Source organism: Stegostoma tigrinum, chromosome 25, assembly GCF_030684315.1.
Source record: "Stegostoma tigrinum isolate sSteTig4 chromosome 25, sSteTig4.hap1, whole genome shotgun sequence".
Classification (NCBI taxonomy): domain Eukaryota; kingdom Metazoa; phylum Chordata; class Chondrichthyes; order Orectolobiformes; family Stegostomatidae; genus Stegostoma; species Stegostoma tigrinum.
This window is the reverse complement of record NC_081378.1, coordinates 46574813-46646901: the sequence shown is the minus strand read 5'-3', so window position 1 is coordinate 46646901 and position 72089 is coordinate 46574813. Positions and strand designations below refer to the sequence as shown.

At 44.0% G+C, this 72089-nt stretch overlaps 1 protein-coding gene across 1 annotated transcript; it reads right to left on the bottom strand.

Annotated features, from left to right (window-relative positions):
* Positions 1-17675: 17675 nt before the first annotated feature.
* cmasa (cytidine monophosphate N-acetylneuraminic acid synthetase a) lies at positions 17676-59633 on the bottom strand. Its single transcript, XM_048554553.2, has 8 exons — positions 59146-59633; positions 50389-50531; positions 45580-45732; positions 40801-40931; positions 33334-33428; positions 26379-26529; positions 22662-22815; positions 17676-17920 (listed from the first exon to the last, which is right to left on the bottom strand). Exons 1-8 carry the CDS (start codon positions 59361-59363, stop codon positions 17733-17735), a joined length of 1233 nt encoding a protein of 410 aa, XP_048410510.1. The 5' UTR covers positions 59364-59633; the 3' UTR covers positions 17676-17732.
* Positions 59634-72089: the final 12456 nt, after the last annotated feature.

The window sequence follows — 72089 nt, the reverse complement described above, 5'->3', positions numbered from 1 at the left end:
CTGGGCCCCTCCCTCTAATCCCTTTACCTGCACTCGACTTGGCCTTTGAGAATTAATGATGTGACACTGGCCATCTTATTTCCTCTGCCCCTTTACCCATTTGAAATTAACTCCCTTTGAACGGACTGCTCTCTGAGCTCTTAGATCCAAGCTGGAGTTTGTCATCAAGCTTGTAGACAAGTGTGCTGCTGTTGATATCTGGTGGACTGACCGCTACTTTGTGGAGAATGAGCGCCAGCTCTCCGATACCTCCCCCCTATCTCCCCTGGGACTATGACGCCATTATCAAGGAATTATCAGGCCATTATATCCACGACAGTAACTAACTTCATAACATCTAGGGATGTCCCCTGCAACAGCCTCCCGGCCAAAGGTCACTCCCTTCTACATTGTCCCCAAAATCCACAATCAGGACTACACGGGCAGACCCATTGTTTCGGTCTGATCCTGCCCCACAGAACGTATTTCTTCCTCGATGTTATGATTGCAGCTGATCCAAGAAATAGTAGCCTTTAGGGTGAGAAAAGCAGAGAATTGGAGTGAGTCTCATTTGGACCTACCCATGCAGCAGTGTGAACAGTTCCAGTGCCCACACTACAAAAGGCAAAGTGCACTGGAGAAGACATGTCAAGATGCACAAAGATGACACTAGAATTGCAAAGATTTCACACAGAATGGGACTTTATTTTCCTTCTTGGAAAGGAAGAGGTATGACCTGATAGGGATTATTAAAATGATTAAAGGATTTGGCAGGCAGCAGTAGAGAAGATACTCTCACTGGTAGGCTAGCGCAAAATTAGAGGACACGAATGTTCACTAGTTATTAATAAAATCAGAAAGAGAATTTTGGGGAAACCTCTTTACCCAGGGTTGAAGGGAAACTGGATCAGGATAGCAGGGAGAAAAGAGTATAACGGTGAGTTGATGGAGTGGAAAGGGATAGGAGAAAGCTTGCATGGAGTCTGAAATCAAGTTGGGCTGAATGGGCTTCGAGAAGCTTTGCAATGATACAACGTCATTCTTCAGTAGGGGTTAATAGACTATGAATTCAGAATTAATACAAAAACAAGATATTTTTCTGATGAAGGGTCTAGGCCCGAAACGTCAGCTTTTGTGCTCCTGAGATGCTGCTTGGCCTGCTGTGTTCATCCAGCTCCACACTTTGTTATCTTGGATTCTCCAGCATCTGTAGTTCCCATTATCTCTGATACTAATGTCCTGCTTTGATTCAGCAGGAAATGTAGGTTTCTGCCAGCGATATATTTATTCTATAAACCTTTCAAACCTCTCTAAACTGGGCTTGGGATGGCTTTTGTTAAATGTAACTTTGGAATTAATCTTTTCAGCTATAGTTGAAAGTCGTTGTAAGCAGTAAGTTCGACATCATTTTCAATCAGGTAGAAATCTACACAAGGGACCTCATGACATGCATGCTTGCAAAAAGTCAATTTGAAGGCACTTATGGATTAAACCTAAATGTTACTTTGGTGGTGAAAACCTAGTTATGGGTGGTGCCAATTGAAAGAAAGATATCCTGTGGCTCTTTGTTCTGACAAAGCAATGCCTGTGGTTGCAGATCAAAGGGTTTTCTTGCAGTTTACAGTCCTCTGTTTGAGATTGCTACTGATGACGCCGCGCCAATGCAGAGTGGGCTATCTGTCTGATAACCAGGCATTACAAATACTCTTCCAAACTAAAATGGTGTGTAATGAAGAGCAACAATCAGCAAAACACATAGGTTTTGGCTTTAGAAGGTACAGGTCTCTGGTTAGACCGCACCTTTAACAATGTACAAGCGAAATGCGACATTCAGACATTAAATTCAGAATGGAGACGAGCAATGTTGATGATTCCCTAGTGCTGGCAGGCTCTGTGTATTGAGGAAAGATTGGAAGATTATCGGATTTTTCCTTTTAACCTGGGGATATCACAGTGACAGTGTTGTAGATGGATGCGGGACTATCAAGAGAAAAATTATCATTAGGAAAATTGACCTGTGGTATCTCTTTGAATTAAGCGGACTGAGAAGAACAGGGGACATAATGGAAGCGTTAGGGTGCATAGATTTTCCTCACCTATTTATCACTTGAGATTTGCATTTCAGTATCGATCGGGATGCGGAACATCCATTCAACTAATAATCCCAGATAGTGGCACTATAGGTCACCTGAGTCCAGGGCCTGTTTGCTCCATTCATGTTTCTTTTCTTCCCTTTTTTCAAAGATTCTCTTTGTTCCTCTTCTTTTTACTTGCCCTTTTGCAAACAACTTGGTTGTGATAATGGTATCAGTGGCAGTGCCAGGTGCCCAGCGCAGGAGTGTCGGAGGTGAGTTGATGTTGCCGGCGTTTCTGCATCGATGGGGTGTGCCCAGCGCCAACTTGTGAGATCACAGAATCCCTACAGTGTGGAAGCAGGCCATTCGGCCCATCAAATCCACCCTGACCCTTGTAACATCTCACCCAGACCCACCCCCCTACATCCCTGGGCACTATGGGACAATTTAGCGTGGCCAATCCACCCTAACCTGCACATCTTTGGGCTGTGGGAGGAAACCCATGCAAACACAGGGAGAACATGCAAACTCCACACACAATCGTTGCCTGAGGGTGGGATCGAACCCGGGTCCCTGACGCTGTGAGGCAGCAGTGCTAACCACTCAGCCACCGTGCCGCCAAATGATTTGGGCTCCCCGCGGCGCCTGCATCCCAGTGCGAAGGTACGTGGACGCTGTACTTGAGCCCAGTACAAGGCCCGACAGCAAGGCCAGTGATTGCATTGGCAGGGCGGGTGTGGAGAAACGTCTTGGCAGCGCTGGCACGGTCGAGTGAGTGACGGCTGCATTGGCGCTGTCCAGCGAGGACTCACGGCGGGAGCAGCGTCGGTGGAGGCGAAATGGTGTCAGAGTGTGACAACTCTCATTCTGGTGGTGCAGTGAGGGATCTTGTGGCTGGCTGCTCCAGGCCCGTGGCTGTGAGCTTAACATGAAGGACTCTAAAGCGGAACTTCATTTGTCTATTTCTCTGACTTTTATATTCTACGTTTTGGTTCATTTTTCTTTTAAGGTGGGGCTGGAGACTGGCAACACTATACAACACATTTCACTGTATTTTGTGACAAAATACTCGTGACAATAAATATATCAAATCAAATCAGCTTGATATTAGCTGAATTAGCTCAGTTAGGACAGCGTTACACTGAGGATCTGGAGGATATTGTGATGCAGGGGTAATTTTCCTCCCTCTCAGCCCAGATTCACACCCTCTCTGCTCCAGTGGCGGGTAATGATATCTCTGAACAAATTGATTAGAAAATATCTTGACTGACGATCCAAAGGCCCCTGGAAGAATGAGAGATAACAAAGTTTAGAGCTGGGTGAACACAGCAGGCCAAGCAGCATCAGAGGAGCAGGAAGGCTGACGTGTCAGGCCCCTGGAAGAATCTTGGGTGTCAACAGTACGAACAGAGTATATCCATTTCTAGAAGGGCTGTCGTGTTAAAGGGTAGTGTGGGCACGAGTTGAGTTAATATACAAATCCACACACATTTCCTGCTGGGGTTAGAATGAGGTAGCAATTTTTAGTTAACTTTGTAAGCAATTTGGAGTGATTTTCTATTTACTCTTGTTCAAGAAAGTAGTCAGGTTAAAAGAAAAAAGTTAGCTCACCGACATAAACACGCTCTGATGCTGATTCAGCAGGCAGTGTCAGTGAAAGTGTAACATGACTGAACTATTACTGAGACCTTATTTGGAAATGGAATGTGTGGGTTTTCCTTTACCACACCAAGAAAGACAAAGCAATAGGCATTTTAGTCAAGGACGGGAATGAAGAACAGGCTTCGCAGAGGAGATAGGGTGGCACTGGGGAAGGCAGGGAGTGGTGAGACCTGGGTAACAGGTGCCTTGCCACTTTTGGAATATGTGGAAAAAAACGAGGTGTTTATCTAAAACAGAGTATTTCAGAATTTGAGTAATGTACTGTCTACATGACTTACAATGTATAAATATCTGATGAACCCTCAGTGAGGCACATTGCAACTGTGGGAGCTTTTCTGGTGTATACTTCCCCATCATTGGCTCATCAATGACCTGGACCTCGAGGCTCCTGAGATTATTTCTTAAACTAATCTACCACAGCACAAGGGCAGTGTCCGTGCCACTGGGTCAAATCTCCTCTGCTTCAGAGGTGTATCATCACCTGCCTGATTAAAAATATCCAAAATCAAATTGATTAACTATTGCATGCATTTTACTCCACCACTGTGAATTGTATACTTTCTTTGTAAAAATTATTGATTGACACACTCACTTCACTTGACCCTTGGCTGCTACAAAAGTTGATTTTAAATAAATAAATCTCTGCTGCTCACGAGAACTGTTTCCTATATTACAGGAAAAGTCACAAGGAATACGTGCAGATGTGCTTCACTGTGCCATATGTATAAAGGAAGCTAACAGTCTATAAGGAGGCATGATGTGGAGGTAACAAGGTGTTGAGCTGGATGAACACAACAGGCCAAGCAGCATCAGAGGAGCAGGAAGGCTGACGTTTTAGGCTTAGACCCTTATTCAGTGCCAGTGTTGGGACTGGGTCGGACAAGGTCAAAAGTCACACGACACCAGGTTATAGCCCAACAGGTTTATTTAAAATTACAAGCTTTCGGAGTGCTGCTCCTTCATCAGATTTGAAATAAACCTGGTGGACTATAAGCTGGCATTGTGTGACTTTTGATCTTAGCCTGCAAGGAGATTGTAAAAGGAAGGCCACCAGCACTTTCTAAGGCAGCATTGCCAGTGTTGCTTGAAAATGTACATTCAATATGAAAAGAAATTCTCATTACACAAATTGCAGCTTGGCTAGACTGAGTATTATCCCTGAAGCACCAACTGTGTGCATGAAGCTCATGACGATTAGGTTGCTTTGCAGTCACCTGTACACTGTCATTGTCCATGCAATGCAAATATTTAGAGAATAATGTCTCTCGTTGAGGTTAAATTAAACCTCAGATTGTGGGTGATTTCTTTTTAAGAGTTCTTTCTTTGTTAAGTTAAAGGTCTAAACAGCCTCCTATCAAACCATTTAGATTATTTTTGTAAATTTTGATTGCAGCGAATAGCTTGACAGCTCCTATTCAAGCTGGGACACTGGCTTGCAAGCTACTTTCGCATTTTTCTGCCCTCTGGTGTCAGAATACCGTCACTGCAGGGATTCTTATTTATTTTTAAGAATAGCTTTTGGCCTCCCAGCCTGATTGGTAATCTGACAAGCTAGAACTTCTCCAAATTTCATCCTAACAACTGTGCAAATTCTATTACAGGTAAGAAACCTGTTTTGCCACAATACCAGCCTGGCAATGAAGGTGAATCTATATTAATGATAGAGATTGCTAATATAAATCTGGCACACAATAACTAACTTCTCGCACCAGTGTCTCAGTTTTATATGTCCCTGTTCCTTGGTGAACAATGTTAAACAAACTCCATGCTCCAGGTTAACTTCTCAGATTGGTCTGAGTGCTGCTATTTAATTATGAATCCATTATATGTTTGAATTGTTGAACTTAACTTCACCCGTCTCGACTATAACTTCATGCCAGTGTCGCTAAAATCCTCATCCATGTCTCTTTAACTTCCAGACCTAATTCTTCCAGTGTTTCTCTGGCTGACTTGTGATAAACTTCAGCTTATCTAAAAATACCCCATTCCCACATCAAACACTGGTCAAGCTCGATTGGTAACGTCCTTTCACTCTCCTAAGGAGAGCGAGCAAGCTGTTGGAGTTCTCACTAAGCTAGATAGATATTAGCTTTTGTGCTCCTGAGATGCTGCTTGGCCTGCTGTGTTCATCCAGCCTCACATTTTATTAGCTTTTGTGCTCCTGAGATGCTGCTTGGCCTGCTGTGTTCATCCAGCCTCACATTTTATTAGCTTTTGTGCTCCTGAGATGCTGCTTGGCCTGCTGTGTTCATCCAGCCTCACATTTTATTAGCTTTTGTGCTCCTGAGATGCTGCTTGGCCTGCTGTGTTCATCCAGCCTCACATTTTAATATCTTGGAATTCTCCAGCATCTGCAGTTCCCGTTATCTCTTAGATTTGTCTTGTCTTGCCTTGTGTAGGTAGGACGAATCTGGGTAACTTCTATGTTTAGCGGTTGATGTCAACGTTTCAGCTAAACGTGGAACGACTCGGTTTGGAAGTACGTTGGAGCTATGGTCGGCAGTTTAACGGCTGTGACTCCTGACCCACCCAACAGGTTCAGATTGCAAACTTGCAAAGTTACATGCGTACACACTTTTGTGAAACACCCTGCCAGTAAAAAACATGGCGGTGCCCAAATAAGCACAATAGTAACGAGCAAACAGAGCAACCTCACTAGCAGTACTGGCAAGGGTAGTGTGCGATGGGCGACCGAGATATTGATGGTGATTGCTTGTCCTGTAAGTGGTCTGATGGTTCCCCTTCCTCTTTGTTTGAGTGTAACTGGGCTATAGAGCTTTACTGTGATACATTGGGCCAGAGTTTTCATGGAGGGCCAACCTCACACAGATTGTCATTCTCCTCCTTCTTTACAAAATGGAAAAGCTCTGCATTTCTGACAGGAGCTATCACTTAGTGATCCTTCAGAAATGCAGAGCCGTGCTTCCATCCTGACTGGTACCTCGAGAGGCTAAACTACGTGCCCTTTTCTTACAGCAGTCAGTTGCACGTTCTGAAATGTAAAGGCGCAGTATCACACTTTTCAGCAGCTCTGTGAAATGTTAAATAGATGAGATAAGTGCGAGGTTAAGGTGCCAGCATGGTAGGGCACCAGATGGGCAGGGATAGCGTGCCAGGTGAGTAGGGTAACAAGTGCATACGGTGCCAGTTGGTTAGTATACCATGATACAAGTTGACAAGGGAGCAAGGTCCGTTATGGAGTGCAGTGAGGTCAGAGGGTGTTACCAGTCCAGCAAGCTCACTGTGCGGAGGGTGGGGGTGAGGGGAATTTCGAGCACCAGGGGGTGCAGGGTGAGGCTAGTCACCTCCAGAGTAAGACTGGTCAGGTTTGGAGCTGGAGCACTGGATCTAACAGCAGGGAAGGGGCAAAAGGTCATTTCTTTCAGAGGTAGACGGTCTGGTGGTTGGGTAGGAGAGTTGGGTCTGTCAGCAGGGCAAGATGGTGTGTCCAAAGCAGGGAAAGAGGGGTCAGATCTAGCAGCAGAGTCTCAAGGGGTTTGTGGGGTCCCAGACACAGTTGGGGGAGGTGGGGGCTTCCTGATCATCTTGCTGGCAGCAGGATGTCATGTCATAGAGGGCTGTTGGATGAGGACCGATGAGGTGCTAGGAAGATGTATGGTTAGTGGCAGCATGGAAATGTTACTAGTTTAGTAATCCAGGACCTCAGGTTAATTTTCTGGTAATGAGTTCAAATCCCATGATCGTAGATGGCAAAATATTGAGTTAAAACGCTAGTCTATTAGTGACAATGCAGCAACTGTCAAAGTGCCATTAAAAACCCTTCTGGCTCACCAATCTCCTTTAGGGATGGAAATCTGCTACCCTAACCTACTGTCCATTCCCCACATGTTTATTATAGAGAGTAAACTGAATAACAGAGCTGTACACACATCAAAAGTCCACAGCTTAATTATCACTTGTTGCAAAGGTTATTAATATATTTATTCTGATTTATTATCATCTATAAAACAGTATTGCAGCCATTACATTTCCAAGTATTGCTAAACACAAAATTAAAGTAGGTTTTAATAAATAACATTGCTAGAACTGGTTATCTGACCCATCACGGCTTTGTTGCTCACATTCAGCACAACATCAATAGACAGCTATTAAGGAGAGATCAGCTAGCAGCAAAACAACACAACAAACTCTTCTTAATAGCTGTACACTCAGACAATGGAGGCCATCAGTCTAACTGGGACAAGGTAACCACAGTAGCCCAAGCCAAACATAGACACGCTCGGGAATTCCTCAAGGCATGGTTCTCTACCCATAATGCAATCAATAAACATATAGAATTATACCCCGTATACACACCCATACAGATGAACACAGGAAATGACAGGACTCACCATACCAGACCAGACAGAATGAATTCCAAGTGGAATAGAATAACATCGCTTCATCAGAGGCTCCACTGATGATGTTACCGAGCATGGTGACAAAACATCTGAACGAGAGCAAGCCAGCTCGGCGAGCAAGTCAACAACCTCATCCACAACCCAAGCTCAATCTTAACTTGGGTCACCTGAAGCATAACATGCTATAAAAAACACGCGTTCTCATTAGTAGCTTAATATCATACTAGGATTTGATGTGTTTGTGAATCATAACCTTTGTACAAGACAGGATGGTGAAGATAACATTTGGCACACTTGCCTTCACTGGTCAGAGCATTGTGTATGGGGCTTGGAGCACTGGTGAGGCTACTTTTGTAGTACCCTCTACAATGCTGGTCACCCTGCTATGGTAAGGATGTCATTAAACTGGAAAGGGTGCAGAAAGGATTTACAAGAATTTTACTGGGATTTGAGCATTTGAGTTACATGGAGAAGCTCGATAGGCGGGGACGTTTTCCCTGAAACTTAGGCGGCTGAGGGGTGACGTTATAGAGGTTTCTAAAATCATGAGAGGTATAGACAGGGTGACTAGTCAAGGTCTTTTCCCCAGAGGAGGCAAGTCAAAGACTAGAGGGGAAAGGTTTAAAAGGGACCTGAGGGGCAACTTTTTCACACAGAGGGTGGTGCGTGTGTGGAATAAGGTGCCAGAGGAACTGGTACAGGTAAGTACAATTACAAAGTTTAAAAGACATTTTGACGGGTACATGAATAGGAAAGGGATATGGGTCAAACACAGGCAAATGGGAATAGCTCAGTTTTGGAGATCTGGTCAGCATGGATGAGTTGGTCCAAAAGGTCTGTTTCTGTGCTGCATAACTCTATAATAAATGATTGTTGGATTCTCCAGTACCATGATGTCCATGTCCAATGTTTTATGCGAGGAGGGATAACCTAAACTTTAGCTGAAGGCAAAACCTACATCAAAGAGCTTGTTGATGTGATACCCTAAGGTTATGAAAGCCATTGTAAGGAGGTGCAAGGGCTCTCATCGTGCATGAGAGTTTCTCTACCTCTCAGCCAGAGGTTGTGTGTACAAACTCCACTTGCCCCACAGGTGTATCATAGCATCCCTGAACAGGTTGATTACAAACTCCTATAAATGTAATTTCCTCCTTTCCCCAGCAATATTTACAGCATTTGGGGCTCTTTTGTAATAAATGTGTTCAGCAGGTCCGGCCAGCTTTCAAGCCAATAGTATTATTGGCTTTAATAAATGCCTGGAAGTTAGAGGATCGAGAATTTAGGTTTCTATCTCTGCAATAGGGAAAGTAATAATCTGGATGAGTTGATCACTCACCCAGGATGATCCTGTCTGAATTTGATGTCTATTGGTTTAGCAATTGGCATGTTTCATAATGAGTGGATTTGTGGATCTACAAGATTAGCATCAAGGAAAGTCATACAAAATTTCCCCCATTACCTGTGACTTTCTCATCCTGTAATGGTGTCTCTGCTTATAAGGCACTCCATTTATTCCTAATTGAAATAAATCCACAGATGCCAGCATCCCATCACCAAGTTCCCCCTACATTGACACACAGAGAATCCTTGACACTGATCCAGCTCCCTCAGTGCCAGCTCTCAGAGTGAACAGAACTTCTGAAGTTTCTGTTCATATCTGTCAGCCAGAGCTCCCTAATTGTATCAGGTTAACAGCCCCAATCAGTGAACTCATTCTGTGGGGTCCACCTGGCTGACCACATTATAATCGTTACAGCAACAAGTTTAAAATGCGCTGTCCGGTTTGTTTTTACTCATGGCTAGAGTTTACTTTGCTGATGACTAAGTGAAAATCGGATGTTGCAGGAATGGTATTGCTGATTTTGAATTGTCAGCAGGCAGATGTTCTGGTCAATCACCTGCTCCAGCAGGAAAGGGCTGCAAGTACGTTTGTGGGGTGGGTCACATTCCTGGAGATGGATGACAAGGTTGCAGCTGTCTATTTACTGCTTGCAAACCTCAGGAATCACTCCTGATTCCACAGTTAAAATACCAGGGATGCCTGTGCTCTAAACCTCTTCTGCTCCAGCACCCGTGGAACTGTTTTGATTTCCAAAACAGAACTTCAGCCAGCCAACTCTGACATTTCTTGCTTTGACAGGTCAGGCAAATAACTTGTCCCTCCTGAGTTCAAATTCCATCAGATGCAATCCTGGTATAAATAACAGAGGTCTATGACCAGAGAGTTGACCTACTTCTTTCCCTACAATTTTCACTGTATTGGCGAGTGTTTCGCTAAGAGGGCGTTTTTAGAATCAGTGTAACTGACTTGCACTCAGAATTCTGAAAATGTTCACATAGGATCAAAAAAGAAGAGGCCCTTTGGCCCATCTGAGGCAGGGTCACCAGACCCAAAACATTAACCGATTTTCCTTCCTTCACAGATGCTGCCAGACCTGATGAGCCTTTCCAGCAACTTTGTTTTTGTTCCTGATTTACAGCATTCACAGTTCTTTCCATTTTTTCTTTGCATTTTGATATCTTTGAGAAATATAGTTTCTTTTATTCATTCTGGGCCTGCATTTATTGCCCACCCCTAGTTGCCCTTAAGAAGGTGGTTTTTGAGCTGACTTCTTAGAATAACTGTAGTCTTTTAGACTCATTGTGTCATACCACATGGAAACAGACCCTTCGATCCATGAGTCCACGCCAACCACACATTCCAATCTGGCCTAGTCTCATTTTCCAACATTTGATCCATAATCCCTTCCTATTCATATACCCGTCCAGATGCCTTTTAAATGTTGTAACTGTACCAGCCTCCACTACCTCCTCTGGCAGCTCATTCCATACACGCACCACCCTCTTCGTGAAAAAGTTGCCCCTTAGTCCCTTTTAAATCTTTCATCCCACACCTTAAACCTATGTCCTCTAGTTTGGACTCACCCCACCTGGGGAAAAAGACCTTGACCCCATCCAAGCCCCTCATGATTTTATAAACCTCTGTAAGGTCACCCCTCAGCCTCTGACACTCCAGGGAAAGTAACCCCAGTCTATTCAACCTCTCGCTTTAACTCAAACCCTCCAGTCCTGCCAACATCCTTGCAAATCCTTTCTGTGCCCTCTCAAGTTTAACATGATCCTTCCTGTAGAAGTGTGACTAAAATTGTAAGCAGTATTCTAAAAGTGGCTTCACTAATGTCCTGTACAGTCACAACGTGAAGTCCCAAGTCCTATACTCAATGTTCTGACCAATGAAGGTAAGCATACCAAATACCTGTGGCTCCACATTCAAGGAACTGTGCATATGCACCACTAGGTATCTGTTCAGCAGCACTCCCTGGGGCTCTACCATTAACTTACCATTTGATGTATGTCGACCCACAATAACAACAGGAGTGGAGTTCCAGGATTTTGACCTATTGACACTGAAGAAATAATGATGTCTTTCCCAGTCAGAAGGGTGAGTGGCTTGGCAGGGCGGGGGGGTAACTTGCAGGTAGTGGTGTTCACCCATGTATCTGCTATCCTTATCCATTTAGATGATAGTGGTCATGGTTTTGAAGGATGAATTTCTACAATACTGGGCGTCAGTGATGGAGGGAGTAAATGTTTGTAGATATGGTGCCAGCCAAGCAGGAAGGTTTGCCCTGGCTGGTGTCAAACATCTTGAGTATAATTGGAACTGCACCCATTCAGGCAAATGGGGATACTGCATCATACTCCTCAGTTATACCTTGTAGATGGTGGACAGGCTTTGGAGAATTGAATTTCTAGAGGTCAGTTACTTGCTCTATTCTGCTTCTATAGTCATAGAATGCCTGGTCCAGTCAGTTTCTGGACAATAGTAAACCCCAGGATGTCAACAGTAGGGAAATCAGCGATAGTAATGTCAAGGGATAATTTACTCATGATTAGAATGACTAATATAACTGCAGCCTACGAATTAGGAGATCCTGGGGGAATAAAGGGGAAGCAGCAACTACAGGAATTTAGTTGGACCAAATTTGCTACTTCCTTAGAGTACACCTTCTTCCACTGCTTCCCCTGAATGTTTTAGGTATTAAAAAATGCTCAACAAATCATTACTCTCTTTTTACCTTTTGGATGATTGCTTGTGCCTTGTATATGGATCATCTTCTAAGCTGGACAGAACACAAGAACTATGAACCACCACAGTTGTATAAACTTCAATTACATCTATATCATTAGATCATATAGATATTTCCCCTCAATTATCTCCGTACCTGATGTATGGGGATAAAATTTCTCGCTGCTGTTTTGTTAACTGCAACAGTTTGGAATGATATACTTACTTAAATATATGTGACTTGTCCCAAGATACATCAGAGGAGTTTAATAGGACAAAATATGCCTCTTTTCCAATGTACATCTTGTTCCCTCGCAACTATCTTTGTATGTCAAGAAACAACTGAAGTCACTGGGTATGGTGAACATCCCAGCTGTGGTGTTGAGGACTATTGCCCCAGCACTAACCATACCCCCAGAAAGGTTGTTCTGATACATCTACAACACTGGAATCTATCTAACAATATGCAAAATTGCCCATGCATGATCTATATACATAAAAAACTAATTCAATTTTCTATTTGCTATTCTATCCATAAGTGTACTCATTGGTAAAATGATGGAAGGTGTGACTGACAGGGCTATCAACAAAAACCTGCTCATTGATGCTCAGTTGAGGTTCCACCAGGACCACTCTGCTCCTTACATCATTCTGACCTTGGTCCAAGTATAGACAAAAGGACTGAAGGCCAGAGGTGAGGTACAAGGGTCTGGCAGCAATTAACAGAGCATGACATTGAGAAACCCTAGGAAAATTGGAGTGAATGGGAATCAGGGAAAAAATGCTGGTGGAGTCATACTGCAAGGAGAAGATGGAAAGGCTGAGATGTATGGAGATGTCATCACATTGGCACAGTATAGGCTGGTCCACAGTACTTGCTCCTCGACTTGTGAAGCAAGTCTAATTGCCAACTCTGAGCTGTCAATGCCCAGTTCTTTGCAACCTCTTTTAGCTTTGCCCACATTTCAGATCTGTCCAAATTTACTACCTTTTAAAATGATTTGCTCTGTTTTACACATGTACAACTTTGTAAAAACGATTTCAATACAAACTGTCCAACATTGACATTTTATGAGTTTTCAAATGTTGTTACGTTGTTTCAACGTAGTTGGCTCTTTTGAAAAAAAAATTGCTCAGTTCCCATTAAGCCCCAGGTTGATTTGGTGGAACTGTCTTATCCTTCTATCAGTCTTGACATACTCAGTGGCCAGGAGTTCTCTTTGCTCCCTCAGTACTGATTTCTACGGCCATGCCAGTGTACTAAACAGAGTTCTGTTGGGATCTTAAACTTTCCAATGTCAGCTAAATGAGCAGTTTGGGTCGAGGTCAATGGTAAGTGCCATTAATTCACCACTGATATCAGAAACGTAGGACCCATGTTGACGAATTTATGTTTTTCAACAGGAAATGCTGGAGTGGGAAGTGAGTAGCCCACTCCTTCATGTCAGAAGGTCCATGAGCAGCCATCCAGTGGGATGGCAATGGAATAGTGGTGTGAAAGGAGCCCTGTGCACAAACGGGGAGTCTAAGGTGGGACATCAGGTGGCTGAGGGTTATGTCTCAAAGAGGGAAATGGTGCGAGAGTAAATTCAAAGGTCCCCCTGTTGTCTCAATCCACCTTTAATTTTTATTGCGGGTTCACAAAATGAACTTAAATCACACACTTGCTCCCACCTTCATCATCAGGTTCTGCTGTCACATTCAGCATTTCCTTTCCTACTTGTGCCACCTGCTCTAGAAATATTGCCCAGCATTTTCCTAAAAGGTTCCCGAGAAATGCAGCAGACAGCAAAAAATGTTACATTTTTAACAACGTCAATAACCTCATTTTTAATAACCTCAACAAGAGCATTAATTGAATAGTGCATGGTCCTCTGACTTCACTTTTTGTAATTTCAGAGAATGGCTTGATGAAATTGTATTACCAACCTGACATCAACATACCATGCTTTACGTTCACAAGAGTTGGTGATTCCTACGAACAAGCCCAACCTTGTGCCAGCTGCTGATTTGGAAATAGGGTGTTACTTGTGATTTTGAACTGCTCAACCAGACAGTCTCTGAAGAACTCCAGAGCACTGCAGAAATTCTTCCAGCAAGTCAGTGAGGGAAGGATTGTAACAGAATACAAATTATCCACCGAATATCAATCCCAGTTACTGACAGCTATAATCGAGATATGATTAACAGGGGAGTCATCCAGACTTCTAATTCCAGCAAGATTACTCTATATGTAGAATTATAATTAGCTTGTTGAAGAAAAGCTCGGTGTCACTTCAAGGAAACAGCTTGACTGTGAATGAGATTCTTTGAGCTGACTTAATTGACCGTCTGTGATTCAATGAAAAGCCCAAGGGCCCATTGTGTCATTGTCCCCATGTTCACAGGAAGCCTTTGAGCTTGCTGGCCTGTATATGAAACACTTCAATGTTGTCCCAAGCCAATCATAATATAAACAAGTAAATTTGCTACTTCTTTGATTAGGTAGCTTGGGTTTGCATTAAAACTTGCCCACAGACTGAAACCTGTCAAGTGCTTATCGAACTCATGCAACCAAATCCTGGTCTCTTGCTAGAGGTTACAGTTCTCTTCTCCGCTTCAGGATAAAAACAGAGCACTTTCCTGTGACTTTATCACTAACTTTCAACCACCAAAAACAAGAGAACGATGAAATCCTTAGATGTGTACTCAGATCCTGTGCGGACCAGCTGGTGGGAGTATTCATTGAAATCTTTAACCTCTCCTTACTATGATCTGAAGTCCCCACCTGCCTCAAGAAGACCACCGTCATCTCAGTGCTAAAGAAAAATCATGCAGCGTGCCTCAATGACTACTGCCCAGTGGCTCCGAATCCCATAATTATGAAGAGCTTCGAGGGGTTAGCCATGGCTCACATCAACTTCAGTCTCCGAGCCTGCCTTGATCCTCTGCAATTCCCCTACAGGTACAACAGGGTCATAGCAGATGCCATCTCCCTGAACCTGTACGGATCCCAGGAACATGTGGATAACAAGAATACCTATGTCAGGCTCCTACTTATCGACTGAAGTTCCACCTTCAACACCATAATTCCAAACTTATCTCCAAGCTCCAAGTCCTCTGTCTCAACTGGCCCCTCTGTAACTGAATCTTCGACTTCCTGATCCACAGACCACAGTCAGTAAGAATAGGCGACAACACCTACTCCACCATAATCCTCAACACCAATATGCTACAAGACTGCGTACTCAGCCCCCTACTGTACTCCTTATACATTTATGACCGTGTGGCCAAATTCTTCCCCAAATCCATTTAGAAGTTTGCTGACGATCCTGCTGTTGTAGGTCGCATCTCAAACATCGATGAGACAGAAGATTGTTGTCTTTACACCGTGCCATCAAACACTCAATTTCACCATCAACGTTAGCAAAATGAGAGCTGGTCATTGATTTCAATCCCATGTAACGGTGGGCATGCCCCTGTTCGCATCAATAGTGCTGAGGAGGAGATGGTTGACAGCATCAAGTTTCTGGGAGTGATGATCGTCAACAATCTGTCCTGATACACCCACATGGATGCAACGGTCAAGAAAGCACAACAACTTCCCTGCTTCCTCAGGAGGCTAAGGAAATTCAGGATGCCATCAATTTTCATAAATGCACCACAGGAAGTATCCTGTCTAGATGCATCACAGCTTGGCATGCCAACTGCTCTTCCCAAGGCTGCAAGAAACTACAGAGCCGGGAGCACAGACCAATCTATCACGCAAACCAGCCTCCCACCCACTGACTCCATCTATACTTCCCACTGCCTCAGGAAAACACCCATATTATCAAAGACCCTCATACTCTTCCACATTCTTCTGACAGGCAGAAGATACAAAAGCCTGAAAACACGTATAAATAGATTCAAGAACTACTTCTTTCCTGCTGTTATCAGACTTTTGAATGGACATCTCAAAAGTTAATTCTAATCTCTCTCTCTGCACTTTCTCTGCAGCTGTAATATCGTATTCTGCACTCTGTTCTGCTACCGTGCTGCACTTTGCATGGTATGATTTGCCTGTGCAGTACACAAAACAACACTTTTCACTATTTCGCGGAACATGTGACAACAATCAATCAATACATCAATGAGTGAATGATGTAGGTTTGCACTTGTGTGTTTATTTATACATTTCACTTTTAAGCAGTGGTTTAGGAGACACCATACCAATCCAGAGCCAACTCAGCAGGCCATGCAGCATCAGAGGAGTAGGAAAGTTGATATTTTAGGTCAGGACCCTTCTTCTGAAAAAGGCACTGGTCTGCTGTGTTCCTCCAGCTCCACACTATGTTGTCTCTGATGCAGCATCTGCAGTTCTTGCTATCACCATAACAATCCAGTATCTTTTCTCTACATTTTCTTACTCATGCATTTTAATTAACACCATACACCAGCTCAAGTCTTGAAATGTGAATCCATCTGCACAGTTATTATATCTTCTTTGCATTGGTTTATGGACATTAAGCTTACAGAATTCCTTTGAGAGGAAAAGAAAAAAAGTCATTCGTTTCAGAACCTGGCGTTAGACGGATCCTAAGGGTAAACCGGGTGGATAAAAGAACTCTCACATTTTGTTGAAACTTCTGTGTTCGCAACAAGTACTAACTACACCCAACCAAACCATATTTGCAAAGCTCCAGGGTTCAACATGAAACACAATTCTGCAACTGCCCGACATTTGTTGGATAATTCAGAATGTACGAAGAATTCCACTGCCGACAAATTTAAGATCGTCAATCACGCTCACACTAGCATGCATTGAAAGCAACGTATATTAATTAATGAGAGACAGGAAAAGTACATACATGCAGAGCGCCTTTTTCAATTCAACAAAACAGGTGGCAACTATTTGATATTTTGTTTTCCAACAAAGCCCTGACCAGAGTCAGCGTGCCTGGTTCAAAATTTAAACAAGGTTTGGCAGTTAACTATCAATCAGCATTTAAGGATACATTCATTATAGCAATGCCTCTGCCAATCAGAGTCCACTTGCCAACCAACAACTCTGTTATGCGCATGTAAATGCTTCTCTTCCCCATGATTTGGCATTCTTGAAAAACATTCTGACGGCTACAAGTCAAAAATGTTTGACACAAGCTGACTGTGTTCAGTAGCACTTGAAATTAATGAATTAGTTGGGAATAAGTCTGGTTTGGGAGCGGGCAAGGGGAGAATCTGAACTCTTAAATAACATCAAAGGATAGCTAATGGAGTTCTTTGGACATATTATCCATTGCAGAAGGCACGTAGCCTACCTTTCACCAAAGAGGTAACTGAAGTGGAGCCAGAGACCAATAGTGAAGGAAGCAACTAGATAACAGCAAAGACCGGCTGATCCAGAAATTCAACAATTCGCTGTTGCTATGATGAGAAAGTCTGGAAGGCTCTGGTCACTTCTGCCGCTCAGCCTGGCACTCGAATGAAGAATGCCATACTTGCATTGGTTTAAAACATTAGATAAAGTACATTCATCCACATGGCAAACAAAAGGCTGGGAAACATCACTTTTAGTTTAGGAATATTTTAATAATTTAAATATCATCATTTTATAGGGAATTTCTTTTAGGATGACTTGTTTTCAAGCTTTTCCAAGAGCAGCAGCACATGTTGAACAAATTCCTCAAGTGATCTAATTTCAGTATCGTGTGTACAGATGTAGTTCGCTACTTCCAAGATAGAAGACGCTGCATTATGACAGGCACCTCGAACCTCAGCTTTCTTTAGACACTCAAGATCACATTCAGTGCTTCCTATTTTGTTGAGAGAAAAGAAACGTTACTGACTTCTATTTAAAATCAATTGTGAACATATTGTGCAGCTTATCTTACAAGTCAGCTATGATGCAGAAATTGGAAAGGCAGGTTTTAAATAAAACCAGATTTACATTTGAATGATAACTGCAAACAAAAACAATCGTTTGCGTTTCCCAACAAAGTGGACTTCAGTAAGGCATTTGATAAGGTTCCCCATGGAAGGCTCATTCAGAAGGTCAGGAGGAATGGGATACAGGGGAACTTAGCTGCTTGGATACAGAATTGGCTGGCCAACAGAAGACAGCGAGTGGTAGTAGAAGGAAAATATTCTGCCTGGAAGTCAGTGGTGAGTGGGGTTCCACAGGGCTCTGTCCTTGGGCCTCTACTGTTTGTAATTTTTATTAATGACTTGGACGAGGGAATTGAAGGATGGGTCAGCAAGTTTGCAGACGACACAAAGGTCGGAGGTGTCGTTGACAGTGTAGAGGGCTGTTGTAGGCTGCAGCGGGACATTGACAGGATGCAGAGATGGGCTGAGAGGTGGCAGATGGAGTTCAACCTGGATAAATGCGAGGTGATGCATTTTGGAAGGTCGAATTTGAAAGCTGAGTACAGGATTAAGGATAGGATTCTTGGCAGCGTGGAGGAACAGAGGGATCTTGGTGTGCAGATACATAGATCCCTTAAAATGGCCACCCAAGTGGACAGGGTTGTTAAGAAAGCATATGGTGTTTTGGCTTTCATTAACAGGGGGATTGAGTTTAAGAGTCGTGAGATCTTGTTGCAGCTCTATAAAACTTTGGTTAGACCGCACTTGGAATACTGCGTCCAGTTCTGGGCGCCCTATTATAGGAAAGATGTGGATGCTTTGGAGAGGGTTCAGAGGAGGTTTACCAGGATGCTGCCTGGACTGGAGGGCTTATCTTATGAAGAGAGGTTGACTGAGCTCGGTCTCTTTTCATTGGAGAAAAGAAGGAGGAGAGGGGACCTAATTGAGGTATACAAGATAATGAGAGGCATAGATAGAGTCGATAGCCAGAGACTATTTCCCAGGGCAGAGATGGCTAGCACGAGGGGTCATAGTTTTAAGCTGGTTGGTGGAAAGTATAGAGGGGATGTCAGAGGCAGGTTCTTTACGCAGAGAGTTGTGAGAGCATGGAATGCGTTGCCAGCAGCAGTTGTGGAAGCAAGGTCATTGGGGTCATTTAAGAGACTGCTGGACATGCATATGGTCACAGAAATTTGAGGGTGCATCCATGAGGATCAATGGTCGGCACAACATTGTGGGCTGAAGGGCCTGTTCTGTGCTGTACTGTTCTATGTTCTATGTTCTAAAGTGATTAAAACAGTAAATTATACTTCAATCAGGTTTGCTGCATGCAAGAAAATTCATTCGGAGGAAGTCTACCTTAATCCTGCACTTGAGCCTATCTTACCACCTGAATAACGGAGCTTCCTTCCTCCTTTTGTTTCAGATGGCCAGAAAATTACTAGGGTGCCTTACAGCAATCTGCTCCTCTTCTGTTGATTTTCATTCCTCCAATGTATCACATGTAAAATCTGCAATCGCCAGTTCAGTTTCTCCTCTGGCCTTGTTCTCCCTATCTTTGCTAGCTCCTACAGCTTCAAAGAACACCCATGATCTCAGCACTTCTCCAATTTAGACCACTTGCATGTCACTGATTTTCTTCACACTACATTTGGCTGCTGAGCCTTCAGCTGCACATTCTGAATTCCTTCCGAAAAGCACACTGCCTTATTCCCAGCCTTTACAACCATCCCCACAATCTATTTCTTTTAATATCTCATTATGTAGTGGCTCAGTGGTTAGCAGTGCTGCCTCACAGTGCCAGGGACCCGGGCTCGATTCCACCCTTGGGCGACTGTCTGTGTGGAGTTTGCACATTCTCCCTGTGTCTGCATGGGTTTCCTCCAGGTGCGCTGGTTTCTTCCCACAGTCCAAAGATGTGCAGGTTAGGTGGATCGGCCATGCTAAAGTTCCCACAGTGTTCAGGGACGTGTAGCATAGGTGGGTTATGAGGGGGTAGGTCTGGGTGGAATGCTCCAAGGGTCAGTGTGGCCTCGTTGGGCTGAAGGGCCTGTTTCCACACTGTAAGGATTCTATGTGATATGTGATTCTACGTAGTTTGGTGTGAAGCTGCATTTAATCAATCAATCTCCTTCAGAAGGTTAGAAACTGTAAATGCTTGTGCCGTTGCTTATTGAAGTTAAGGAATTCAGCGAGCTCCCTCTGGAGTACTTGCTACACCGCAAGTAATGTTTTAGAACATAGAACATAGAACATAGAACATTACAGCACAGTACAGACCCTTCGGCCCTCGATGTTGTGCCAACCTGTCATACCAATTTGAAGCCCATCTAACCTACACTATTCCATGTACGTCCATATGCTTGTCCAATGACGACTTAAATGTACCTAAAGTTGGCGAATCTACTACCGTTGCAGGCAAAGCGTTCCATTCCCTTACTACTCTCTGAGTAAAGAAACTACCTCTGACATGTGTCCTATATCTTTCACCCCTCAATTTAAAGCAATGCCCCCCTGTGCTTGCCGTCACCATCCGAGGAAAAAGGCTCTCCCTATCCACCCTATCTAACCCTCTGATTATTTTATATGTCATTTTATTCTGTGCCCAAACAATAGACTGCTATCGAAATCTGCATGCTGACACTTTTGGGATAGGTTATTTCAGCCTAACAAACTTTGGCAATTGATGCAAGGCTATTTCTTTATGAGGGTAATTATGGCAGGTTACCTCCACTGACCAAAGTAAGCACACCAGCGAAGGAAAAGATCATGGTTTACAGATTGCATGTATAGACAGACAGGCTATTCGCAACAACTGGTCTATGACTGGGTTTACAATCTACACAAGATTTCTGCCATTCCTCTTCATCTAACCCTGTCAGAATATGAACGGACATAGTCTCAATGGACTGAATGGCCTCTGTCTGTATCAAAATGACTTTATAACTTTCTACTAATAAATATTATAATATAAACTTCACTCCTCACCAATAAGGGCATTGTCAATCACACAAAAATTTCAGTGATTAAGCAATCATCAATAAAGTGCAGTAATACCCTGGATTATTACATTTGTAATAAGATGACAGAAATTTTAGGCACGTTATTTTCTTTACAATCAAAGTGCAAACTTTAAATGTTATTTGCATGACAGAATTTGGTGATTACAGCTGTAATGAGGCTGAAGATAGCTGAGAACAAGGGTCCGAACTTCCTTCAGTATTACCATATTTCAATTTTGCCATCTTAAACATTTTGCATCTCATCTGCCAGGATGATACTTAGGTCAACACTGGACCAAATCCACAGCTCTAACATCTTTTGTAATACCCAGATTATTCAAGGAACCTCTTGTAAACAGACACATTACGTGTTCATTTCTTAAATCAAAGAAACCTGAGTGTTAGTAGTGTTCCTCTTTGAGGTCAGAGATGCCTACGATTGGTGTTGGGTTTCAGCTCTCCTGGGATTCTTACCATGTTTTGATGTGTACTCGAAACACTGTAGGCTAAAATTCTGCTTGTGTCCCCTCAGTCAGAGTGGGTAGGAGTGGGCAGAACTTCTATGTTTTACGAATATTCTTGCCTTGATGTCCTTGGAAGACCTCAATGGAACTTGAAGAATTGAGTTACATCCCTTTAAATCACAGATCATCATAGGATCCCTCCAGTGTGGAAACAGGCCCTTCAGCCCAACACACTAACCCTCAGAGCTTCCCACCCAGACCCATCCCTACAACTCAGCTAAACTACCCATCCCTGAACATTACAGGCAATTTAGCATGGCCAATCCACCTAGCCTGCATATCTTTTGACTGTAGGAGGAAACCGGAGCACCCGGAGGAAATCCATGCAGACACGGGGAGAATGTGCAAACTCCACACGGACCGTCACCCGAGGGTGGAATCAAACCTAGGTCCCTGGTGCTGTGAGGCTGCAGTGCTAACCACTGAGCGATCGTGCTGCCCCTAAATATTGACAAGTCTTCAATAAGGCAGCCTATAGATGTACAAGGAATTTCAGAAGGCATTTGATAAGATACCACATCAAAGGCTTTTGCAGAAAATAAAAGCTTGTGATGTAGGGGCTAATATATTAGTGGGAACGGAAGACTGGCTAGCCAGCAGCAGAAAACAGAGTAAACAGAAATGGATCTTTTTCAGATTGGCAGGATGTGATGAGTGGAGTCTCACTGGGGTCTGTGCTGGGATTTCAACTCTCTTGAATTGGTATCAACAATGATTTAGATGAGGAGAACAAAGGGATAGGTAGGAAGTTAAGTTGTGAAGGTCATATAACAAAGATACAGACAGATATAGACAGACTGAATGAGTTGACAAAAATCTGCCAAGAGTATAGTGTGGGAAAACATGAATTGTTCATTTTGGAAAGAAGAATAAAAACATACAGTATTATTTGACCGGAGAATAAATGCAGATATCATGGTGCAAAGGGATTCTGGTGTTCTAGTGCACGAGTCATAACATGTTAGTATGCAGATGCAGCAAGTGATTAAGGCAGCTGACGGAATGTTTTCATGATTAAAGGATAAACAGAATGGAATGACATTCTTGGAAACAATGCTGGCACACTGCTAAAAGCAGGTTTAAAGAACAAAAGTAACCCAAGGACTTTAACACACCAGCCACTTTCCAACCCTTGCAGAACTGTCATAACGCAAAACACTCACCGAAGCAAGCCACATTTTTCCAAGTGATGCCTAACTTATTCACTAAATTTTCCACAGTTCGGAGTTTGTTCTGTGCACATTCCTTCATTTCTTTATCTGAACTATGTTTCTCGCCATCATTACTTGACGTATCAGTGTTTGGAAAGAACTTCACCTAGAGAAAACAGAGGCAACAATTACTACAACTTTTCTTCTGTTAAACTAGGTACATGCATACAAGGATGAGTAGCAGCTCACTACTAGACCATTCACCATGCCCTACCAGTGGATTCCTCACCGAGACTTCATTTGGTTATTTTTCACTTCTTGGCCAATAGAAAATAAAAACTGCCTTTTATACATTTTTCCCATCAGCCCCCCACAAACTTTGAATGATAAGGTGCTGGAGGCCTTTTCACGGGTTTCACAACTTTGTAAAGAACAATCTTTACTGAAACAAGCAGGTCAGCTACTGAATATCTGATCTACCTGATCAGAAGCATTTAAAACCAAGAAACCCGCGTCTTCTGAATCCAGTAATTGTGGAGTATACAATGAAAGCCGAGGATTAAATCAATATTACTACAATAACTAGATGAAAAATGTCCTTACCTTGTTTCTATTTGCAGTCAGATTGTTTGTAGAAATTTGTCTTTCAATAAACCTTTGTAAGCTTTCCAAATTCTCTATGACCCAATCAACAAGGGAAAGCTTAGGCAGGCTTATCGATATTTAACAATTAATCATTAACAATCCGAATAAATCAGTACCATTGAGGTATGGATAATGGTTCAGGTACTGATCAGTTTCTGCTTAGATGTTGGCATACAATGAAAGCCGAGGATTAAATCAATATTACTACAATAACTAGATGAAAAATGTCCTTACCTTGTTTCTATTTGCAGTCAGATTGTTTGTAGAAATTTGTCTTTCAATAAACCTTTGTAAGCTTTCCAAATTCTCTATGACCCAATCAACAAGGGAAAGCTTAGGCAGGCTTATCGATATTTAACAATTAATCATTAACAATCCGAATAAATCAGTACCATTGAGATATGGATAATGGTTCAGGTACTGATCAGTTTCTGCTTAGATGTTGGCAGCCACGGCGCAACAGTAGCAACTAGCATCTATGTCTTCAAGACAAAAGATTATTGGTTCAAATTCTACTCCAGAGACTTCAGTGCACGGACCAGCTCAGAATTCAGTGCAATAATGAAAGAATGCTGCGTGGTCAGAGATACTCCTTTTTGAGTGAGATGTCAAACTATTTTGAGCTGGGGGAGGGGGAGGGGGTGAGTGGGTGCGAGAGCAGAGGCACTAAGTGTTGCATGGTCATAAATCTTGGGGGCCGGTCAGATCTCAGCACATTGACAAGGCAGTGAAGAACATTGTATGGCATAATTGAACTTATAAATGGGGTTACTGGAAACAAAACTAGACAGTGGCTCAGGCTTGAAAGGTTCCCTGCAGTAAGGTTCCACGATCCCATGAGAAGGATGTCAAGTTACTCATTACAAAAATGAATATAGAAGTTCCTAAGGCACAATTCCAAAAGGACCAATGGAGCTCTCTCTGGAGTCCCAGTCAATAATGACCATCAGCCAACGTTGAACCCCTGAAGGAGATTACCTGGTTGGTGTCACATTGCAGTCTGTGTGAGCTTGCTATACATGTGTTGGCTAACAATTTTCTAAATTGCAATAGCCACATTTTCAAAATTTGGCTACAAAATTCTTTGGGATATCCCGTTGTTGTGGCAAGGTGCTACAGCACTTTCATCCTCCACACAGGAAAAACCACCTCGGCTTACAAATAATGGATTGAAAATTGTTGAACCTCTCTTCTGCTGCGTGTGATGCATGGATTTGTAGAGGTAGGAATCCTAAATCAATAAAACACCACTACTGAATAACAAAATCTATAACTGTCTGAAGAAGCCTATCATATCAATCGTTAAGAACAGAACAATTAAATTACAGATCTGTTAGAAAATACCATTTATAATGCAGTCAGTTATTTTTCCTGTCACACGCAATCTCAATAAAATAAATCAATCTGACTGGCAAACCTACCTCAGATTGTCTGAATAAGTGCCAGGCAGACACAGCTGGTATAAACATCACAGGTAAGGGTCAGCCAATTGTCGAGTTTGGTTAGGTTTACACTAAACCAAAACTGAATATCTATTACTGGTCCAAAAGTGACACATCAAAACTGCCTTTTATACATTTTTCCCATCAGCCCCCGCCAAACTTTGAATGCTAAGGTGGTGGAGGCCTTGTCACGGGTTTCACAACTTTGTAAAGAACAAGCTTTACTGAAACAAACAGATCAGCTAAGACCTAGACTAGGTGATACACTTCAGGTTTCACCTCCACTGAAACATTTTCTGTAGCATTCTATTGTATACTATTGTTTCCATTAGCAGCCCTGGCCTCAAAGAGCAAAACCTGCCACAGTATTCATTGTTCCATGCCAGCTACCATACCTGTGATGATCTCTAAAACCAGATAAACAAAAATAAAGGTGATTGGTAAAAGAATCTCATTCTGCAACAAGTGGCTTGGAATAAAGATAAGAGGCAGCAATTTCAGTCTTCAGTCTATTTTGCCATTTATTCAGATCATGCCGAATACATTCCAGGGCTCCACTTAATTACTTTTGAATCATAATCGCTGCATTCTTACCCAGCAAACATCTATCAATCAGTATCAAGCATTGACAAATTCAGTTCATTTAGCATTCACAACAGCATTTTCTCCAGTCGTTGAACAAAATATATTATAATGATAACAATCTACCAAATTCCTTTCCTTGATAGATTCTGAAGTTTGCTGGTACCTCCAGAACCTGTTTTCTTCCTTCACTGTGAAGGCACTCATGTAACAATTCTGCCATTCCCCCCATTGTCCATTAGCTCCCCAAGTGCATTCATCTTCTGTGGATCCCACATTCTCTTTACCAGTTGTTTTCTCTTAATAGATAAATAAAAAAAAGAGCTGCCAGGGTCTTCCTTTGCAGTTGAGAAGTTCTAAAAGTAGTCCTAACCTTTAACTTTGAAAGAGCTTTGTTAGATCAAGATTGTTGTTGACCTAGATAGAACGTGGGCCACTTCACATTATGAGGTAAACTTGCTAAAGTACCCCAGCAGTTGCACGATGATGTCCCTCACTGTACAATTTAGGATTGGGTCTGCACATTCTAACACATAGGCATTAACTTGGTAAATCTCTCCGGGGAGAGGTGCAATTGCAAAATTTGAGCTCCCACGAACTGAGGAAGATTTCTATAAGCTAATGAGGAGGCAAGAATGGGGAAGTGGGTAACTCTTTCAAAGACACAATTCTACGATCATTACTCCTTTAAAATAGGATTAGAAATGTTTTTTTACATCACAGGATTACAGAACAAAATGTTATCTTTCTTTCCTCCTTGAAGAACTGTTGGAGTGCTCCCTTTGTAACACTGAGCCTAATGAAGTACTTAAAGTTTGTTGCCACGCTTGTGAAGCACCATGGGGTTTTTCTTTTAAAACTATTTTAAAAGATACTTTATTAGCGTGATGATTTTTGGATGTCAGCAGTCAAAGGTCATTTTGTACTCTGAAGTTATATCTCAACATTCATTTTGGTTAGAACACTTTCCAGTAGAACCACAAAATGCTTTCAGTGTCGGGCCTGTTATTGATATAGGAAAATGTAAGTTTACAAAGTTACAAAAAAACAGTACACGTACCGAAACCTGCTTTTTGCCCTTTAGTGTTTCAAGTGCTGGAATACCAGGCAAATAAGCATTCACCGTGCTTGAGTTCAGGAATTTTACAAGTTGCTCATTCAGGTTACAAACGAGGAGCTTAACTTCCTCGATCTTGCCATAGTAACCATACCTATAACAGAAAGAGAAAAGAGACAGTCAGGTGGGTTCAAAAGAAAGTTGGATGAGCACTTGAAGGAAAGAAAACTGCACAGATGAAACAGGCGAGTAGATCGCAATGCAGAACACCAGCACGGACCCAGGGGCCACACGATTTCCTCCTGTGCCATACGTAACTCAATGACCGTCATAATGATCAGTGTGGACAGTCACGTGAAACATTAAAACACTCATCAGTCAGATAATCTGTCACTTGAGATTGATAATTAACCTCTACCTAAATATTTGCTCCATGCCAGGATATCAAGCTGATCTCACCTCAATCTGCTGGCTCGTAACCTTATAAAAGGAACAATTTTCTGTTCTTTATCTGGAATGTTAATGACCGTGTGCTTGGTTTTACTCACACAGGCTACACAGAAAGAAATTAGGAAGTCATGTAGTATGCTGTTCTTTATCGCCAGGGACTAGGAGTATCAGAGGTATAGTTACAACTGTGCGAAGTTTTGGTAGAACTACATCTGGATGGTAACACAGCAAAAGTTCACTAAATTAGTGGGATGACAGGGTTGTTATATGATGAGAAGATGAACAAAGAGGCCGTATATTCTCTGGAATTTAGAAGAATGAGAAGCAAACTGATTTAAATATACAAGATTGTTATATACAAATTGCGGGGACCCTTGCAGAAATATTTGCATCATCTATAAAAACAGGTGAGGTGCCAATGACTGGAGAGTAGCTAATGTTGTGCTTTTATTTAAGAAGGGCTGTAAGGATATGCCTGTGAACTATAGGCCTGTGAGTCTGACTTCAGTGGTGGGTAAGTTGTTGGAAGTGATTATGTAGGATTTGTATGCGTTTGCAGAGGCATGGAATGATTAAGGATAATCAGCATGATTTTGTGTGAGGGAAATCATGTCCCACAAGCTTGTTTGAGTCTTTTGAGGAGGTAATCAAGCAGACCGATGACGGCAGAGTGCGAGACATTGTCTACTTGTGCTTTGCTAAAGCCTTCGACAGGTTCCTCATCGTTGGCTAATTAGTAAAATTCAATCATGTTGAATTCAGGGTGAACTTGCCAATTGGATATAAAATTAACTTAATGGTGTTGGGTTGTTTTTCACACAGGAGGCCTGTGGCCAGCAGTGTTCCACAGAGATCAGTGCTGGGTCCTCTTTTGTTTGCCATTTATGTAAATGATTTGGATGAAACATGGAAAGCATTGTTAGTAATTTTGTGAGTGACACCAAGACTGGTGGTATAATGGACAGTGAAGGAGCTCATCCAAGATACCCAAGATCTTGATCAACTGGGCCAAAGGGCTGCAGATTGGCAGATGGAGTTTAATTTAGACAAAGTACATTTTGATAAAATAAACAAAGGCAAGACTTATACAATGTAGTGTTATAGAACAGAGACCTAGGGATTCAGGTAATTAATTCTTTGTATAAGATTGTTGAAAAGGGCATTTAGAACACTTGCCTTCATTGGTCAGACTCTTGAGTATAGGAATTGGGACAGTGTGTTGAGGTTGGACAGGATATTGGTGAGGCCTCTTCTGGAGCACTGTGTCCAGTTCTGGTCGTCCTGTTCTAGGAAGGATAGATTTACCAAGATGTTGCTGGAAATAGAGGTTTTGAGTTACAAGGTGAAGCTGGCTAGGGTGGGACTTCTTTCACTGGAGCTTAGGATGTTGAGGGATAATCTTAAAAAGGTTTATAAAATCATGAGGGGTTAAGATAAGGTGAATGGTAGATGTCTTTTCCCTAGGGTGGGGGATTTTAAGACTAGGGACTATATTTTTAAGGTGATAGAAGAAAGATTTCAAAATATAACACGAGAGAATTTTTTTAAACAGAGATTGGTTCGTGTGGAATGAATTACTAGAGTAAGCGTTGGATCCAGGTACAGTTACAGAATTTAAAAGGCATTTGGATAAGTCCATGGATAAGAAAAAAGTCAGTACGTGGAGGGATTTGGGCCAAGTGCAGGCAGGTGGGACTAGTTGAGTTTGGGATTATGTTTGGCATGGACTGGTTGGACCGAAGCGTCTGTTTCCATGCTGTGTGACACCGTGAGTCTATAGGGTTTTAGAGGGGCTGATAGAATAATTGGTGAGAGACTTTGCCTGATGTTTGTTGCCACGCTTGTGAAACACCATGGCGTTTTTCTTTTAAAACTATTTTAAAAGATACTTTATTACTGCAATTATTTTTAAGGTGATAGAAGGGAGCATAAGACGTGGGGCAGTTTAAAGACAAGGTATCAATCATTTTGTCCAAGATGGGGAGAAATTCCTTTCTTATCTTTTCCCCAGAAGACTGTGGAGTCTTCATTTTGGATGCATTTAAGGTTGGGCTGGATAGACCCCTGATCTTTCAGAATCAAGGGATACAGAGAGGAGGCCGGAGTTGTGGCCCAAGAGCAGCAAGACTGCATTGGTTGGGTCTACCACATTCATGGTTCAAATCTATTTCTTGCCTGAGCATCTAGAAGTCTCTCTGCCTCTCTCTTCTCTACTAAAACTCCACTCAGAATGAACCTCTCTAACCAAGTGATTGCACACTTCTCTTAATAGCATTCTCTTTTGCTCACTGTCAATCTTTGAAAGTGACTTGTGAAATTCCTTCAGATGCTTTACCATATTAAAGGATTTTTTTAAATTAACACAGTTTAGCAACAAGACGAATAGATCATGAGTTGCAGTGGGTGGGTCAATTATGTTTGACATAGCAGAGATATCAGATAGTAGCACATTTTTATTTTCTCTTAAAACTTGGAAAGCACTTAAACCCTCCAGAATAATTTCATGCAAGTCACATGAACTAGACAATTATACCTTTCTATCTGGTGCTGTGGAGAATAAAATAAAATGAACAAGGAGCTCCAATTCTGGAAGGCTTTGGGCACTCTGAGAAAAAAATTGGTGAAGATTTGAACTCTGTTCCGAGAGGGAGTTTCAGAAAGTGGGACAGATAAAACATTCAGTGCAGAGATGAAGAACAAAAGGGAGGAACCCTTGGAGGGAATTAAAGAGCTGGTGGACTTAGAAAAGCAAGGGAACAGAGAATTCAACGAAAAGAAAATGAACAATTTTACTCTTGACTGGGTAGAGAATAGAATGAAAATGAGCAAATGTGTGAAACTGGGTACGAGATATACTAATAATAGAGGTTTGTTCAAGAGCTAAAACTAATATAGAGCAACAGTTAGAACATAAGACAATGGAAGAGAAGTAGGCCATTGAGCCCATCAAGTCTCTGCCACTCGATGAGATCACAGCTGATCTGATCTTGCTCAACTTCAATTTTTTTTCTCTGATCCCCATAACGCTCAATTCCCCTACTGATTTAAAAATGTCTACAGCAGCGTGGCTAGGCAGGATGGAAGGGGCACATGTCTACCCAAGCTGGGAGCTACCCATCTATTTGTCAAGACTGGGAGCCACTTTTGAGCCAAGGTAGTCCACCTACATGTTCCAGGGACAGGGCGGAGTCAGAGAATGGCAGTAGCAGGGAGAGCTAGGCTATGAGGGGTGCAGGGGGACTGTAAAAGTATTGGGGGAGAAAACAGGTTGCCGTAATGGGAGTGGGGAAGACAGGGAGGATGTTAGGTTGCAATGGGTAGGAGACTCAGTCAGCAACCAGAGAAGACTGGGAGGCTGCAAGTTTGTGATGAGGTACAAGATGAAGCTTGCTGCAATAGTAACTTTTGACAGAAGCACAAAAAGCAAAGTGATACATCCCTATTTAATAAGTCCACAAGAAGGTAGCAGGCAGTATATAATGTGACAACATGTAAAATGACCACTGTGGTACAGAGAATAGAAAAGAATATTCTTTAGGCAAGAGATGAGTAAATATTGGTGCAAAGGAATTTCAATGTCCTTGTGCACAAATCACTAAGTTAACATGAAGGCTCAACAAATAACAAGGTAGGTGAATCATGTATTAGACGTTATTGCTTGCATTTTGTAGTGTCCTGCTGTAAAAGGATTTTGGTGAGATCACAAGAGTTTTGATCACTTACATTAACCTTTGTGGGAGGAATCCAAGCTTCACTAAATTGATCCCTGGAGTGAAAGGATTGTTTTCGGAGATTGAACAGAATGGGACAATAGTGCTCAAGTTTAAAAAAAGGAAGCATCCTCACTGAGGCAGATGAACTTAGCCAATGGCTTGGTAAGGTTGATACTCAGATTACTTCCCCTTAGGAGAAAGATGCGAACTAGGGGTTCATTGACACAAAAGTTGAGAATTTTGCTGTTTAGAATGACGAGGTGGAGAAATTCCTTTACATAGGAGACTCAAGACATAAATCAGACACTACGGGAGTCACAGGATGTGAGAGTAGGACAGGAAACTGGAGTCGAGGTAGATCAGCTGTCATTTGACAGACGAAGCTCTATGGCCCACTCCTATCATTACCTCATATTACAGCGCAGTCGGATGGGTGACCAACAAGGAGTCTGTTGCAAAACTGAAAATGGAAGTCACAAACGGTTTCCTTTATTAAAACAGCCTGATGCTCTAGAACAAATGAATACTTCCTCTTCAGTCGTCAGAACAAATGGAGAACGAAGCTCTGTCAGCGCAGTGAGTTTGAATCTTGTCCAGGAACAAAGTGAATTTCCAGGGCCCCCCTCCAGTATTCTCCAGCCAGAAGATTCCAAGACATTTAGGATGGGTGCGTAGAAAGTCTGAGTTCTGGCAGACATTAGCAGTTATGAAAATGGAGTAGAACAGTGATGTGGTTCTGTCAAGTCATCACTGCGTGCCCTATACATCAACGTAGCTCCCAAGACATAAATACGATGGAAATTAAGTAACACAGTCATGTAAAAAAACATACATTTAGTTGAAGCAAAAGATTCTGAAACAGATATAGCAAAGTGGTCAGAGATAACACTGTGTGAGCTGGATGAACACAGCAGGCCAGGCAGTATCAGAGGAGCAGGAAGGCTGACGTTTTGGGCCTGGACCCTTCTTCAGAAATGGGGGAGGGGAAAGAGACTCTGGAATAAATAGAGAGGGGTAGGGGAGGCGATGATGGAAGATGGGTAAAGGATCAGATTAGTGGAGAGAAGACAGGTCAAGGGGGGCGGGGATGTAGCCAGTAAAGGTGAGTGTAGGTGGGGAGTTGGGATGGGGGTTGGTCAGTTGAGGGAAGACGGGCAGGTCAAGGAGGCATGGATGAGATTGGTAGGTAGGAGGTGGGGGTGGGGGTTTGGTCAGTGAGGTGGGAGGAGCGGATGGGTGGAAGAAAAGACGGACAGGTCAAGGTGGCAGGGACGAGTTGGGCTGGTTTTTGGATGCGGTTGGGGGCGGGGAGATTTCGAAGCTTGTGAAGTCCACATTGAGACCATTGGGCTGCAGGGTTCCCAAGCGAAATATGATATGCTGTTCCTGCAACCTTCAAGTGGTGTCATTGTGGCACTGGACGAGACCCAGGACGGACAAGTTGTCCAAGGAGTTGAGTGGGGAAGTTGAGGTGGTTTGCGACTGGGAGGTGTTGTCGTTTGTCACGAAGTGAGTGTAGGTGTTCCACAAATCAGTCTCCAAGCCTCTGCTTGGTTTCCCTGACGCAGAGGCAGCCACATCGGGTACAACAGATCACATGAGCAGACATGCAGGTGAACGTCTGTTTGATGTGGAAGGTTTTCTTGGGGTCTGGGATAGGGGTGAGGTGTAGCACTTCTTGCGGTTGCAGGGAAAAGTGACAGGAGCGGTTGGGCTAGTGGGGAGTGTGGAGCAGACAAGGGAGTCACGGAGAGAGAGCAGTCCCTCCAGAAGGCAGATAAGGGTAGGGAGGGAATAAAGTCCTTGGTGGTGGGGTCAGATTGTAGGTGGCGGCAGTGCCAGAGGATGATGCGTTGGATCCGGAGGTTGGTGGGGTGGTACATGAGGACAAGGGGTTTTCTGTCTTTGTTGTTATTGTGGGGAGGGGGTGTGATGGAGGAGTTGCAGGAAACACGAGAGATGCAGTAGAGGCCGTTTTCAACTACTGTGGAGGGGAAATTGTGGTCCTTGAGAAATGAGGTCCTCTGGGATTTCCAGGAGTGGAACCACCTCACTGACCAACCCCCAGCCCCACCTCCTACCTACCACCCTCATCCCTGCCTCCTTGACCTGTCCATCTTCCCTCAATTGACCAACTCCCACCCCAACTCCCTACTTACACTCACCTTTACTGGCTCCATCCCCGCCTCCTTGACTTGTCTGTCTTCTCGCTACTTATCTGCTCCTTTACCCACCTTCCATCATCGCCTTCCCACCACTCTATTTATTTGAGTCCCCTTTCTCCTTCCCCATTTCTGAAGAAGAGTCCAGACCTGAAACATCAGCTTTCCTGCTCCTCTGATACTGCCTGGCCTGCTGCGTTCATCCAGCCCTACACCATGTTATCTCAGATTCTCCAGCATTGTCAGTTCCTACTATCACAGAAAACAGTTACCTGATTTAGTCACATTAGGCACAGGTGATATATTATGCAAAAAAATTAAGGTATATCTCAGGAAGAAACCTTTAAACTATAATGTCACAGAAGGCATTATTGAATCAATCCTGAAATTTTCTTGGGGCTGACTCTTATTTGGTGATATTCCATACACTTGCAGCATGGAAGAATTTTGTAATGGATGGTTGAGCAAACAGAGAATTCTTGTTGGAAAATGAATGCCTATATATAGACACATCACAAAAATATGGACCTGATTGTCACGTGACAATGAAATCACTCAAAAAAAAACTTGAGTATTGCAGTTGATTGTATATTTGAAGTTTCAGCTTTTTTATTCTGTGAGTTAGTATGTTACCTCTTTACTCTTTGTTCAGCAATTGGCCAGTCAATGTCTACATCGATATCAACACTGTATTGTGATTCCATTTCATAGTAGGCTACTTTACCACCCTAGGTAAGAAAACAATTAGTGACGGTAAATGTCCACATGGATAGGATTATAAAAACTTTCTCAAGTATAAATGAACCACCTTCCACAATACTGAATTAAGTTCTTAACTAAGTTTCCTAAGTCATGGTTTTTAAGAGTTTCTGGGTCACATAACCGCACAGAAGAAAATGCTCAATGTCCTCAATGTAAACAGTGAAAGTTGAGATTCCAAAGCACTTTACATCCAATAATGTTCATTTGAAGTGTCATTTGTTTATATCTGCAGGCACAGCAGCGAATTTGTACATAGCAAGGTCTCACAATAAAATTAATGATCACATAATCTTGTCGGCGAGATGTTAAAACTGAGCATCCGCACTGGTGAAATTAGAACCGGTGCTGCAGAATCTTCTAAGAGCAGGGAAGTTGTCACTAATATCCTGGATAATATTAGACCTCATCGAATGTCATGAACAGATTATCTGGTCATTACTGAATCTGTCGCTACTTTAAAGAACCTTGCCATGCGTACTGTGTTAGCTGTAAATGATTGGGATATACAACTGTCATGTAAAGCTTATTAAAATATATTGTTATTTCTTTCTCAGTCTGTTTCCAGAAGCAATGTTGTTATCCAACAATTCAAAGATTAGAAAATTAAAAATGCCTTGGTTAGTGGATATTCACGTCTGACAGAAGTTAACTTGCCATTCAGGTGTTGCTTCTGAGAGCCAAGTGTGAGCCAGTTTCAAGGTTTTGCTGCTTTAATTACAGTAAGTGAAGTCACTCTCTGGGAATTAGTGAGTAGCCAAATTGATCAGCATCTCTGTGCCATCTTCAGTCTATCAACTACGACTGAAAGTTTCCATTTGAAACTTTCAAAGTCTTATAAGAACTACATCAAAACCTTGGTATCTGAAAGGTCAGAGTTATCTGTTGACGATATGGCATGTGGACTATGAATGTGCAGAAATTTCTGGGGATTCAAGCAAGGAAACTATTTTGCAAGCTATTTGTAAGTTAAAATGTCACACTGTACACAGCGAAACAAGAAAATCGACACTTAGTTTCTTCCAAGAATTTCAGCTAAGAGTGAGACAGACAGCTGCTAGCCACTTTCTTCACTATTTATAGGGAAAAAAATTCATTTGTGTATGTCATTTTCTTAAAAATGAAAGCGTAGTTGTTCCCCTCTTGAAAGCAGTACTAACTGGATCAGATATACCGAAGAATCTTCTTCAGGGCATCATTTATCAAATTTGTGCACCTCCATTCTGTCACTATAGTTGTGTATGGAAAAAGGATCAGAATCTGCTTCCTCAACCAGAAAGACAGCAGTCATCTTATAGTTCACTGATCTTTGCCCTGTTGCATTTACAAGTTAGCTTACAAACCCAGCTAGTGCAGATTTCACTTGTTTATTTGTCAGGATGTGTATTTATTGTCCATTGCTAATTGCTCTGAAGAATGAGGAGCTGCAGTCTGCACAGAGAAGAATCTTCCATAATATTGCTTGCCAGATTTTGACCCAGTGACAATGAAGAAATGTCAATTTACTTCTAAGTCAGATGGGCATGCGTACTTAGGAGATAGGGACGTCTTAGTCTTGGGAGATGTTGCACAAGGTGGTTTTGGATCTCAGGCTATGAGATTTCTGCAGGGGATTTCACTGTCATTCTTTTTTCAGGGCTTAAGGAGCATTTGCAGCTTTTTTTCTGGAATAACTGCAGCTCTGCCCCTTATGTAAAAATATGGGAACAGAACTCTCACCACGAAGAGGCAAGTGTCCACGGTGTTCTTCCTTCTTGTTGAGCTTCTTAAAATACTTTGACTACCAGGTACATGAACTCGATCTAAACGTTATGTGGATGATGGATTTAACATTAAATGGAAAGGATGGGGTTTTGCTAGCAGATGCCATGGCTGCAGTCAATTCCAAATAACATAGCTCAACTTTAATAGCGGGTCCTATCAATTTGTCGTGGCAATATCACACAAGATGACAAACCTTCTGTTTCAAATTACAATATTAAAGATGCCACTTCCTACTGTCATTCCCTTTCTCAGCGTTATTTGAGGGCCACAGTTAGTTGCAGTTAAAGCTGTGATTGTAATGGGGCGCGGGGTGGGGGGGGGGGGTTTGTGTTGGGTGTGGAGGCAAGTCCCAAGTCTACCTCTATACTGCTGTTGGGCATCACCGGGACCCACACAATAGGTGATAGTAAGCCACCTCCAGTCTATCATGACTAACATTTAGAAAAAACACCTTTGAGAGTTGTTTGTAAAAAAAATATTAAAACATCCCAAGCTGCCTTTTTGTAGAAATAAACATTTGCATTTGGAATCAGCTTCTTGGAACAGCACCTAAATGATTCTTACACATTGAAAGATTACAAATGCCACCCCACTACTTGAGAAATGAGCAAAGGAAAAGATAGGGAACTACAGATAGCTCACCAGCACCTTCTCAAGGGCAACTAGGGACAAGCAATAAAATGTTACAGAATGATATTATTAAGCTAGAGAGGGTTCAGAAGATATTTACCAGGATGTTACTGTGAATGAAGGAATGAAGGGATTGAGTTGTAAAGAAAGGCTAGATAGGCTTAGTCTGTTTTACTGGAGCGTAGAAGGTGGAGGGCTCTCCTTACAGGCCTGGGTGGACCAAAGGGTCTATTTCCTGTTCTAAGACACTATGATCCCTATCACACGAGTGATTATGAAAGAACCAATCACTCTTACATCAGATTCTAGCATTTTACCAACTGCTAGACAATAAAGGGGTATTTAGATAAAATACTCTGATTGACCATGGTCAGCGTTAAATTGTGAATGGAAAAATCATGTTTGACAAGCTTGGAGTTTTTATTTCAATTCACTCATGGGATGTGGGGCCAACATTTATTGCCAGTCCCTGCATGTCCTCTGAGAAGGTGGCGAGCTGTTTGCTTGAACCACTGCAGTCCATGTGCTATAAGCTGACCCATGATACTGAGAAAGAGGGAATTATAGGATTTTTGACTCAGCGACACTGAAGGAACACCAATATGTTTTCAAGTCAGAACGATGAATAGCCTGGAGGGAAACTTGCAATGGTAGCTTTCTCACGTATCTGCTGTCCTTGTCCTAGTTAGATGTGGTTATGGGTTTTGAAGGTGCTGTCTAAGGATCTTTGGTGAATTTCTGCAGTGCATCTTGTAGGTGATACACATTGCTGCTGAGCGTTAGTGGTGTATATTTATGGATGTGCTGCCAATCAAGCGGGCTGCTCTATCCCGGATAACGTCAAGCTTCTTGGAACTGCACCGACCTAGGCAAATGGGAAGTACCTGGCAGTTGTGTGGCATGAATGGGACTTGCCAGTTTTGTCCAGGTCTTGCTGCTTTTGAACATGGACTGTTTCACTATGTGAGGAATTGTGATCGGCAACACTTTCCAGTCACCAGTGAACATGCCCACTTCTGACCTTTTGATGGAGGGAAGGTCGTTGATGTAACAGCTGAAGATGGTTGGGCCTAGGACACTACCTAGAGGAACTCCTGCAGATGTGTCCTGGAGCTGAGTTGACTGACATCCAACAACCACAATCACCTTTCTATGGTTGTATGACCACTGGACAGATTAAGCCACCTTCCCATTGACTTCAATTTTCTCAAACTTCGATGCCACATTTGGTCAAATGCGGCCGTGATGTCAAGGGACCTCGTGCCTGGAATTCAGCTCTTTTATCTACATATGAACCAAGGCTATAATGAGGTAAGCAGCAGGGTGGCCCTGATGAAACCCAAACTGGGCGTCACTGAGCAGGTGTTGCTCGATAGCACTGCTGACAACACCATCCACTTTATTGGTGATCAGCTAATAGGGCAGTAATTGGCCAGGTTGGATTTGTCCTGCTTTGAGTACAGCCCATGACTGGGCAATTTTCCACAGTGATGGGTAGATGCCGGTGTTGTAACTGCATTGGAACTGCTTGGCTAGGGAATTAGCAAGTTCTGGAGCACAAGTCGCCTGTGCTATTGCCAGAATGTTGTCAGGGCATATAGCATTTGCAGTATCCAGTGTCTTCAATTGTTCCTTGATGTCACATGGAGTGAACTGAATGAGCTTAAAACTGGTGATGCCCAGGATTTTGGGAAAAGATTGAGATAGATCACCCACTCCCTCCTGTACTTTTCATTGAACCAGGATTGATCCCCTGGCTCGACAGTCATGATTGACTAGGCCTATGCTGAGCTAGGAGGTTAAAAACTGTGCTGAAGTACAATTCTGGTGCTATTGATGACCCACAGCACCTCATGCATGTCCAGTCAAGTCACTAGTCCAAAGTTTATTTCCTTTAGCATAGTGATGGCCCCAACTCAACACGATGGAGGTATAATCACCACGAAGGCAGGACTTCATCTCCACAAGCACTGTACGGTGGTTACTCTTACCGATGTGTCATGGACAGATGCTTTAACAGCAGATGGGTGAGGAGGGGGTCAAATATGTTTTGCCCTCTTGTCGATTCTCTCAACAACTGCTGCAGACCCAGTTTACGTCCTTGAGGACTCAACCAACTTGATCTGCAGTCCTGTTGCAGAGACGTTCTTAGCAGTGGGCATTGAAATCCCCCACCCAGAGTAGATTCTGAATCCTTGACAAACTCAATGCTTCTGCCAAGTTTGTCAACATAGAGGAGCGCTAATTCATCAGCCAAGGGTAGATGGTGTGTGGCAATCAGCAGGTTTCCTTACCCATATCTGACTGGATATCATGAGATGCCAATGCGGAGGATGCCCACAACAATTCCTTCCCAACCCTTTGCCACCAGCTCTGCTGAGCGTGTCCTGCCAGCGGGATACAGTATGAGCAGGATTGGTGATGGTGGTGCCTGGAACATTGCCTCTAAGGTACAATTCCGTGAATATGATTACGTCAGGCCGTTGTGTGTCTAGTCCGTAGGACAGCTCTCCCAGTTTGGGTACCAGCTCCCAAATGTTTGTACGGCGGACTCGGCAGGGTCGACAGGACTGTTGCTGCCTGTTATCATTTCCAGTGCCTAGGTTGATGCCATATGGTCCATCCATGGCTCATAGCTTTGTCTTTCTCATGGTTGATACAACTGGGTGGTTTTCTAGGCCATTTGAGAAGGCAGTTAAGAGACAACCATATTGTCACGCGTCTGGTATCATATGTAGGCCAGACAAGGTAAGGACACCAATTTTCCTTCCTTAAAAAGAACATGAACGATCCAGATGGAAATACATAAAATAGTAGGGATGTTTCAGTTTTGTGCCCCTTGTATAAGGAAAGAAATACTGACAGTGGAGGCAGTTCAGAGAAGTTTCACTGAGTTGCTACCAGATAGTGAGGGTCTGTCTAATGAAGGGAGGTTGAGTAGGTATGGCCTGTATTCTCTAGAATTTATAACAACGAGAGTCAACCTTATTGAAACATCCAAGATCCCTAGGGGACCTGACAGGGTTGATTCAAAGATGTTGTTACCCCTTATGAGAGAGTGTAGCACAAGAGGGTATCATCTTAGAATAAGGAATTGTCCATTTTAGACAAAGATGAGGAGGATAGTGAATCTGTGTAATTTTTACTGCAGAGGACTGGCAAGGCTGGATCATTAAACACACTCAAGGCTGAGGTAGACCAGTTTTTAAACTGTTGAGGGAATCAAGGGTTATGGGGAAAAGCCAAGAAAGTGGAGGATCATCAGATCAGCAAACAGCAGAGCAAATACAATGGGCTGAATGGCCTGTTCTTGCTCCCTAGTCTTACAGGCATAAATTTTACTAGAACAGTACATTGAGGAACTAATTTAGGAACAGGCTATCTTAAGTTTGGTCTCATGCATGTGAAGATGTTACTTAATTTTGCTGCAAGATTTTTTTTTAGAAAAAGATAAGAATTCTTCACGGAATAAAAAGTATAGTCCAACCTGAAAACAGGGCTCTAAATCTAAACAAAAGAATCTACAAAATTATGGAGGAACAAGTTCACTGTGACAGAATTAACTTAGCTATAAAAGCATGAAAGCAGATACACAATTGATAATATTTAAGATAATATTTAAGGAGCAAATGCATGCATTGCAGCAGTCATGTTTCTTTTGAGCGAAAAAGCAGAACAGGAAGTGTGGTACAACTGGTTTAACAACATAAAAGGAGGACAGTATTAGATCCGGGGGAGCAAAACGTAGGATATGCAGGGTAGATTGATCTTAGTAGGACAATAGGTCGGCACAACATTGTGGGCCAAAGGGCCTGTACTGTTCTATGTTGTGAGAGAACGTAGTTAGCCTGAGAACTGGCCACAGTTTAGAATTCAGAGGAGAGGTTGATTAAGAAGGGAAAAAGTGAGTATGAGAGAAAATCACAAGCTTTAGGAGTGCTGCTCCTTTGTCAGGTGAAGCACTGAAAGCTTGCAACTTTAAACAAACCTGTTGGGCTACAATCTGGTATCATATGACTTCTGACTTTGCCCACTCCACTCCAACAATGGCACCTCCAAATGATATTAGTTGAATGGCAATAGATAGGGAAAATGCTGATGTACAAAGGACGTGGCTAATCTTACACAATGGTCACTGAAAGCAAGTATGCAGGCCTTCATTGCAAGGGGTTTGAGTACAGGAGCACAGATGTCTTACTGTAGCTGTGTAGGGCCACGGTGAAACCACACTTGAAGGATATGATGTTGTGGACTCATTACCTAAGAAAATATATATTTATTATAGAGGAAGTGTAGAAAGGATCAATCAGACTGATTCTTGGGATGGCATGTTTGCTGTGAGAGAGATTGGGTCATTTGGACTTGGAATCACTGATGTTTAGAAGAATGAGTGGAGATCTCACTGAAACATGAAATTCTATCAGGGCTGGATACACTGCATGTAGGAACAGCGCTTCCCCGGGCTGGGAGGTCCAAAACAACAGGTCACTGTCATAGCATGTGCGGTAGGTCACGTCGGCCTGAGATGAGGAGAGATTTATTCGCTCACAGAGAGTGACGAACCTGTGTACTCATGACCACAAAAGGGTGTGGTGGCAAAAATACTTGAGAACGTTTCACAAAGTAATAGATTTCTAGAGCCTAAAGACATCAAGGGGTATAGGGAGAGGGCAGGAGTTTGGCATTGAGATGCAAGATCAGCCATGGGCATGTTGAAGGTCAGAGTGGGTCTGATTGGTTGGCCTGCTTACACCTGTTCCCCCTGTAACTAAACCCTGGGGTAACTATAAGAGGTTCAGCAGCCGGTGTTTACAGGTTTCCATCTCTATGCCCTCCAGCCTGCATTTGGAAGATGCCAATTTCTATACAATGGACTGGAGAAAAGAAAATATATCAATTTACATGCAAGCCTATTGATTTCCTCTCACAGTTATACCAGTCATTTACCTGGAGACATCTGGTGTTAACTAACTGTGTAGTGGCAAAGTAGAATGATCCATTTTCACAGAGCTCTCCTTTCCAATCTTGCCTTCGGGGCCTTTTAGCTGGATTCAGATTCAAAGGCTGGGTGACCTCCCCTATTGCAAAAGAGCACAAAGAGAAACCAAATCAACCGACATCACCTTTGACTTATTTCCTCCTAAATAAAGCTGTGGCTATTGGAATCCTTGTAAGTTTGACAGAAATACTGAAACTTACTTGGTTTTATCCTGAATCACATGCCTTCATTTCTTAGAATAACAAGGTGTAGAGCTGGATGAACACAGCAGGCCAAGCAGCATCAGAGGAGCAGGAAGGCTGACGTTTCGGGCCTAGACCCTTCATCAGAAATGCTGACGTCAGCCTTCCTGCTCCTCTGATGCAGCTTGGGCTACTATGTTCATCCAGCCACACCCTGTTATCTCAGATTCTCTAGCATCTGTAGTTCCTACTATCTCTACCTCCATTTCTTTCTTTTAAAAAAAAATCAAGAGAGAGTGATAATTACATTGGTCCCACTTTCTGCTCTTGTCCTGACTGAGATTTCACTTCATTTTTCTTCTGTCTAATTTGTATAGCCCATTTGTCTTCTCCTCTCCCTATCTCAATTTCTCTACCTTCAGTTCTAGGTATGGGGTGTCGACTGGTATTTACTTAGTCCACTAACTCCCATAGTTGATTTGACCAACATGCCAGAGTCATAGAATCTTACAGTGCAGAAACAGGCTATTCGGCCAATAAAGTCTACACCGACGCTCTGAACAGCATCCCACCAAAACCCACCTCTCTACCCTCTCCTTATAACCTTGCATTTTCCACCTGTCCTGCACATCCCTGTATACTACAGGTGATTTAGCACAGCCAATCCACCTAACCTGCACATCTTTGTACTGTGGGTGGAAATCAGACCACTCGAAGGAAACCCACGCAGACACGGGGAGAACGTGTAAACTCCACACAGACAGACAGTCATCTGAGGCTGGAATCGAACCTGGGTCTCCGACACTCTGCAGCAGCAGAAGCTGCAGAAACAGTTTCAACTTTCAATTAGACATTTGCAGCCCTGCAGGCTCAAGTTCAAAAATTTCTGACAAGTACTGTCAACCTTATTTCAAGCGTCAGGAGCTGGCATGGATTCTGTTGTCATCATTTTCACAGCTCCTCCAGACTCTGCCTTTTGGTCATTGTCCCATCATCACTGCATTTTCCATGCATTGTCATCCTTTTTGCCTTCCACCTCTTGCCAGATCTTCCTTGTGATATTCTATTCCTTCACTACTTTCCCCAACTCCTTAGTTGCTTAAAATCTTTGCACTCTGGATGGCAGCGCATCACCCTGAAACTTAACACTGTTCGTGTCTCAAGATGCCATGTGATCTGCTGAGTATTTCCAGCATTTTATACTTCTATTACCTTGCACTGACTTCAACAGTATACTCTCTATGAAGCGATCTTTGCACCCAATCCTATCAGCTTGCCAGTGAATATTATAAGTTACTTTTATATCTTTTTAAAACTGGTAGCCCATCCCTGAATTAGATTACTTAAACACACTATTGGTACAGACACCACAGCTTAAATATCTACAAGTAAAGAAGACACTTACTTCAGCCAAAAATTAAGTCGCGTTAATATCTGAATTAAAATCAATTACTGAGATGTTGGTTGCACTATCTCATGTGTTCCCTTAACAGTGCAGATCATGGGATGTTTAGCAGTTCACAACTTCAGTTTAGGTGTTTACTAAAATGTTGTTCTTTTAATATCCCCATAAATTGTCTCACCAATAGAAGTAATCTTCCTTCTTTCTAGTTTCCTTGTTGTTTATATCAAAACTATGACAGCTACTGCACCATAGCCTTTCAAACAGGGTTTCTGCTTCTTCCCTAGTGTTTCAAATATCTCATCTGAGCCCCAAACTCTTACTGGTTTAAAACCCTTTTAAAATATGCATTCTGACGCAGAGACTGGGGCCTGGTTTGAGTTTGGGCAACATGGAAACTTGAAAAACGGTCTGTCTCTTGAAAGGGCAGTGCCCAGAACTCATGAAAATCAGGGCTGGCAAAGCAGATCAAGTTCAGGGTACTGATCAGGGACACTAGTGTCAGGAGAAATTAGAAGCCAAAGTCAGGTGAGAGTGGACGAGAGTGTTTGTTACCAGTAACCTGGCTACTGCTTAAAACCTTCATGTACATAAAGAAAGAACCACTACAATGGTGACCAGCCACAGTGTGCAAAGAATATATTCACACACCTCTTTTTGTTAAAAAGAAGTCTATCATCTCAAAGTTATTTAGAACTTATTTGTTCTTTTTAGTCTGTTCCAATTCAGTCTATCCCTATAGAGATGTACAGCCTACAACCTTGCAAACGTTCAGGACTTCTAATAATAGATGCACAAATTGTTGTGGGCCATTCATCTGGTGGCTGATGGCTCCAGTGGTGAGATGACATCTTTGGGGATTTTTGTTACTGGAGCAATGTTGCATTTTGTTGGGCAATGACCAAGCTCTGGGACTAATGGCAGTTCAGTTCCCGAGTTAGGAATACTTAATCTGCTTCATCAGCTGTCTAAGAAGTTGGTTGTCCAGCCACATGTAAATGTCTGCAGTTGTGACAAAAGATCTAGTTAACTAACTCAACAACCAGTTTACACTGATTCCAAACTGCTGCAGGGGCTGACTTTTCTTCAATGCTTGAAATGTTTGCATTCTGGCCAGCTCTTCAATGGTCAGTTCTAGCTTGGCAGCTTTGTCAAATTTAGATTTCTGCAGTTTCGCTTTGATCCTTTTCATTCATCCCTGTTTCTATTTCTGAATCTATTAGGTTTTTTTGGTTAAAAGAGCAGTCTGGGAGTAGCTTGGCGGTTTGTCACAAATCTTCTTCCATGTCTTTAGCAGGTCCACATCCCTAACTAGTGCCTTGAACACATTTGTACCAAATCGAATTGACTCTTGCGATATTTTCTAATCAACTTGTTCAGCAGTGTTATTACGTGTGTCCGAGACAGGTAGGATTTGAATCCAGGTCTCCTGGCTCAGAGATAGGAAAACTACGACTTCACCAAAAGAGCTTTCCAAATGACTTTGATGATCCCAAAGTTAATCTGTACTTGATTTGATGGGGGAATGGGGTGAAGATGATGGGGTCGTGACGTGAATTTTCCAATTACCTTCACTTGCAAACGGAGGGTCACTGCTGCCCAGTGCGAGGGATGCCAGGATGACTGAGCTATTCTATAGGGCATTATATGGCTATCGCTGCTGTCAGGTCGCCAAGGAAGAATGGTAAGTGATGGTGAGGAGACTATCCTTCAGTTCCTAAACACTCAAATTTCAGCTAGATGTCTCCGTGCACTCAAGTACTGATCAACATTTTCCCCCTCTCCTTTAGCTCTAGTGTTAAACATACTGCACTTTAAAATGCCATTTTTGAGGGTTCAAGTGGGTCTTAAAGGCCTCCAGCACCTCAGTGTCTGGCTTTTTTATTCATTAAAAATTTGGATCCCTATTCTTTGCTTCTACCTCTGCCCCTGCACCCCCCCAAAAAATTGTAATGTTACACTATCCCACCTGCCCCAAATGCACCAATTTAAAAGCTCTAATTCAGCACCCATCCCCACTGGGTCTTTGGTTTACACTTCCTTTCCAGCCAAGAAACAGATTTCAGACACTAGGTGCCAAGGGATCCCACTCCATGTCAAATTCTGAGAAATTTCTTGCCCACGTTCACCAGAACTTGCTTCTATTGTTGGGAAAACTCCTCCAAAGGTGTTTAATCTACAGTCTCCTCCAAGTGCCTCTACTTCTAATCCGAACAACATATCCTTTGAAGAACACAAGAGAGCACAATTAGCTTATTTAGCCTGCTTCACCATTCTACTAGATTGCGACAATCTTCTAGATTAATATTATTTTCACACCAAGCCCATATCCATTGATACCTTTCCTATTTCTCACTCCTCATCTGTTCATCTAGCATCTCTTGGATGTCACCTATGCAATTCACCTCAAATTATTTCTGTGATAACAATTTCCACATACCCTGGGTAAAGGGCTTTTCTGAATTCTTCCTTAAAATTTGTGCTCTAGTTCAATCCTTGCTCAGAACAGAAAACATTGTTTCCACATCTATCCTGTCAAACCCCTTTATGATCTTTACCAGGTTATTTGTCTGTCTGTTGTACAGGAAACAGCCCCATGCTACCTATTTTTCTTAAAATCTATGATTCCAGAGTTGAAATAATTCTCAAACATTTTTATCAGTTCCTGCCAAACTCCTCAATACTAGCGTTCCCACCTCACCCTATCCTATACATGTCCCCTCCCCACTCCCTCCCATCCAGTCCGCCACAACCACAGCCAAGCCTTAAAATTACTTATATAAAAGCATTGGGAATTAGAGTCAAACAAGTTGCTTTAATTCCCAGATCCACCAACGATACCTGATGTAAATACAGCCACCCTGTCATGGAGATATTAGTCCATGACCCCTGTACCACTGAACTAATTCAACAGCCAGGCACTTTCGTGAAACGGACAAACTGCTGATTTGAATCACTCATACTTCAGAGAAGAGTTAGCAAGAAACACCCATCTCCCTTTCACAACTAACAAGCGTGTGTTTTCAAATCTGCACTATTTCAATTTAAGTGGGCTATAACCAACAACAAAACATTTGACTGAAAAACTGAGGCTATTGTATCCATATCTTAAGTGAAATCTGTACATTATAGTTGTGGTCTACCTTCAGAAACCTCCTTCCAGCGAAAATGATGGCGTCTTACAACAGAAAAGACAGATTCATATTGCTCCTCCCTCAACATCTTCACCACATCCTTCAGATGGTTTGGATGGAGACAGGGGGATGTGCACTGTAGATGGCCCACCACTTCTACTTCTGTCAGTGAAATTAATACAAGAATGATTATGATCTTTATTAGTTCTGCATACACAGAATAATATAATCAAGGCATTGTGCAGAGAGTTACAGACGGACATTGATGGCTGTGGAAAGTGCTTTGCAGTCAAAGATGGAAGCAGACAGTTATTCAGAGAACATGTTTTCTGGCTTACTAGCAGTAAAACATTCAAAACAAAGCAGCATCAGGCTAAATGAAAACATCAGCTAAATAAGTTACAAGTAACTGCATTTAGATTCAAGATTTAATATTCCTTCTATTGGTTTAGAAAAATAAAAATCGGCTCATTATTTGCATCCAAGATAATAACATGTGAGGCTGGATGAACACAGCAGGCCAAGCAGCATCTCAGGAGCACAAAAGCTGACATTTCGGGCCTAGACCCATCAGAGAGGGGGATGGGGTGAGGGTTCTAGAATAAATAGGGAGAGAGGGGGAGGCGGACCGAAGATGGAGAGAAAAGAAGATAGGTGGAGAGCGTATAGGTGGGGAGGTAGGGAGGGGATAGGTCAGTCCAGGGAAGACGGACAGGTCAAGGAGGTGGGATGAGGTCAGTAGGTAGGAGATGGGGGTGCGGCTTGGGGTGGGAGGAAGGGAATGGGTGGGAGGAAGAACAGGTTAGGGAGGCAGAGACAGGTTGGACTGGTTTTGGGATGCAGTGGGCAGAGGGGAAGAGCTGGGCTGGTTGTGTGGTGCAGTGGGGGGAGGGGGCGAACTGGGCTGGTTTAAGGATGCGGTGGGGGAAGGGGAGATTTTGAAGCTCGAGAAGTCCACATTGATACCATTAGGCTGCAGGGTTCCCAAGCGGAATAGGAGTTGCTGTTCCTGCAACCTTCGGGCGGCATCATTGTGGCAGTGCAGGAGGCCCATGATGCACATGTCATCTAAAGAATGGGAGGGGGAGTGGAAATGGTTTGCGACTGGGAGGTGCAGTTGTTTATTGCGAACCGAGCGGAGGTGTTCTGCAAAGCGGTCCCCAAGCCTCCACTTGGTTTCCCCAATGTAGAGGGAGCCATGCCGGGTACAGTGGATGCAGTATACCACATTGGCAGATGTGCAGGTGAACCTCTGCTTAATGTGGAATGTCATCTTGGGGCCTGGGATGGGGGTGAGGGACGAGGTGTGGGGGCAAGTGTAGCATTTCCTGCGGTTGCAGGGGAAGGTGCCGGGTGTGTTGGGGTTGGAGGGCAGTGTGGAGCGAACAAGGGAGTCACGGAGACCACACAACCAGCCCAGCTCTTCCCCTCCACCCACTGCATCCCAAAACCAGTCCAACCTGTCTCTGCTTCCCCAACCTGTTCTGCCTCTCACCCATCCCTTCCTCCCACCCCAAGCCGCACCCCCATCTCCTACCTACTAACCTCATCCCACCTCCTTGACCTGTCCGTCTTCCCTGGACTGACCTATCCCCTCCCTACCTATCTTCTTTTCTCTCCATCTTCGGTCCGCCTCCCCCTCTCTCCCTATTTATTCCAGAACCCTCACCCCATCCCCCTCTCTGATGAAGGGTCTAGGCCCGAAATGTCAGCTTTTGTGCTCCTGAGATGCTGCTTGGCCTGCTGTGTTCATTCAGCCTCACATTTTATTATCTTGGATTCTCCAGCATCTGCAGTTCCCATTATCACTCATTATTTGCATCAATGTTTTATCACTTCCATTTTAATTACTGTGGGAGGATAGGATTTGGATTCTTTTACAGGCCACTATTAAAACATTTCTTACAGAATAGTACTGCAGATTACACCCTTTACAAAATCATAATGGCACAAAAATTTCAGCATACCTTTTATTCCTATTTCTAGATATTTTGTGAACAACCTGTTCGGAGATATTACACACCTCTGGAACAGTTGGGACTTGAACTTTGGTGGCATGGCCCAGAGGTAGCGACATGACTATCGTACCTCAAGAACCCTCTTTGCTTAAAGTCTTTTAAGATGAACAACTAACATACAAAGCTATCCGTCACAGACTGGATAAAGTGTACTCCGTTCATCAGACCTGAAGCCAGAGAGACAAGCAGTCATTTTAGAAAAAGCAAGAAAGAAGGCAATGAGGGGAAAACCAAGGTGTACCGACAAGGTGTTAAGTAGCCTACAGGTTGCTTAAATTGGAGGTTAACTAAAGGGAGGTGCTGTCAGTGTGATTAAAAAAAAATGAACAAGTAATCTGGAAGTCTAGGTAAAAATTTTGGAGTCATGAGTGCAAATCTCACCATTACAGACGCTGAAACTTGGTGAAATTGTATCACTGGTGAAACTAAACTCACCGTCCACTGTTGTGAAAACCCACCTGCCTCACCAATGTCCCTTTGGGAATGCAATCTGCTGTACTTGTCTGGCCTACGTTTGAGTCCAAACACACAGCAATGTGGCTACCTCTTAAATGCCCTCTGAAACGGACAAGCAAATCATTCAATTCAAGAGAAATTAGAGATGGGGAACAAATGCCAGCAGTACACCAACACATACAAAAAAACAATGCAGTCAGGCACCATTTATCTGTATGCCATAAATTGAAAAGAACATAGAACATAACAGCACAGTACAGGCCCTTCGGCCCCCAATGTTGTGCCGACCTGTCATACCGATCTCAAGCCCATATAACCTACGCTATTCCATGTACGTCCATATGCTTGTCCAAAGACGACTTAAATGTACCTAAAGTTGGCGAATCTACTACCGTTGCAGGCAAAGCGTTCCATTCCCTTACTACTCTGAGTAAAGAAACTACCTCTGACATCTGTCCTATATCTTTCACCCCTCAATTTAAAGCTATGCCCCCTCATGCTCGCCGTCACCATCCTAGGAAAAAGGCTCTCCCTATCCACCCTATCTAACCCTCTGATTATTTGATATGTTTCAATTAAGTCACCTCTCAACCTCCTTCTCTCTAATGAAAGCAGCCTCAAGTCCCTCAGCCTTTCCTCGTAAGGCCTTCCCTCCATACCAGGCAACATCCTAGTAAATCTCCTCTGCACCCTTTCCAAAGCTTCCACATCCTTCCTATAATGCAGTGACCAGAACTGTACACAATACTCCAAGTGCGGCCGCACCAGAGTTTTGTACAGCTGCAGCATAACCGCTTGGTTCCGGAACTCGATCCCTCTATTAATAAAAGCTAAAACACTGTATGCCTTCTTAACAGACCTGTCAACCTGGGTGGCAACTTACAAGGATCTGTGTACATGGACACCGAGATCTCTCTGCTCATCTACACTGCTAAGAATCTTACCATTAGCCCAGTACTTTGCCTTCTGGTTACACCTACCAGAGTGCATCACCTCACACTTGTCCACATTAAACTCTATTTGCCACCTCTCAGTCCAGCTCTGCAGCTTATCTATGTCTCTCTGCAACCTACAGCATCCTTCGTCACTATCCACAACTCCACCGACCTTAGTGTCGTCTGCAAATTTACTAACCCATCCTTCTACGACCTCATGCAGGCCTGAAAAAAAAAAAAAAGGACTTCTCAGAAATGACTCGAACAGACCTGTAATCGTGTTGAATTTGGGCCTTCTGGGCAAAGATAAAACTTCATTTAGCCTGAATGGACCCGAACAGATCTAAAAACAAAGTTTTCTCCCTGCAACAAGGTTTTTCCAAAAGAAAGGCGTCAAACTGTCAACCAGTTTGGATTAAGGCAAGTTTTATTCTAAAGGGCCTGGACAGACATGAATAGTGGATGCAAAACAGAGCGAAAACAAGGGCGCGAGAGCATCTAGGAAATGTTGTTACGGTTGTACATATTAACAAAGATCAAACCCCAGTTACTGAGACAGACGGGATTGGCTGCAGTTAAGCAAAAAAAAATATAGAGTAGACGTTTCAGCGTCTCAAAATGATGCAGGCTCCCAGCTTGACTGAACACCACAGAAGGAGACAGAGGAATAAGAGACATTCTTTGCCTCTTTGTCTGAGCACGATATCCTTTTGATTCTCAGCCTCCACCCAGCGTGCGGCTGATTGAAGCCATGGGCTGTGTTCCAAGTGTTCTTGACAATTTGCACAAACCATTTCAAAGCAGTATTCACAATAATGGACCCAGAAATCAACAGTATCCTTTATCCAAAAATCAGTTTGCCCAGAGATTTTCAGAAAAAGGACAGCCAGCCTGTAAGTTTTTCTGTTAGGCCATCCAAAGCAACTTCTGTGATCAGTGAATCTGTTGAGCATCTGTCCCATTCCCTTCCAAATTTTCTTCAATCCTTCTTTCTAGTTGTAGAGAACAAGTTCCTCTACTTGTCATGAAGACCATCAAGGGTCAACTGGGAATTCAGAAAGAGGTTTGTCAACTAGACAATGGGTCAGCGTGTGGAACTTACCACCAGATGGAACATTTATTTGTAAGCAAGATAATTACTTTAGGGAGAAAGGAGTAGGTAGTTATGATAATAGGGTTCAAGAGATTGGAGGAGGCTTTGGGAATATGAGCATAGACCAGTTGGGTCAAACAGCCGCTTTCAAACGCTTTGCAATCTATAATCACATCAAACTGGCTTCAGTTCCAATGTAAGGTAGGCTCCAAAACTCGCCATCTGCTTGAACATTGCATGTATTGCATGACCACCACGTTTGCAGCATCACAACTTGCAAGTAACCTTTAGTCGGGCATATTGTGAACTACTGTACCTTTATGGTATTCCAAGAATTCCAGGATCGTATCCAAAGAGCTTGTTGTATCTTTTGATACTTCTGGGCTTCTACGGTGCACCTGTGCTCCAAATTTCCTGGCCACTGATTCAATATCTTGATTATCAGTTGATACCCATACGCTATTAAAAAATAAAAGTTGGTCACTTCTTAAGGAAACTCATTTTGGACCAAGGCGTTGCAATGTTAATTATGTTTCAAGTACACAATTTAAGCTCAGACACACATTCAAAGTCTCTTGAATTACACGATTTCACGCAAAACAGAATTTTAGTTTTTAAATTTCCCATTATACTATAGAGTGAAGTACTGAAACAAATTACTTATGTAATGGGAGTCCTAAACTGAAATTCACATGGGTAAATTTGTGCACGTTCACTCATTTTGTTTAACCACAGCGAGGGGTACAAAAATCAATGCGTGTTTTCAAAAAAGTAGTTGCGAGTGCTTTGCAGTATGGTTTAATGGAAAGGGATAGCTGTCAGGTAAACTCTCAAAGTGAACATATCCAAACTATTTTCTACTAAAATGGTGTTACATTACTGTGGGTTGAAAATTCTCTCACCTGAATATACTCCACTTTCTAGCTTTGGAACACTTCTTAACAGCCCTGGTTATTTAATACACCAGGACCCTAGTCCAACCTTGTTTGAGGTCAGCCCATCCAAACAGAAAAACTCCTCTCTTGCCCTTGTACTATTGCCAGTGCCCCACGATTGGGAATCTTTGGCTACCCGCCTACTCTTTCAGCTATTCATTCATCGCTGGTTTGTTTGACCCTTTCAAGATGATTCAAGTAGTAAACCAGCAATTACCTTTGATATTCTGTTTAATCATTTGGACCTAAGCAAATGACACCAAATAGGGACTGGGTTGATTTAGGATATCTGGTCGGCATGGACTCGTTGGACCAAAGGGTCTGTGCTGTACATATCTATGACTGTCCATGCAGTAAACATCTCCATAAGCAATGACTTCCCTAGCTTCCCACAGAGCTATAGGGTACGCCTGATCAAGTCCAAGGATTTATCCATCTTAATGCTTTTTAAGACATCCAACACCACCTCCTCTGTAATAAACATTTTTCAAGGTCTCGTTATTTATTTCTCCATGTTCTCTATCTTCCATATCCTTCCCCACAGTAAACTTGGATGCAAAATACTTGGTTAGTATCTCCCCCATCTCCTGCGGTTCCACACACAGGCAGCCTTGCTGATCTTTAAAGGAGCCATATTTCCTCCTTAGTTACTCTTTTATCCTTAGTGTATTTGTAAGATGCCTTTGGATTCTCCAGGACCCTATTTGCCAAAACTGTCTTATGTTCCCCTTTTTCCCTCCTGATTACCCTCTTAAGTGTGCTTCTACCGCCTTTATACTGTTCTAGGGATTCACTCGATCTCTGCTGTCTATACCCGACATACGCTTCCTTCATATTCTTAATCAAAATCTCAATTTCTCCAGCATTCCCTATAATCGAGCCTTGCCTTTCACCCTAACAGGAACATATTGTCACTCAAAATGGATTTCCTCCCCATCCAAGTTCTTATGTAGATGCAAGAGGATATCTTAAATCTTAGCAGCTGGCAGACAATACTGTCTTCAGGAATCCTGATTGTGGGGACAAGTACATTCTGATTGAATGTGCTTTTCCACATTCCTTACATGCTTCTATTGCAATGCCTTCCTGTACCATTTGCTCAGTTTGGCCACACACATTTTTATTCATATCCACATAGCCAGTAAGCAGCTTTTGCCAGCTGAACTAGATTTAAAAGTTGGATTTATCACTGAATTCTAGTTCCCAGTGCTGTGTAACACATAGTCAAATCCTTTTGCTCCAAACCACTAGCCAAATCCAAATGACTACATAATCCAAGGAATTGGAACTGCCTCCAGGAACAAAGATTCCAGACAACATTCTCTGTTCCACAATGCATCCTGGAGCTCAGATTCCAGTGCAATTCGCAACGGAATTGACTCAAGCTGCAGGCACATACTGCAGGTGCGGCAGCATCTGTAGAAACAGAAAGTTTCACCACTAACTTAAATATTCACTCCCTCCACCATCAAGTTGCAGCAACGTGTGCCTTAAGACATAGCAACTCACCAAGATTCCTTTGACAAGGGGAGATGATAGCCTCGTGGTATTATTGCTAGACTAATGGTACAGAGACCCAGGTAACGTTCGGAGGACCCCAGCAGATGGTAGAATTTAATGCAAAAAAAGAATTCAACTAAGAGTCTAATAATGATCATGCAACTGCTTTTGAAAAACCCATCTGATCCACTAAAGTCTTTTAGGGAAGGAAACTGCTATCCTTCCCCAGTCTGGTCTACCTATAATTCCAGACCCACAGCAATATGGTTGATCCCCAAATGTCCTCTGGGCAATTAGGGATAGGAAATAAATGCTGCCCACCAGGCGATGGCCACAACCCATGAACAAGAGATTTTTGTTGCTAAAAAACATCTTCCAAAAACCACTCTCTCTTTACCTTAGTCAAAGGTGGCCAATGCACAGGAATACCATAAGTGCATGATTTGCTCTAGCCCACTCTCACTCTTGAAGCAGAGCTATAACCACTGCTCCTTCATCATCACTGGGTCAATATTTTGGAAACATCTTCCTAACTGATCTGGTGTGCCCACAACAGGTAATCTACAACAGTCCAAGACAGCAGCTCACTACCACCTTCTCAAAGGCAATTAATGATAAACAATGAATACTCATCTTGCCAGTAACTCTCATACCATTACAGGAATTGGAAAGTCAACGTTCCATAGCTTTCCATGAGATAAGCAGAATTTTGTGAAAAGGTGCCTTCTGACCTGTTACTACTTCAAATTTCCAGTATTTCACTTTTGTATACAGATGTTATTGCTCAGATCTCACTTGTCTCACCCCTATTGTACCAATGCTATTCAATCTTGTTTTATATAAAGCTCTTATATAGCTTCAATTCACTCAATAGTTATAAGTTTTATTAATTTGTCTCACCTGTTTAAATTAAATTAAAAATGATATTTTGCCAGCTCCAAACTTAATGTCATAATTCATTCCTCTTGGTTTATTGGTCTTGGGAATCCAAATCGCTAACTTCACTTCCTGGTTGTACTGTCATTTTCATAAATATGTGTTTCTCAAAAGCTCTGTACAGTACAACAGGTGGGCACACTAAAACTTAACATTTGCATTCTCTGAACAGAGAAAGAATGAGGATGTAAATTTTAATCTTTACCCAGCTACTAAACTTCTGAAGCATCATCATGGACTTGAAATGTTAACTCTGCTTCACTCTCCACAAATGCTGCCAGCCTTGCCGAGTTTCTCCAACACCCACAATATTCTTCACATACATATAAACCTGACATTTTCTGTACTTTCTTTAATCTGTTACTAACAGTCTGTAAACTTTACATGATCAGAAAGCAGACGATACATATAGTGAGGCACACCCTGTATATTTCCAGGGTTTCAAAGCAGTGAGAGAATTCAATCCAGAGGGAAAAAAGCTGTCGTTTGATTACTTTTTAAGTTCATAGTTTGTAAGCTCTTTTAACAGGATAAATTGAAGCCGAAAATTAAGAGTCCAGCACAAAATACACAGAAAAACTAAGTTATCTGGTTGGTAATAGTTGCTAATTTGATGATCTATAACAAGTTAGTTTCAGATTAAAGGGAAACTGGAGAAATATTTCCCAGATTAAAAATGACAAATAGGGATTTTAGAAAATCAAATTAAGATCTAAGTATTTAAAAATACAAGTGCAGGGCCAGGGAATCTGTTGTATCTGCAAATGTTGGTTGCTTGAGGGGCCCTAGTTCAGCATAGACGAGCTGGAGTCTGACTTTCAAATGCTGTGACACATCAGGGAGAGGGAAGAGTTACATGGATGCTGTGTTTCAGGAGGCAGTCACACCACTTAGATTAACTACCTCAACTTCGGTCAGGTGTCAGGGACAGGAGGATGTGACTACTAGCAAGGCTGGTAGAGGGAGATAGTGTTGAAGGAGCGTCAGTACTTGAGCTTGTCTAAAATTCACAATCTCTCTCTGTTGGGCAGGTGAGTAAACTGACCATAGCACCATTGTATAAGAAACAGTTCAAAAGGGGCAGAAAAAAAGAGAAATACAGTTGCAATCAGAGATAGCATATTCAGGGGAATGGATGCTATCCTCTGTTGCCAGGATCAAGAGTCCCAAAGGATGCGTTGCCTGCCTCATGCCCGAATTCAGAATATATTAGCTGTGCTGCAAAGGAACTTGGAGTGGAAGGGAATGACCCAGTTGGCATGGTCCATGTAGATACAAATGATATAGGATGAAAGAAGGCAGATATTATGCTGAGAGAATATGAGTGGTTACGGTCTAGATTAAGAAGCAGAGCAAAAAAGTAACACAGTCTCTGGATTACTACTAGAGCCACAGGCAGATAGGCACAGGGCCAGCAAGGTCAAAGAAGTAAACATTTGGCTGTAAGATTGGTGTAGGAGAAACAGGTTTGCATTCATGGGACATTGGTGATGGGGGGTGGGGAGGGAGCTTTTCCATGGTACAGGCTCCACCTGAATCATTCTGGGACCAGAGTCCTTTCAGATCACATAGATACGGCTTTAAAATAAAAAAAGAAGAAGTGGGGGTGGGGGTATTCAGTTGTATAGAAAATTAGAAAATAAAAAGGTGAAAAGAAGTTCGGTTTGCAGGCAAGTGAAGGGGCTGATTGTTACCAGAAAATAAATGAAAGTAAGGGACAGAATGTATAAATGTCATGCTGCACCAAGGAACCATTCAAGTGTAGGGAAATGTAATATTAGCACAGACGAAGGTTTTGTATCTTAATGCACAAAGTATCTATAAGACAGAAGACAAATTGACTGCACAAGCAGAGGTAAATGAAAATGATCTCTCAGACATTACAGAAACATAGTGACAAGATGAAGAAAATGGAGAAATTTACACTCAGGGTCAAAGACAGATGGGGTTGTTCTGTTAATAAGAGATGAAATGAGGACAGTTGAGAGAGCTGATCTAGGCGTAGATGATGGAGTGTTGTTTTGGGTGGAGGTAGACATTGGTAGGAGTAGCGTACAACCCTCAAAACTGTGGAAAAAACCATAAGTCAACAAATAATAGCAGCATATAAAACAACACAGCAACAATTATGGGTGACTTGAATATGTTCATGTTAAAAGGGTTAATCAACTTGGAAAGGATAGCTTCAAAATCAAATTCATAGAGTGCATTAGGGATAGTTTCCTAGAGCAATGTGTCATGGAGCCAACCAAGGGATAGGCCATCTTAGATCTGGCAGTGAGTAATAAGAAAGGTTTAATAAATGACCTCAGAGCAAAAGATCTCATAGGAAGTAGCAATCATAACATGATGAATTTAATATTCAGCTTGACTGTGAGAAACATGGATCAGAAACAATTGTGTTTAACTTAAATAAAGGGAATTACAATGAAACAAGGATACAATTAACAGGAATGACAGTAAGCAAAAGTGGTAGACATGACTGAGCAAAAATACTTCCCAGTAAGGAGGAAAGATTCTGAGAGAGGGATAAACCAATCCTGGCTAATCAAGGCAATCAAGGAGAGTATTAAGTTGAAAGAAACAGTATAGAAGGAGGCAAAGGTTAGTGACAGCCTCAAAGTTTGGGATGAATTCAGAATCCGGTAAAGGAGGACTAAAGTGGTAATTCAGCGAGACAGCAAGAACTGAGGGTGTAATGACAATAACCTTTTTTTACACATATAAAGAGGACAAGTGAAGTTAAAGCGAACACAGGCCTCTTCGAGAACTAATCTGAGGAAATAGTTATGAGGAACAAAGAAATGACAGAGGGATTAAAGAGATATTTTGCATCAGAATTTATGGTGCAAGATATTTAGATCCAGGTAATACCAAGGAATACAGGGGAGGAACTAAGTGCTAACAGTATTAGACAAACTAATGGTGCTGAAAGCAGATAAGTCCCCTGGCCCTGATGTCTCACATTCTAGGTAGCTATGGATCCTGTCATTGTGGAGAGGTACCAAAGCATTGGAAAACTATCAATGTAACACCCCTGTTCAAAAAGGGAGGCAAGTTAAAATAAAAACAGGTAATTACAGGCCAATTAGCCTAACATTTATTACTGTTAAAAATGTCAGAATCATTTATGAACTAATAGCAGCACATTTGGAAAATCATAATCTAATCAAACAGTCAACTTCATGAAAGGGAAATGGTATCTGACTAATTTATTAGAGCTTTTCAAGGAAGTCTCAACCCGAGTGGATGGGGGAACCAGTAGTTATGTTGTATTTGGAGTTCAAAAAGGTGTTTGACAAGGTAACTCACAAAAGGTTAAGTCATAAGAGTCCAACGTGTTGGGGATCAGATGTTGGTGTGGACGATCCTGGATGATAGCTGTCCAATCAGCTATTGGATGAGAAATGGCGAGGGCAGCAAAGGGATTATTTTCAGGTTGGTGATCTGTAATCAGTGGGATTCCACAGAGACTAGTGCTGGGACTACAACTGTTTACAGTGTACATTAATGACTAGGAGGAAGGAAGCGAATGTACTGTAGCCAGATTTACAGACAACACAAAAATAGGTGGAAACACAGGTTGTAAAAGGGATACAAACAATTTACAGAGCTATTGATAGGTTACACAAGCAGGCAAAAACTTGGCAACTGGGGTTCAGTGTGGAAAAATGGTAAGCCTTACACTTTCGACAGGAGAACATAACAGGAGATTATTTAAATGGAGGAAAACGTAACCACAATCTAAATTATTAGAATTCTAATGGTACTCCTCAAAAAGAGCACAATTGCAAGGGTTTTCCTGTTGTAAGAAGCTATATGCCTTTTATATTTCCTAGTTTGTAATGGCAAAATTACTAAAGTGACACAAAGAGATCAGCCTTCAACAGGTTGGTCACAGCAGGTGCAAAAATAAGTCAAAGAATGTCAGACTTATTCAGTTGGCACATTCATTCAAACACAAATTCAAAGAACAGGGAAAAAAAAAGGAAATATTTTGGCTGCTCCAGTTTCAAAATCCAATGGCCTCCAGCTCAATCCCCACCCTGATCATATACGTCTACTTCAATTAGTTACTTATCCCTTAACAGCACTGCCCCAAACCCAAACGTTTTCCACCACCACCTTCAGATATTCTAATGCTACACCAGACACTCCCAACAAGCCCCAAAATCCCTCTTCTCCGCACCCAGACAATACTCCTTAAGACATACTCCAGCCCCTCAGACACCTAGTCAACACCTTACCCCCACCCCTCTCAAAAACACTAGTCTCATGCTCTCACCTGTTTACTGTCACTGGACATCTACTTATTCTTGCAACGTCAAACACCAATCCAAACCCCACCCCAACACACAGGCACCCACTGGCCTCCCACTCCTGAACCCAGACAACTGCTCCCCAAACCAAGACAGATCTATTTACACCCAACCCCAACCCAGGGACCCATGGTCACCCGATATACCCATTTAAAATCTTCTCGAATACCTCATACCACCTCCTCAAAGAACCCAACCCAATGTGGCACACAACTCAATCCGTCAAACACCCCTCCCAATCACCTCATGCATCCCTCCAAAAGAGGACCTTTTCCTAAGTCTGTGATGATGGGAACTGCAGATGGTGGAGAATCCAAGATAACAAAGTGTGGAGCTGGATGAACGCAGCAGGCCAAGCAGCATCTCAGGAGCACAAAAGCTGACGTTTTGGGCCTAGACCCTTCATCAGAGAGGGGGATAGGGTGAGGGTTCTGGAATAAATAGGGAGAGAGGGGGAGGCAGACCGAAGATGGAGAGTAAAGATAGGTGGAGAGGAGAGTATAGGTGGGGAGGTAGGGAGGGGATAGGTCAGTCCAGGGAAGACGGACAGGTCAAGGAGGTGGGATGAGGTTAGTAGGTAGATGGGGGTGCGGCTTGAGGAAGGGATGGGTGAGAGGAAGAACCGGTTAGGGAAGCAGAGACAGGTTGGACTGGTTTTGGGATGCAGTGGGCGGAGGGGAAGAGCTGGGCTGGTTGTGTGGTGCAGTGGGGGGAGGGGACGAACTGGGCTGGTTTTGGGATGCGGTGGGGGAAGGGGAGATTTTGAAGCTGGTGAAGGCCACATTGATACCATTGGGCTGCAGGGTTCCCAAGCGGAATATGAGTTGCTGTTCCTGCAACCTTCGGGTGGCATCATTGTGGCACTGCAGGAGGCCCATGATGGACATGTCGTCTGAGGAATGGGAGGGGGGAGTTAAAATGGTTTGCGACTGGGAGGTGCAGTTGTTTGTTGCGAACCGAGCGGAGGTGTTCTGCAAAGCGGTCTCCAAACCTCCGCTTGGTTTCCCCAATGTAGAGAGAGTCACACTGACTGCAATGGATACAATATACCACATTAGCAGACGTGCAGGTGAATATCTGCTTGATGTGGAAGGTCATCTTGGGGCCTAGGATGGGGGTGAGGGAGGAGGTGTGGGGGCAAGTGTAGCACTTCCTGCGGTTGCAGGGGAAGGTGCCGGGTGTGGTGGGGTTGGAGGGCAGTGTGGAGCTGACAAGGGAGTCTCCGGTAGGCAGGCAAGGGTGGGGGAATGGAAAAATAGCTTGGGTGGGGGGGTCGGATTGTAGATGGCGGAAGTGTCGGAGTTGTATCCGGAGGTCTCCCTCCTTACCCTCCCACCCCGTCTTCCCCACCTCAGCCTGGGCTCTCTCCCCCGCCTCTTTTACCTGTCAAACTCGCCGCAGTCCACAGCGGCCCTCAGCACCCAGCCCAGCAGGGGAACCCCGGCCAGTAACTTGATGTTCTTCAGCGGGATCCCCTTGCTGCCGCCCCGGGCCAGGATCAGGGCGGCAAAGTGCCGCTGCTTTCCGCGGAGCCGCTGGCTTTGCCGGACTCCTGGTTTAGCTTTCTTCGCCTTGGGCCCTTGCGTGCCGACCCGGCCCATTGCAGGAAAACCCGAGCTTGCCCAACACGGTTGTCGCTGCAGCCAGCAATGGGGACTTGTCCTCGTCAGAGAAGGCGCCGAGGATCCGCCTCCGACTCAGTGCTAGTCCCTTTGATACTTCACTTCCACTTCTTGTTATATTGTAGCCACTCGCACTGCAGCAACGTTTCATGAATGTGTCCGAGTCAATGCACCTACTAATCCACTTGCACCTCAAGGCAATTCCTTGCACTGGGCACATTGGCTGCCGGGACCGCCCACTCAGTGTACCATCCACTGCCCAGGGCTACCCAATCAGAGTCCAGGCCCAACCCACTCACCGAGAGACTGCCCAATCGGAGTACCTCCTTCTGACAAGGACTACCCATTCAGAGCCCAGACCCACCTTCCCCAGGGACCACCCAATCAGAGTGCCACGCGAACACAAACACAGCGCAGACAGAGACCCGCCCCCTCCAGGCAGCCCAATCAGATTACGCCTCTTGTCTTGGCCTGCTGTGTTCATCCAGCCCCACACTTTTGTTATCTTGGATTCTCCAGCATCTGCAGTGCCCATTATCTTTGAGCATATCCCAGTAGAAACGTCTCTGCCCCACCCTCCTGCAATATCCCAATACAGACCACCCTGCTATGGCTAAGTGATGAGATGAAGAGATCAGGGCCCAAGTACAAACCACCCGACCCTACGGGATTACCTTAAACAGAGATTTTTCCCCCCTCCCCCATCTGAGACTGCGCCAAGAAAAGCCCCTTGTCAAGCCATGGTCTGAAAGAGTCTCCTGCCCACACAGACCCTTCTCCCAACAACCTTACCCCACCAGAATTACCCTAACCTCTTGCCAGGGACAACTCCAACTGAGGCAAAGCCAAAGTGAGATCCTCCAAGTGAGACCCCATCTCTAATACTGCTCCCACCCTTCAAACTATCCAACTCCTCCTAAACACATCTCTCATCTCTCTCTAAATTGACCCACTCCCCCATAAAGTCCTCTTCAGCAGAGACACTTCACCCCAAGCAGAAAGGATAAAACTGGAAAGAAAAGACAGTTGTAAATTATAGAATCCCTACAATGTAGAATCAGGCCATTCGGTTCATCAAGTCCACAACAACTTTCCAAACAGCACATCACCCAGACCCAGACCCCTACCAAATCCCTGTAACCCTGCATTTCCCATGGCTAATCCACAAAGTCTGCACATCCTTGGATGCTATGAGCAATTTAGCATGGTCAATCCCTCTAATCCAGACATCTTCAGATTGTGGGAGCAAACTGGAGCAAACCAACACAGGCACAGGCAAAATTTGCAAACTCCACACAGACAGTCACCAAAGGTGGGAATCAAACCCAGGTCCTTGGTACTGTGAGGCTGCAGTGCTAACCACTATGCCACCCAAAGCAATTACCAGTCCACCTTATCTTGCATACTTCAAAATGGAGGCCCAGTGCAACCAGTTCTCTCAATGCCAAGTATGATATCTTTTAACTGTTCATTTCCTTCTGAGAATCCCTCCCCCAGTGTTTACATTGCATACCCTGAAAGACTCCCCTAGCAGAGACATTCCCTCAAGCACTAAAGATTATCCCCAAAAGATTTCTTACCCATAACAAGAGGCTGCCATAGAGTCATGAGGCATATGGCATGGAAACATACTCTTCAGTTCAACTTTCCATTCCAACCAAGTTTCCCAAATTGAATTAGTCCCATTTGCCTGTATTTGGCGCATATCCCTCTAAACCTTTCCTATTCATCCATGCAACTGTCAAAATGTCTTTTATATTTTAAAAACTAATTTTTAAAAAAAATTACCCCTGAACAGGTTAGTCAAAGTTCAGGCCTGGGCACTTTATGTCTGAAACGTCAGCTTTCCTTCTCCTCTGATGCCGCCTGAACTGCTGCGTTCCTCCAGCTATTGGAGTCATACTATTGACTCTAACTCCAGCATCTGCAGTTCTTGCTATCTCCCAGGTAACCTGGGTTTGATTCCACCCTTCGGCAACTTGTCTGTGTGGACCTTGCATATTCTCTGCATGGGTTTCATTTTCTATGGGTTTCGCATAATGTGACAAGTTTTATTCTCTTTGGATTTTGCATAATTACTTCTTTGATTATTAATCTCTATTGCTCTCCACCCTTCTGTTTTGCTCTTTCTGCCTCTCCACCTGTCTACTGGCTCAATACCTCTTACATTTCTTTTCTTCATTTCTGGTGAAAGGTCACTGACCTGCAATGTTGGCTCTGTTTCTCTCCCCAGATGCTGCCTGATCTCCTGAGTAATTCCAGCTCACTTCATTTTTAATCACTCAAAACTATTGCACCCTCCTACAGTGACTATCCTTTCCCCAGCTCCTGCACCCTTAAATGCACCATCCTTCACCAGCCACTGCCCTGTGCAAGCCATCGCTCTCCGCAAATTTCACCACTTCCCTGATACACGTCGCTTCCCCTTCCATTGCTTAATGTTCACTTCTCTTAATAATGCTGCATCCCCTTCCTGTACTGCCCTGACCCAGTGATGAGATCAGCTGTGCCACTTTGAATTTATCTGCTACAGTCTCATTCATCAAGGAGTTTAAAATTTCAGTAATTGCACTTAGATTCAATAGCGTCAGTTTAATCTTTAATCCAGTAGGATGGAGTGGTGCACCTGAAGAATAAGTTAAAATGGTACCAGGATATCCTGGTTAACAAGTTGGCACTTTTGAAAGGTAGCAACACACATGACTAGACTTGCGTGCCTTTCATTATTCAGGTCCAGTGATCTAGACAGCAGGTGCATCATTTTCTTTCATCATCACAGGGAAAGTGCTGGAACTCTTCAACTTCGATTGAGAGAAAAAATCATAGGAGCTTTTATAGAAACTTTTTTTATTTTCTTGTAACATTTTCAGTTAGTAGTTATATTAGTAATGGTGAAATGGGGGAGTTTGTGGAGTAGGCATTGTGCTGTTTAATAATACTTTCCCCAACTTTTTGACAAACTTACAAGACAATATCAATTATTTTATTGTCACAGTTTTTAAGGTGTTGCTTCAAAGTTGACCACGGGGTCAATTTTTTATAACCCGGCAGTGAAAACATTGGGAAATGCTGTTTCACACGCTTGTTATGGTGGTTAATGAAGAAACTAGGCCGTCCTCACTCACAAGCACACACACAGATTAATTACAGATGAACTTAAAAAATAATATCTATGAAATGTCATTCACGGTCAATTTCCATTGTTCGATGCAGGCCTGGTATTTTGAAGTCAAGCATTTGGGTTGTCTGTTTAAATCTTGCAGCATTGTATCAGCAGTTATTGTATCAGCTTTTACAATTAATCTGCTGGGGTTTGTCTTCACAAGTAGCCTGTTGTAATAATGTAAGGGAGACAATGGACAGCTGGGAGACTGGGCTTGCTGGTCTACCTGGTGTCTCTTGTATCAACAGTTTTTCTGAAGATGTGTCTCTCTGCTTTTTGGCAACTTGGCCTGTCTTTTCGACATTCTTGGCATCCAGCAAAGATGATCGTTGTATCAAGTGTGAGCGGCAGCAAAATGCTGAGTCATGACACTGGCACATGTGACCACCAATGCCTAGACCTCAGCTTTCCGAGAGACCACGGATGGGCAGCTACCTGCAGTCTCGTAGACACTACCCTAATAGATATCTATCTTACATCTATTATATTAGTCTGCGTGCTTTATTATCAAATCTCGTGGTGAGATATTGTGAGAGCAAAGCTTAGCACTACAACAATCAAATAGCAAACTACTCATTTCTGCAGTTAACTGCACATGTGAGGCTGGCTAATCAACATTGCAACCCCTGCCAACTTGTTCTTTATAATATGGAGTATTGTGTTCAGTTCTGGTCGCCCAGTTATAGAAGGATATTATTAAGTTGGAGAGGGTTCAGAAGCAACTTACCAGGATGTTGCCAGGAATGGAAGACTTGAGTTATGAACAAAGGCTGGGTAGGCTGGGATTTCTTTCACTGGAGCATAGGAGATTGATAGGCACATTTTTAAGGTAAGCGGCGATAGACTTAAGAAAGACATGAGCAGCGATTTTTTTTTACACAGAAGCTGGTTCACGTGTGGAATGAACTTCCTGAGGAAGTGGTGGATGTGGGCGCAACTACAATGTTTAAAAGATACTGAGATCAGTGCCTAATTAGGAAAGATTTGGAGGAATATGTGCCAGGAAGAGGCAGGTGAGATTAGTTTAATTTGGGATTATGTTTGGCGTGGATGGTTGGACAGGAGGGTCTGTTTCCATGCTGTATGACTCTATGACTATGAGCAGTTTAAGCCTCACAATTTTTTCAAACGCTCAATTTGGGTAATTTTTAAATTTGACAGGAACATAGCTTTAAATTCAGAGTATGGAACAGGTTTTAAGCAATTCTCACAATTTTCAGCAAACATTTTCTGTGCAGATAATGTTACACATAGACCTGAGCTAAACTGCATGATGTGGTAAGAAGAATACTTTGTTATGTCCCACTATAATAATGTTGCAAATGTTGAGAAAAACTGTTTTCAAAATGTACTCTGAGGTTCCCCTCATATCATCCTTGTGGAAAACTGGAACCACTTCCAAAGGGACAAAGACATTTCCACAAAAAAAAATTACATTTAAAATTCAATGAACATTCCACAAATGTAAATAAGATCCAATGACTCGATGCTTCTTCTTCAAGTTAAAGACCTCAACTAATAGAGGGTTGTAAGGTGTGAAAAGTTTGGACCTCTTCGAACACTGAAGGTGATAAAAAGACTTCTGAATGCTCAATGGGATGACCACATTTTTGCAATGCTGATACCGACCGACACCACAATTACAGGGCAACCAGACAATCAAGCTTACTTGAAAACATGCACAGTTCCAGACCCTCTGTGTCCTTGGGTCATGTGCAAACACCACACTGTGCAAGGCTGCATTTGCTGACTTTTGGTTTGATTTATTGTTGTCACATGCACCTAGGTACAATGAAAAGTTTTGTTTTGAATGCAGTACAGGCAGATCATAACATAAAAAGATCACAGGGTGATAGAACAAGGTAAGGAATACAAAGTTGCACCTGCACAAAAAGCAAGATCAACATTAGATTTGAAATTTGAGAGGTTCTTTCAGAAGCCAAGTAATAACAGAGAAGATAACAAAATGTGAGGCTGGATGAACACAGCAGGCCAAGCAGCATCTCAGGAGCACAAAAGCTGACGTTTCGGGCCTAGACCCTTCATCAGAGAGGGGGATGGGGGGAGGGAACTGGAATAAATAGGGAGAGAGGGGGAGGCGGACCGAAGATGGAGAGTAAAGAAGATAGGTGGAGAAGGTGTGGGTGGGGAGGTAGGGAGGGGATAGGTCAGTCCAGGGAAGACGGACAGGTCAAGGAGGTGGGATGAGGTTAGTAGGTAGCTGGGGGTGCGGCTTGGGGTGGGAGGAAGGGATGGGTGAGAGGAAGAACCGGTTAGGGAGGCAGAGACAGGTTGGACTGGTTTTGGGATGCAGTGGGTGGGGGGGAAGAGCTGGGCTGGTTGTGTGGTGCAGTGGGGGGAGGGGATGAACTGGGCTGGTTTAGGGATGCAGTGGGGGAAGGGGAGATTTTGAAACTGGTGAAGTCCACATTGATACCATATGGCTGCAGGGTCCCAGGCGGAATATGAGTTGCTGTTCCTGCAACCTTCGGGTGGCATCATTGTGGCAGTGCAGGAGGCCCATGATGGACATGTCATCAAGAGAATGGGAGGGGGAGTGGAAATGGTTTGCGACTGGGAGGTGCAGTTGTTTGTTGCGAACTGAGCGGAGGTGTTCTGCAAAGCGGTCCCCAAGCCTCCGCTTGGTTTCCCCAATGTAGAGAAAGCCGCACCGGGTACAGTGGATGCAGTATACCACATTGGCAGATGTGCAGGTGAACCTCTGCTTAATGTGGAATGTCATCTTGGGGCCTGGGATGGGGGTGAGGGAGGAGGTGTGGGGACAAGTGTAGCATTTCCTGCGGTTGCAGGGGAAGGTGCCGGGTGTGGTGGGGTTGGAGGGCAGTGTGGAGCGAACAAGGGAGTCACGGAGAGAGTGGTCTCTCCGGAAAGCAGACAGGGGTGGGGATGGAAAAATGTCTTGGGTGGTGGGGTCGGATTGTAAATGGCGGAAGTGTCGGAGGATAATGCGTTGTATCCGGAGGTTGGTAGGGTGGTGTGTGAGAACGAGGGGGATCCTCTTGGGGCGGTTGTGGCGGGGGCGGGGTGTGAGGGATGTGTCGCGGGAAATGCGGGAGACGCGGTCAAGGGCGTTCTCAATCACCGTGGGGGGGAAGTTGCGGTCCTTAAAGAACTTGGACATCTGGGATGTGCGGGAGTGGAATGTCTTATCGTGGGAGCAGATGCGGCGGAGGCGGAGGAATTGGGAATAGGGGATGGAATTTTTGCAGGAGGGTGGGTGGGAGGAGGTGTATTCTAGGTAGCTGTGGGAGTCGGTGGGCTTGAAATGGACATCAGTTACAAGCTGGTTGCCTGAGATGGAGACTGAGAGGTCCAGGAAGGTGAGGGATGTGCTGGAGATGGCCCAGGTGAACTGAAGGTTGGGGTGGAAGGTGTTGGTGAAGTGGATGAACTGTTCGAGCTCCTCTGGGGAGCAAGAGGCGGCGCCGATACAGTCATCAATGTACCGGAGGAAGAGGTGGGGTTTGGGGCCTGTGTAGGTGCGGAAGATGGACTGTTCCACGTAACCTACAAAGAGGCAGGCATAGCTGGGGCCCATGCGGGTGCCCATGGCCACCCCCTTAGTCTGTAGGAAGTGGGAGGAGTCAAAAGAGAAGTTGTTGAGTGTGAGGACGAGTTCCGCTAGGCGGATGAGAGTGTCGGTGGAGGGGGCCTGGTCGGGCCTGCGGGACAGGAAGAAGCGGAGGGCCTTGAGGCCATCTCCATGCGGAATGCAGGTGTACAGGGACTGGACGTCCATGGTGAATATGAGGTGTTGGGGGCCAGGGAATTGGAAGTCCTGGAGGAGGTGGAGGGCGTGGGTGGTGTCACGGACATAGGTGGGGAGTTCCTGGACCAAAGGGGAGAAAATGGAGTCCAGATAGGTGGAGATGAGTTCGGTGGGGCAGGAGCAGGCTGAGACGATGGGTCGACCAGGGCAGGCAGGTTTGTGGATTTTGGGAAGGAGATAGAAACGGGCCGTGCGGGGTTGGGGAACAATGAGGTTGGAGGCTGTGGGTGGGAGGTCCCCTGAGGTGATGAGGTCATGAATGGTGTTGGAGATGATGGTTTGGTGCTCGGGTGTGGGGTCATGATCGAGGAGGCGGTAGGATGTGGTGTCGGAAAGTTGGCGTCTGGCCTCGGCGATGTAGAGGTCAGTACGCCATACTACCACTGCGCCACCCTTGTCTGCGGGTTTGATGGTGAGGTTGGGGTTGGAGCGGAGGGAGCGGAGGGCTGCCCGTTCTGTGGGGGAGAGGTTGGAGTGGGTGAGAGGGGTGGAGAGGTTGAGGCGGTTGATGTCTCGACGGCAGTTTCAAAATCTCCCCTTCCCCCACTGCATCCCTAAACCAGCCCAGTTCATCCCCTCCCCCCACTGCACCACACAATCAGCCCAGCTCTTCCCCCCCACCCACTGCATCCCAAAACCAGTCCAACCTGTCTCTGCCTCCCTAACCGGTTCTTCCTCTCACCCATCCCTTCCTCCCACCCCAAGCCGCACCCCCAGCTACCTACTAACCTCATCCTACCTCCTTGACCTGTCCGTCTTCCCTGGACTGACCTATCCCCTCCCTACCTCCCCACCTACACCCTCTCCACCTATCTTCTTTACTCTCCATCTTCGGTCCGCCTCCCCCTCTCTCCCTATTTATTCCAGTTCCCTCCCCCCATCCCCCTCTCTGATGAAGGGTCTAGGCCCGAAACGTCAGCTTTTGTGCTCCTGAGATGCTCGACCCATCGTCTCAGCCTGCTCCTGCCCCACCGAACTCATCTCCACCTATCTGGACTCCATTTTCTCCCCTTTGGTCCAGGAACTCCCCACCTATGTCCGTGACACCACCCACGCCCTCCACCTCCTCCAGGACTTCCAATTCCCTGGCCCCCAACACCTCATATTCACCATGGACGTCCAGTCCCTGTACACCTGCATTCCGCATGGAGATGGCCTCAAGGCCCTCCGCTTCTTCCTGTCCCGCAGGCCCGACCAGGCCCCCTCCACCGACACTCTCATCCGCCTAGCGGAACTCGTCCTCACACTCAACAACTTCTCTTTTGACTCCTCCCACTTCCTACAGACTAAGGGGGTGGCCATGGGCACCCGCATGGGCCCCAGCTATGCCTGCCTCTTTGTAGGTTACGTGGAACAGTCCATCTTCCGCACCTACACAGGCCCCAAACCCCACCCCTTCCTCCGGTACATTGATGACTGTATCGGCGCCGCCTCTTGCTCCCCAGAGGAGCTCGAACAGTTCATCCACTTCACCAACACCTTCCACCCCAACCTTCAGTTCACCTGGGCCATCTCCAGCACATCCCTCACCTTCCTGGACCTCTCAGTCTCCATCTCAGGCAACCAGCTTGTAACTGATGTCCATTTCAAGCCCACCGACTCCCACAGCTACCTAGAATACACCTCCTCCCACCCACCCTCCTGCAAAAATTCCATCCCCTATTCCCAATTCCTCCGCCTCCGCCGCATCTGCTCCCACGATAAGACATTCCACTCCCGCACATCCCAGATGTCCAAGTTCTTTAAGGACCGCAACTTCCCCCCCACGGTGATTGAGAACGCCCTTGACCGCGTCTCCCGCATTTCCCGCGACACATCCCTCACACCCCGCCCCCGCCACAACCGCCCCAAGAGGATCCCCCTCGTTCTCACACACCACCCTACCAACCTCCGGATACAACGCATTATCCTCCGACACTTCCGCCATTTACAATCCGACCCCACCACCCAAGACATTTTTCCATCCCCACCCCTGTCTGCTTTCCGGAGAGACCACTCTCTCCGTGACTCCCTTGTTCGCTCCACACTGCCCTCCAACCCCACCACACCCGGCACCTTCCCCTGCAACCGCAGGAAATGCTACACTTGTCCCCACACCTCCTCCCTCACCCCCATCCCAGGCCCCAAGATGACATTCCACATTAAGCAGAGGTTCACCTGCACATCTGCCAATGTGGTATACTGCATCCACTGTATCCGGTGCGGCTTTCTCTACATTGGGGAAACCAAGCGGAGGCTTGGGGACCGCTTTGCAGAACACCTCCGCTCGGTTCGCAATAAACAACTGCACCTCCCAGTCGCAAACCATTTCCACTCCCCCTCCCATTCTCTTGATGACATGTCCATCATGGGCCTCCTGCACTGCCACAATGATGCCACCCGAAGGTTGCAGGAACAGCAACTCATATTCCGCCTGGGAACCCTGCAGCCATATGGTATCAATGTGGACTTCACCAGTTTCAAAATCTCCCCTTCCCCCACCGCATCCCTAAACCAGCCCAGTTCATCCCCTCCCCCCACTGCACCACACAACCAGCCCAGCTCTTCCCCCCCACCCACTGCATCCCAAAACCAGTCCAACCTGTCTCTGCCTCCCTAACCTGTTCTTCCTCTCACCCATCCCTTCCTCCCACCCCAAGCCGCACCCCCAGCTACCTACTAACCTCATCCCACCTCCTTGACCTGTCCGTCTTCCCTGGACTGACCTATCCCCTCCCTACCTCCCCACCCACACCTTCTCCACCTATCTTCTTTACTCTCCATCTTCGGTCCGCCTCCCCCTCTCTCCCTATTTATTCCAGTTCCCTCCCCCCATCCCCCTCTCTGATGAAGGGTCTAGGCCCGAAACGTCAGCTTTTGTGCTCCTGAGATGCTGCTTGGCCTGCTGTGTTCATCCAGCCTCACATTTTGTTATCTTGGAATCTCCAGCATCTGCAGTTCCCATTATCTCTAATAACAGAGAAGAAGCTGTTCTTCAACCTGTTGTTATGTGTGTTTGAGCTTTCGTATCTTCTGCCTGGTGGGAGATAAAGTCATGGAGTGACACAGCGTGGAAACAGGCTCTTCAGCCCAAACTGGTCCATGCTGACTATGGTGACCACTCAGCTTGTTCTAATTGCCTGCATTTAATCCATACCCCTCTAACTCCTTCCCATCCGTGTACCTACCCAAATGCTTTAAAATGTTGCTATCGTATCTGCCTCAACCATTTTCTCTGGCAGCCCATTCCATATACCCACCACTCTCTGTGTGAAGAAGATGCCCCTCAGGTTCATAAATCCTTCCCTTCTCACCTTAAACGTATACCCGCTACTCTTCAATTACCCATCCCTGGGAAAAAGACTAAATGCATTCATCCTATTTATGTCCTCATGATTTTGTACACCTCAGTAAGGTTAACCCTCATTCTCCTATGTTCTAAGGAATAAAGTCTGGCTAACATCTCCCTACAACTCAGGGCCTACTAGCCCTGGCAGCATCCTTGTAAATTTTCTTTGCATGCTTCCCAGTTTAACTATGTCTTTCCTATAACAGGGTGACCAAAACTGTACACAATACTCCAAGCGTGGCCTCACCAACGACTTATACAACTGCAACATAACGTCCCAACTCCTATACCCAATGCCTCGACAAATGAAGGCCAGCATGCTAAATGCCTTCTTCATCACTCTGTCTACCTGTGACACTGCTTTCAACAAACTATGTGGTTGTATTCCTAGGTCCCTCTGCTCCACAACACTTCTCAGGACTGTCCTATTTACTGTATAAGTCCTACCTTGGTTTGAATTTCCAAAGTGGCAAACCTCACACTTATCTGTATTCAACTGCACTTTCCTATCCTCAACCCAATTCCCCACCTGATCAAGATCTCTCTGTAATTTTTAATAACCTTCTTCACTCTCAATGATACGTGGTAATTTTGTATCAGCCGCAAACTTACTAACCATGTCTTGTACATTCACGTTCAGGTCATCTATGTAAAGAACAAATAACAAAGGTCCCAGTACCAACCCCTGTGGCACACCACTAGTCACAGGCCTCCCGACCAAGAAACAACCTTCAACCATCACCCTCTGCTCCCTACCATCGAGCCAATGAATCCAATTTTGAAGCAAGCTCACCCTGGATCCCATGCAATCTAACCTTCATGACTAGCCTGCCATGCGAGACCTTGTCACATGCCTTACTAAGGTCCATATAGACAACATCCACAGCCCTACCCTTATCCATCCTCTTGGTTATCTCTTTGAAAATCTCTAAAAGATTTGTCAGACATAACTTCCTGAACACAAATCCATGCTGACTATCCCTATTTATACCATGACTACCTAAATATTAGTTTTTCCTGTCCCTCAGTATCCTCTCCAGTAACTTGCCTACCACTGATGTCAGGCTCAATGGCCCATAGTTCCCTGGCTTCTCTCTGCTTCCTTTCTTAAACAATTGAACAATATTCGGCTGTGCTAAATTGCCTGTAGTGTTCAGGGGTGTGTGGGTTATAGGGGGATGGGTCTGGGTGGGATGCTCCAAGGGGCAGTGTGGACTTGTTGGGCCGAAGGGCCCGTTTCCACACTGTAGGTAATCTAATCTAATCATAATAGCCACCTTCCAGCATTCTGGAACTCCACCAATGGTTAAAGGTGAAGTAAGGGCCTCTGCAATTTCCTCCCTAGCCTCCCATAACATCCGAGGATGGACTTAATCAGGCTGATGGGGATTTATCCACCTTAATGCACTTTAAGGCTACAAACACCTCCTCTCTGGTAACATGTATGCTGTCCAAAATATCCCTACTTATTTCCCTTATTTCCTTTGCATCCATGATTCTGTCCTCAGTAAACACTGAGGAGAAATATTCATTGAAAATTCTCCCTCATATCCTGTGGCTCCCCAAATAGATGCCCACACCGACCTTTAAGACGTTGGAAGAAATTATATCGAGAATGGGACGAGCCTTTGATGATGTCGGCTGCCTTTCTGTGGCAATATGAAGCGTAAATGGAATCAATGGATGGAAGTTTGGCTCACATGACGGTGTGGGCTGTGGCTGTGTTCACAACTCTCAGTGGTTTCTTATGGTCCTGAATAGAACAGTTGCTGTACCAAGCCATGGTGCATCCAGATAGAATGCTTTTTATGGTGCATCTTTAAAAGTTGGTGAGTAGCCCTTGTGAACGTGCCAAATTTCCTTAGCTTCCTGAGCAAGAAGACCTGTGTTGCGCCTTCGTAACCATCGCATCTATATGGGTGATCCAGGACAGATTATTGGTGGTCGCCACACCTAGGAACATGACACTTTCAGACCATCTGTACCTCAGCTCCATTGATGTTGACAGGGTCATGCCCTCGTCCTCGCTTCCTGAAGTCGATGATTGGCTCTTTAGGTTTGCTGGCATTAAGGGAGAGGATGTTATCTTTACACCACGTCACCAAGCCCTCTATCGCTCTCCTTTATTCTGTCTCGGCATCATTTGTGATGGTGCCTACTGACACCAGACCGGTGGAGCAGCTATGTGTACGCGCTGAGTTAGAAAGCTGGGGGAACGTGGCATACACAAGCACTGGTGCTAGAAAATATGGTCATCCACTAAACATTACAGAAAATATTCAGTTGACTATCCAACTGGAAATGGCTCTTTTTTTAACACTTTGAGCATCTCCTTCCTTAAAAATGTAATCATTGTTAGATATTTTTAAAGAAGGAAAATACTTTTTGCTTTATCATTCGGTCTCCTTTTCCTTTATTCCACTC

Bases quoted from the DNA above. Each gene is read 5' to 3' on its own strand.
- cmasa (XM_048554553.2), bottom strand. From the start codon at position 59,363: ATGGGCCGGGTCGGCACGCAAGGGCCCAAGGCGAAGAAAGCTAAACCA. The intron at 50,532-59,145 runs GTAAAAGAGGCG...ATTTTTTAATAG, and splicing joins GACTGCGGCGAGTTTGACAG to CGTATGGGTATCAACTGATA. The intron at 40,932-45,579 runs GTAGACCACAAC...CTTTTGCAATAG, and splicing joins CTGGAAGGAGGTTTCTGAAG to GGGAGGTCACCCAGCCTTTG.